Source organism: Phyllobates terribilis, unplaced genomic scaffold, assembly GCF_046119375.1.
Source record: "Phyllobates terribilis strain yellow unplaced genomic scaffold, ASM4611937v1 Scaffold_5__5_contigs__length_657084704, whole genome shotgun sequence".
Lineage (NCBI taxonomy): Eukaryota > Metazoa > Chordata > Amphibia > Anura > Dendrobatidae > Phyllobates > Phyllobates terribilis.
The window spans coordinates 350,531,446-350,603,534 of NW_027362765.1; the positions used below are offsets into that span (position 1 = coordinate 350,531,446).

Below are 72,089 nucleotides of genomic sequence, written 5' to 3' on the forward strand. Positions count from 1 at the left end.
CTCTGCATGTCCTCCTGCTAGGTTGGGTCAGTTACTATATCATCCACCACCTTGTCTTCCACGTCTGCACTGTAGTCCTCCTCCTGACTTTCTGGCTATTGGGTCTTATCATCGTCCACCTCTTGTGACACTTTCCCACCATCGCCTTCGTGTGACCGTGGCTGCTCAAATATTTTGGCATCGCTACATGCGCTCTCCTCTTGCCCCGCTTCAAGTGGACCAGGCGAGAGGCCCGAATCTATAAATGGAAAAGTGAACAGATCTTCAGAGTGTCCAAGTGTGGGATCAGTTGTTTCTGTGCACTCGGCATGGTGGGAGGAAGGAGGATCAGGGTGAGGAATATGCAGTCCAGACTCACGGCTACTGAGACTTGACCGTGTGGAAGACAGGGTGGTGGTGGTGGTGGTGGCTAAGTGACTGGAAGCATTATCTGCTATCCAACCAGCAACCTTTTGACACTGTTCTGCATTCAATAGTGGTGTGCTGCGGTCCCCTAGGAATTGGGACAGGAAGGTCGGGTGAGAAGATGTGGGTGTTTGTTGTGGCACAATTTCAGATTGCCCACGGCCGCTGCCTCTGCATGCACCATTACCATCACGTCCAGTTCCCCGTCCCTTGCCACGTGCCTTGCCCATTTTAAATGGAGGATAATATCTTCCACGCTCACTACAAATGACTGATTTTGGAGCGAAGTTATATGTGATCCGTGTGACGGACAAACCACAATTTTAAATACAGGGCCTGTTGGTAACTACACTGTGTTCCAAATTATTATGCAAATACTATTTTCTCAGATTTTCCCACATTCCCTCTATGAATTGCCGTCATTGTAATTTTCCAGTCTAATAACTATTCGAGGACAATTGAAAGGTTTTTGTATAAACTGCCGATGATAACAGGAGATTTATAAAAAATAAAACACTCAAAATGCCCTCACAATGCAGGTTCCACATTATTATACACAGCAGAGGTTTCAACCTTTTCATTTTAATAAAGAACAAAAAAATGGTCATTTGTGAAATTCTAAGCATTAGCAGGTTATTACACACTGAAATCAAACAGTTTTCACCTCAAAACTTTATTCTAGGTGATGTTACATTTGCACATAGGACCCCTTGTTGGAAAGGAGCTTCTGAACTCTCTCGTCCATTGAATTTGTCAGGTTTTGGATGGTTTCTGCTTCAATTGTTTTGCATGAGGACAGAATACCCTCCCAGAGCTGTTGCTTAGATGTGAACTGCCTCCCGCCATCATAGACACTCCTTTTGATGATGCTCCAGAGGTTCTGAATGGGGTAGAGGTCAGGGGAGCATGGGGGTCACACCATAAGTTTGTCCCCTTTTATGCCCATATCAGCCAGAGATGCAGATGTGTTATGTGCAGCATGAGACGGGGCATTATCATGCATGGAATGATCTCGATGGTCCAGATGGATGGAGTGGAGGATGGCTGGTTGATGGACACCCCATGCAAACACGGATACAGCGCCAACAAGGAGGAGGTGGAGTAATGTTTTGGGCTGGAATCATGGGGAGAGAGATTGTCGATCCCTGAAGGGGTAAAGATGAACTCCATAATGTATGTGGAGTTTCTCAAACAGCACTTCCTTCCATGGTTCAAGAAGAACCGTGTATTCCGCAGCAAGATCATTTTCATGAATGATGCACTAACTAATCAATACATCTGGCTACTCACATTCTAGGGCTAACCGAGCCCATATACAGAGGTTATATAAATCTATGTTGGAGTTGAATAAAGGACACTTGGAGCTGTGCCATAGCTGATCAAGGAGAGCTTACATCCGACTGTGTGTCTGATGTTATTCTTTCTTGCATGCACTTGATCATATCCATTAGGCGAGGAGCAGGCAACTAGTGAACATACCAAAGTGTTCACCCCAACACTCCCACACCCCTGACCGGCAGCTTCCCGTGTACAGCCCCTCCCACACCCCTGACTGGCAGTTTGCTGACAATGCAGTGTACACTGAAGCTGCCAATCACTGGTGGGGGCGGGGCTATACAGATTAGCTGGACTGCCTGGCACATGAGACCTAGTCCTGCTGTGATAATCTCCTGCTGATAAAACACTGATAGTATTGAAACTACAGCAAGCTGCTGAGCAAGTGTCATTACTGGAATCAGGGTCTTTGCCCCTAAATTATGCTGCCTTCAGATTAAATAACAAAAACCTGATGACGGATTCCCCTTAAATAAATGCAAAATGTGCATTCATGGCAGTGTATATCACTACAAGTAGCAGAATGCCTGGGGGTCAGACCAGGGCTGGAGGATCAGATCCATGATCCTAGGAGGAAGAAGATTGCCGATCCGACCATTGATTGTATAGTGACGGCGCGTCATACCCAGGGGAGAAACAACTAACTGCTACACTACAAAGCATCAAAGGATCCCACCGAACCGACACATTGTATGCACCAGTAACAAAGGATCCCACCAAACCGACACATTGTATGCACCAGTAACAAAGGATCCCACCAAACCGACACATTGTATCCACCAGTAACAAAGGATCCCACCAAACCGACACATTGTATCCACCAGTAACAAAGGATCCCACCGAACCGACACATTGTATCCACCAGTAACAAAGGATCCCACCGAACCGACACATTGTATTCACCAGTAACAAAGGATCCCACCTAACCGACACATTGTATCCACCAGTAACAAAGGATCCCACCTAACCGACACATTGTATCCACCAGTAACAAAGGATCACACCGAACCGACACATTGTATCCACCAGTAACAAAGGATCACACCGAACCGACACATTGTATCCACCAGTAACAAAGGATCACACTGAACCGACACATTGTATCCACTCACCAAGGAAGATGTGACTCCAAATTCATTTTTAAGGTGCCTTCAAGGCAAATTTAGGGGCGACTCAGAAAGGAGATGTCCTTCCTTATTAGAGAATAATTGGGGGTGATACCTGAGCGCCTTTCTATTACAACGAGCTCCTTTCTTGTTCAGGGTGAGGGGCTTCTCCCAGTCAGCTACACTTTAAAGGGGGGGGGGGGGGGGGTGTTCATCTTGTGATGGAAAGGAAAAAATATATATAATTTTTTTATAATTAAATGGATTTGGGACTAAAAATCCTACATTCTGCAGATTATTGCAGCACTGACCTCCAGCCACCTGCAGAGCATCACCCCCACCTACTCACAGGTGCATACCTTATTCTGCAGATTATTGCAGCACTCACCTGCAGAGCATTGCTTACATTGTGTTATCACTGTGTGAAAGTCCAGCAGCCAGCCATCACTGACAGCCTGCAGTGGTCGGGTATGTTAGGAGTTGTAGTTGCTCTGGGCTCATCCCTGGCCGCAGCTCACTAGTCACTGGTGCAGAACCTGCGCAATCACTAATAGCTGCAGATTTCCTGCTGCCGGCGCCAAAGTAAACGAGAAATGTTTACACCGAGCTCAGAGGAATCCTCTGCTGACAAGAAGACCATGGACCCGGATACGTCAGAAACTCGCCCAACAGGAGCCTGGCGAGAAGCCAGACCCCAAGGGTCACCAGCACAATCTGTCCCCAGGGACCAAGACAAGAACATGACAGGAGTAGTAGTTTTATCACTTTATACCTATGGGGTGAGGCCATGGGACTAACAGTAAGAGACCCCCGCACAGGACCCCGTGCCATCCTGTGACCCGGCTCCAGAATGTCCTAGAACCAGTCCGCCCCCCGTGGACGGCTGACATGTTTTTGCACTTGCGGTTCTCCCATCACCGTATGAGGACGCCTTTATGGGATTTATTTACCTTATAAAGTTCTGAGAGACGGGAAAATAATCGTGGAGTAAAATCAAAGCTGCAGCCAGTGTGGTAACACTAGAGGCCATGATGAAAAACTAGTACATGAAAAGTAGAAGACAGATTACAGCTCTGGAGCAGAGTGATCTATCCCATTACTAAAGCAATCAAAGCGCCTCTGCTATATGTGGCCATGCCCAGTACTGCAGCTCAGCCTATGATCACCGATTACACAGCGATTGCTCATTGTGGGCAGGATACGTCTCTACCTGGAGCCCCCATAAATATACATTGAAGCGCTCCGGTCAGTGGACGGTAACAATTTTAGGTTTAAGTTTTTGCACAGGAAATCTAAATGAATGCATTAACAGAAGTGCGTGTGACCCCCCCATCCTTGTGAACTCTGAGGTCTGACTACTGGGACCCCCAAGGATGCAAAGATTGAGGCTCTGGAGAGCTCCGTCTAGAGTGCAGCATGGTCGAGTACGCACAACCCCACTCCTTGCATTGTCAGTGGGAGCATTAGGCTCAGCCATGCCGCTTTACTGACACCACCACTGACCGGGTACTGGGCAGGGGGTCCCCGAGTCACCCCTGGGTAGAGGTAGACATCACTGCACTCTGCATCCAGTCAGTAATGGATGATGCCCAGCACACAGGGGGGCCCAGCCGGTCTCATGGCTCCAGCACACAGGGGGCCCGGCCCGTCACAGTGATGGACAATCCAGTGCCGGAGGAGAGCGAGGACCAGGGAGCGCTATGGCTGGGACAGGACGATTCCAGCTGCCCGGCCAGGTGACAGCGTGGCACCCTGCTGTTCACAGGTACCACAGGACCCAAAAGGGTGCACGGGCAGACTTCTCCACAAGAGGCCCTCATTACATACAAACATCTCCACCCTTCCACTTCATACCACCAGAGGGAGCCCGTTAGGGATATATATGGAGGGTGGAGCCAGGCAGTTCAGTCAGAAGTTCAGTTAGGCTGAGGAGAGCATGCTGATGCTGAGAGCAGCAAAGACGCAGCACGTCTGCTGCTGTATTGAGGGCCCCCGAGTGTGGCCGAAGGAAAAGAGGAGAGGAGAGAGGAGTTGAGGGGGCAGAGTAGCATCATTGGCTCACCCAGAGTATACAAACCGGACAACAGGTCCGCGCCTACAGGGTCCCTTTATAGTCAGTAGGGATCACCGGCATACCAGGAGGACTACAAGTCCCTAGCCGACCTGAAGCTAAACCCATTACAGGACCAGGAACCACGAAGGCCCCAGCACCCAGGGATAGTGGTTGCCAGTGGAAGGTCCTACTACCAAGCGAGTGAACCCTCAGACAGGACGAGTCGTATAATGCAGATTTTATTGTGTGCTCAGAAAATGGTACAAGGGTCGAGCTTTTGCTGGATTCCTTCTTTCGTCACCTCGTCGCCACAGAAGAGATATCTGGAAGGAAAGACATGAAAGTCATTGTCCTAGAAATATCCAGGATCCTGCTCATAAGGCTCCGCACCACCATGGAGATCAGAAGAAGCCTCAAGACTCCCAATCAGCACCTTCAGGTCCTAACATACTGCTCCAACTACCCCCCTAATGCCAAGGAGCCACACATTAAAGAGCCTCTGCCAGCACAGGATGACTGTTCACACCAAGCACAGGTGCCAAGCATTCATATACACCTTCCCACCTGCTCGTTCTCCCTCCATCTCCACGCTTCTCTGCCAGAGCCGTGAAAAAGAGGAGGGCAGAGAGAGATGGAAACCAAGCAGGTGGCAAGGTGTGTATAAGCGATTGGCCACCATAAAGCACCAAGACTTCGTTTGAACAGTTTGGGCTGACAGCAGACCCGCCTGGATAATGGGGGCCGAGGCCACAGCCCCCCCAGAGGACACCAGCCTGGATGAAACTTTCCTGCTCTGGACTGCGGAACATTCCATACCACAGGTGCCACCATGACAGAGCGCTGGCCGCCCATCCTATACACCCAGGCGGTAGACAAAGCCATACGCGGAGGACATCCACAATCTCACAAGAGGTTGACCTAGACAACCAGATGGCATGATGCATTTCCACAGTGAATTCCCCCCATGCTGACCTTGTGCAATACCAGAGGGTCAGAGCTGAGAAATTAGGCTGTAGCTGCCTTCTACTTACATTGCTCTGCTGGGCCCATGTTCTACAGCTATGGTCGTGGCCCCCAGGGTCGCTTGAATGACATAAATGGCCTCCTTGTGCCAGATGAACTCCACTTGGATGACTGGGTGAATGTCCATCTCCACGTCAATGAGGGCAGAATAGGATTTCCCAGAGTGAATAAATCCACTAGAGACAGAAGCAGGGCATTACAACAATCCCCATGAGTCAGTGCCTAGTCAGGTGATGAGCGGTGACTTACCTGTGCACGATGTACTGAGGAGAACAACCAACCTTCCCACAAAGGGAGACACTGAACGAGCCCATGACGAACATGCTCCCGGTGATGGTCAACATCACCCGGTACCTCCAGCCTGGAAGACAGAAGAAGCATCAGATGTCACAAGTCCCCAGTGTGTATGGTCAACCCCAAAAGTCAGTACAGGCTGGATCCTACAGCATTGACCGCCACGACCCCTCCACCTACGTAGCAGGTTCTCCACATCACCGGTGTTAAGAAGACTTCATTGGTGGGATTTTTGGTGTAAGAATCAGCGTAGTATCCCATCAAGGCACAGCTTCCATTATTGCATGGGAATCCAGCACCCTGCAAGAGACAGTATTCTGAGATCTGCTCCTGAATGTCACGGATGATCTCTTCATTTGGCATTACAGACACCTTAGATCTGTCTCACTCTAGGACCTAGCTCCCTCCTGCTCTAATCAACACACTGGCCTGGGTGTTTAAATACTTTCAGTTTGCTAAAGGGAGGCACCGGTGATATTCACATGTCTCCCTGTGAAGGCTTGGTGCTATTGTAGTCTGCTTACTTCCTCACTTTTGTCTATGACGATGTTTGGTGTAATCTCTCTGAAGTCGGCTCAAGCCAAGTTATCCCCCCCCCCACCGTGTTTGTCTCCCTTGCTGTCTTTAGTTGTTAGTGGGGACTGACTGGGGCTCATCCCCCACTTCTCTAGCCAGGGCCTTGCTCTAGGGAGAGACAAGGTTTTAGGTTGCTACTTGGCGATTGTGGAGCAACCAATATAGAAACGTTAAGGGGTGGGGGGCAGAATGATAACAGATCAGCCTAGGTGGTCTCCACCCCTTCTTTCCTATAGAGACTTTTCTATATACCCAGTAGACGGTCCTTGAGCAGGTGCCCGGAGAGGCAGAACAACTACCAAAGCACCACTGACCTCCTGGAAGTCTCTGTACGAGGGCCCTGGGTAACCCACAAACCCATTAGGAAAGAGGATACTTTGTGTGAATAATGCGACACTTCGCTGATGACTACACAGAATCTTCTCTTCAATTCCTGAAATACAAGTCACAACCATTAGAAATCTTATCAGGTAAGAGCCGACACCTGGAAGAAAGTGCACGTTACCGTCTATCACATCGTCCAGGTCCCCAAGCCTCAGGTAAGACTTGGCACACCCCGGCTGTTCCTTCCCTCCATTGGCAAAAAAGTCAAGATGACCGACCAACTGACTCATCCCAAACCCACCAAGACCTAGAAGAAATTGGGGCACATGATTAGAGAGACCCCATAATAATAGAACAAGCCCAGCCAGCAGGGATAAAGTTAACCATCTGTCTGCTGTGACATATTTATATCTCCTTCAAATGAAGGTTTGAGCTAAGGGCAGTGGTCCCAGAATACCCACCGAATTTGTCAATAGTGGGGGGTCCATCTGTATGAATTATGTCCACCAGCACTGCATCAGATGGGTCCAACCGCACGTCAGGTGGGGTGTGCGCAAAGTAGGGTCCTGCAGGGTCCAACCCTAAGAAAAAGAAAAATTAAAAAGTGTGAAAATCACTGAATATCACCCATCAGAATCTGAGCGCTCCTAGGCGTAGCCGCCCTACCTGATATCCGAGCGATTCCTGGACACCTCTTACCAGCTTCTCCAGCAACATGTGCTCCCAAACTATGTCCGATCAGGTAGATGCTACTCAGCGGGTGACTGTAGTGGTCCTACAGAGACGCAGAAGAGTTAGAGGGCCAAAATATAAAGAGCTGGATACCTACATGACTGAAATGTAGAATTAGGGGGGGTGGGGGGTGGGACCATGACAGGTCCCATGTGTTTCCAAGCTTGATAAAACCCTTTGAGATGTCTTCAGCCTTCTTGTTAGAAGCTTTTACATGCGAGAAAGAAGCAGAAGTTGGGTTTAAAGCGTCGTAATCCATGAACAAGGGACCTCCATATTCCAAGCTGCTCCCTCCCCCCTCTCCTAGCAGAAGTCGCAGCACAATGAAGCTCTGTCATCACACCAGTCTGCTCATCCTCGCACCACAGGATACTGAGACGTTATAAGAAGAAATTTTATCCTTAATTCCATAGAGCTTTAGGATATCAAAATATTTCCACAAGTTTCAGAACCCACCCTTAGATAGTCTATAAAATACGCCACTTCTGCTCCCACGACTAGGACGTTGTTGGCGGCTTGTGTGTACATGGCCATCGACCCTCCGCTCCAGTCCACGATGAAACAGTTCAGGTCTGACACCTGCAGCAGAGTCTGGAGCAGAGGACATCAGTGAGCATTATCGTAGCGACTCCAGTATACCGGCCGACCCTACGACACGGCACTCACCCGGCACATGTCCGGCAGCCAGGCCTTCTCTCCTGCCTCCAAGAATCCGTGGATAATGAAGTGGGATTTCCTGCTGGGATCAAACTTTGTTTCCGAGACCGAAGAGACATTAAGAGCACTGATCACCTAAAGAAAGAGGACAGGAGGTGTTTGGCCTCACACCATTGAGGTGCAGAGGTAGCAGACAGACCCAAAGGATATGACCCTGCCCCACATAGGAAGACACTGACAATAAGTGATAGGTGGGGCCCTAATATGGCTTTTCCATTGGGGCCCGAGAAGTCTGGAGTTTTACCTCCGATTAACGTACAATACAGCACATAGGCCCCTATGGCACCGCACTACAGAGCTGTGGGCACTTCATGTGCCGCCATGTTGCGTCCTGTGTAGCACCAGAGGTCCCCAGTGCTCTGGCAAGGACTGTGAACAAGACCCCTCCTAGCAGCCCCCCAAAGACTCAAGACTTCTATTCAGTAACCCCTGGATGAGGGGCATAGAAACGAGCACCGCTGCCTCTATACACATGGGACCTCCGTATACAGTGACATTGTATTACTACAGCTTGAACTGAAGAGAATCCTGCAGGTTTGTCCCCTCTGACCAATGAGGACCCTCAACATCCCCCTATCAGGATCCTCATCATTGCCACCAACAAACATGCACTTACTTGGAAGTGTTCGGGGGTTTCTCTAGTGAACAGAAGGAAGAGGGTGTTGATCACTTCTGACGGCCATGGATGTCTGCTGATGGGCCTCTCCAGGGTGAAGGAGTACGGAGGGGAGTCCGAGAAACATCCCAACCGGTCATAGCAGACCTCTCCAGCTGAAGGAACCAACAGGAGATCACCACCATTTACTGATGTCATATAGGAACAAAGCTGGAGACAGCCTGGCACCAAACCACAGGCACCACCGGTCCTACTCCAGTCACAATCAAAGCTGCAGCCACAAAACGGCTCCCTAGGGGCTTCTAGGATGTAAAACGCCAAATCCTCTACAAAACAAACTGCACCGCCCACGAGAAGACATTCCTGACCGGTCCAGTGCTAAACCATTTCATATTTACTCTAAAGAGAAAACCATACAGCAATATATGTGCATACACAGAGTGCAGCTCTGGAGTATAATACAGGAGGTATCAGTAATGTAAGTACACAGTGACTGCAGCTCTGCAACATACTACAGGATAAGTGTTGTACATATACAGTGAAACTTTATGGGATCAGTAGTGTCAGCACTATTATCATACAGACAAACATCAGGGTTCACACCTCTGTGCTGTGGGATTTCCTAGCATTCAGGCTTCTCCTCTGTAATGTATATCCTACAGAGAAGCCTCTGCAATGTGATGGACATGATACTTAACCGCCTGTATTCAGACACTCACCCCTCACAGCCAACACAATGATGATCACTAAGAGCCACTGCAACCACCACAAAGCCTTGGCTCCTCTCACCCAGGTCCTGAGTGTAAGTGCTTGCTCTGCAGGTGGAGCAGATTCCCTTCACCTGCTCTGACCACTCATCATATTAACCATTTATGGTGCATTCAGATGTTACACTTGAAGCCAGTTGACGCTACTGACCACTGTGGAGGACTGAGGCCATGTTTCAGTGAGCAAAAATGCTAAGTCCATGTTCACACATTCAGCATTTGTGTATTTTTTGACATCAGTATTTCTAAACCAAAACCAGGAGTGGGCGAAAAATGCAGAAGTTATGACATGTTTCTATTATACTTTTACTCCGATTGCTCCACTCCTGGTTATGATTTACAAATACTGAGGTAAAGAAACTGCCGAAATACTCACAGTGTGCACGTGGCCTATCATTTTTGCTGCTTTTTTATTGCAGATTTGAAGCAGGGTCTTTTTTTAATACTTCTTTATATTGCAGAAACTCTGAAATTTTGTACCTAAAAATTCAACTGTGCTTTTCACGCGCAGTTTTTCAGGCTTCCTGTAGAAGTTTAGAGGGAAAATGCACCAAAACCCATAGTTCTGTAGGATCCTAATCTCACCATGGCCAGAGGCCGAGTTGTCATGAAATTACATCAACTAAGGTTGGAATGTTGAACGCAGATAATTTACTGTACAAATAAACAGTAGAAAAATGCAGCATTTACGCTATGTGGGAACATGGACTTAGATGACTGTATGATTTTGCTGCAGGACAGTGTCAGCTGCTAAACTTTGGGACCATTAGAATCCATGTACGTAAGTAAATCTTCTCTGGGCAGGGTGAGATGGGTGGTAGAGGTGGGAGAAGGGATTTACTGGACTCTGGGTCAGTTCTCTGTGACCGCTGGACGGGAGATCTGAGAACCTCCTTATATCTCGGCTCTTCTTTTGATTAGCCAGTGTGGTGCGACTTTACCATTGCGAGGTGACATCCCATGACATTGCACCGGGCCGGCAGAGCAAAAGAGCCGGGAATGTCAGGAGTAAAGAAGAGGTTTGCCGAGCTCCTGACCAGTGGAGACAAATGTCAATGAAAGTCCCCCGTACTGCTAAGTGACAATGGAGGTGAATTCACAGGACACCAAGCAGAAGACTATCCAAGAAAACACTGGATCGGGCACCAAAATTCAGTCTGAGCTCCATAAGAGCCCCATAAGAGCGGTGGCACACCGCAGGGCAATCGGTGAGATATGGCATGGACATTGGATGTATCTTCAGGGGAGGTCCTGTGCCTGTCATCAGGGAGTGTAGCATCGGCGTCTCTGCCCCCTGCCAGGCAGAGACGCCGTCCCTCTCACCGCTGCTCTCCTCGCCTGGCGTTCTCCAGCGCTCCTCTTCATGCTGCTGCCGGCACACGCAGCTCCCCGGGGACTGTGCTTAGGGCGAGCGCGCTACCCCCCTCTTAAAGGGGCCGCGCGAGCCGCCCTAAGGAGTCCCCGGCCAATTGCCAGAGGTCCTCCCATATATAAGGCACCTCCTCCAAAATGGAGGTGCCCGAGCAATAGTTGATGCACAGTGTACTTACCTCTGCTTCAGCCCCGCTGCTAGCCTGACTACTAGTCCTGCCTGCCAGCCTGACTACTCTCCAGCCCGACAGTCAGTCTTCCGTCCAGTCCACCAGTCTGTCTATGGGTTTTGCCCGCCTGCTTACCTGGAAGCACCTGCCCGCTACCTGCCGTGCCTACCTGGAGGCTCCTGCTTGCTACCTGTCGTGCCTACCTGGAGGCTCCTGCTGTCACTTGCCGTGACCACCTGTCAGCCTACCTGGAGGCTCCTGCTGTCACTTGCCGTGACCACCTGTCAGCCTACCTAGAGGCTCCTGCCCGTCACTTGCCATGACCACCTGTCAGCCTACCTGGAGGCTCCTGCCCGTCACTTGCCGTGACCACCTGACAGCCTACCTAGAGGCTCCCGCCTGTCGCCTGTTGTGTCTGCCAGTCTATCCACCCGGATCACTCGTCAGCCTGCCTGCTGTGCCATCTGCAATACCGGTCAGTCCCTGCCATCTGTACCGTGGGAGCCACCTGCTCCCTTACAAGGTCGTCCCCAGAGTAGCACCTGGTCCCTCTGCTCGGATCCTCCCAGGTCACAGAGTCATTAGCCGCCGTACGACCTAGGTCGCTCCGAGTTGATACCTAGTTACGCCCCTCTGGGTCCCTCCTTGCACCGCAGCACAGAGGTTCCACCATCCGGATCCGTAACAGGGAGGACATGTCATTGGTGCCATCTCTGCAGTCACACAGGGGCCCAGGACGTTGAAGTGCCAAAGCAGGTAGAATTGTTATTATACATCGCTATTAAACTACAAAGGGCCCGTATCCTGTTCTTGCACAAGGACCCTTTTCTATCTGTCTGCCAGTGCCTGGCATGGAAGGTGCCAGCTGCTACTAACAAAATAAAGAAACAGGAGGACAATTACGTAATTGACTGACAAGTGATGGACGAGGCCACGGCTGCTTCTCCTACTAGGTCGGTTATTGGGGAACTCACAGTGAGCGTATGGTATATACACTTCCAATTCCAATGCATGGAACATATATATACACTGCTCAAAAAAATAAAGGGAACACTGAAATAACACATCCTAGATCTGAATGAATGAAATATTCTCATTGAATACTTTGTTCTGTACAAAGTTGAATGTGCTGACAACAAAATCACACAAAAATCATCAATGGAAATCACATTTATTAAGCAATGGAGGCCTGGATTTGGAGTCACCCCCAAAATTAAAGTGGAAAAACACAATGAGGCTGAGTATTGTGTGTGGCCTCCACGTGACTGTATGACCTCCCTACAACGCCTGGGCATGCTCCTGATGAGGCTGAGTATTGTGTGTGGCCTCCACGTGCCTGTATGACCTCCCTACAACGCCTGGGCATGCTCCTGATGAGGCTGAGTATTGTGTGTGGCCTCCATGTGCCTGTATGACCTCCCTACAACGCCTGGGCATGCTCCTGATGAGGCTGAGTATTGTGTGTGGCCTCCACATGCCTGTATGACCTCCCTACAACGCCTGGGCATGCCCCTGATGAGGCTGAGTATTGTGTGTGGCCTCCACGTGCCTGTATGACCTCCCTACAACGCCTGGGCATGCTTCTGATGAGGCTGAGTATTGTGTGTGGCCTCCACGTGCCTGTATGACCTCCCTACAATGCCTGGGCATGCTCCTGATGAGGCTGAGTATTGTGTGTGGCCTCCACGTGCCTGTATGACCTCCCTACAACGCCTGGGCATGCTCCTGATGAGGCTGAGTATTGTGTGTGGCCTCCACGTGCCTGTATGACCTCCCTACAATGCCTGGGCATGCTCCTGATGAGGCTGAGTATTGTGTGTGGCCTCCACGTGCCTGTATGACCTCCCTACAACGCCTGGGCATGCTCCTTATGAGGCTGAGTATTGTGTGTGGCCTCCATGTGCCTGTATGACCTCCCTACAACGCCTGGGCATGCTCCTGATGAGGCTGAGTATTGTGTGTTGCCTCCACATGCCTGTATGACCTCCCTACAACGCCTGGGCATGCCCCTGATGAGGCTGAGTATTGTGTGTGGCCTCCACGTGCCTGTATGACCTCCCTACAACGCCTGGGCATGCTTCTGATGAGGTTGCGGATGGTCTCCTGTGGGATCTCCTCCCAGACCTGGACTAAAGCATCCACCAACTCCTGGACAGTCTGTGGTGCAACATGACGTTGGTGGATGGAGCGAGACATGATGTCCCAGATGTGCTCAATCGGATTCAGGTCTGGGGAACAGGCGGCCAGTCCATACCTTCAATGCCTTCATCTTGCAGGAACTGCTGACACACTCCAGCCACGTGAGGTCTGGCATTGTCCTGCATTAGGAGGAACCCAGGGCCAACCGCATCAGCATATGGTCTCACAAGGGGTCTGAGGATCTCATCTCATTACCTAATGGCAGTCAGGCTACCACTGGCGAGCACATGGGGGGCTGTGCGGCCCTCCAAAGAAATGCCACCCCACACCATTACTGACCCACTGCCAAACCGGTCATGCTGAAGGATGTTGCAGGCAGCAGATCGCTCTCCACGTCGTCTCCAGACTCTGTCACGTCTGTCACATGTGTTCAGTGTGAACCTGCTTTCATCTGTGAAGAGCACAGGGCGCCAGTGGCCACTTTGCCAATCCTGGTGTTCTGTGGTAAATGCCAAGCGTCCTGCACGGTGTTGGGCTGTGAGCACAACCCCCATCTGTGGACGTCGGGCCCTCATACCACCCTCATGGAGTCGGTTTCTAACTGTTTGTGCAGACACATGCACATTTGTGGCCTGCTGGAGGTCATTTTACAGGGCTCTGGCAGTGCTCTTCCTGTTCCTCCTTGCACAAAGGCGGAGGTAGCGGTCCTGCTGCTGAGTTGTTGCCCTCCTGCGGCCCCTTTCACTTCTCCTGGTGTACTGGCCTGTCTCCTGGTAGCGCCTCCAGCCTCTGGACACTACGCTGACAGACACAGCAAACCTTCTTGCCACAGCTCACATTGATGTGCCATCCTGGATGAGCTGCACTACCTGAGCAACTTCTGTGGGTTGTAGAGTCCGTCTCATGCTACCACGAGTGTGAAAGCACAACCAACACTCAAAAGTGACCAAAACATCAGCCAGAAATCATTGGTACTGAGATGTGGTCTGTGGTTCCCACCTGCAGAACAACTACTTTATTGAGGGGGTCTTGATAATTGCCAATAATTTCCATCTATTGTCTATTCCATTTGCGCAACAGCATGTGAAATTGATTGTCAATCAGTGTTGCTTCCTAAGTGGACAGTTTGATTTCACAGAAGTTTGATTTACTTGGAGTTATATTCTGTTGTTTAAGTGTTTGCTTTATTTTTTTGAGCAGTGTATATATATATATATATATATATATATATATATATATATATATATATACACCTCGGTACGGTCACTGCCAGCTCCACAGTAACACAAGAAAACTAGTGTGACGACTCAGAGTCAATCTGGCCACTTGTGTGGGGGAGAAATATTCTTAATTATGCCAGATGTACTATTCCTTTGTACAGTAAATTAAGGGACATAAGCCATTGTTTCATGTGAGACTGTCTGATGACCCTTTTTGTTTGCTAATTTTTGGAATGCCTGCTGATTACAGATTGCATCAGTCCCCTGCAGTGTACTAGTCTGCACAACTTGGAGGACAATTATGCAGTCTAATTGAACAATGAGGTAACAACCATGAATACCTCCCCTCAATCCTGTGGGGCACAGTGCTCTGAAATGGGAGCTGAAGGTTATAAAGGGGCCCTGCTGCTGTCACCAGTGTGATTCTACAGGACTTCAGCCTAGGGGCCATGGTTGCAGCTAATGGAATACAGATCTGCTCCACTGCCCAAAACTGAGCCCACAAATTAGTTTGGATAACCCAGGTTGGGACAATCGGGTCACCTGGCCACATACCTCGCAGTGCTCTGTCAGCTTCCAAAGCTTGCCACTATCTTCTTTCTGTGGGTGCCCACCAAAAGCGGGGTACTACTGGTTGGGTTAGTTGTCCATGGATGCCCCAAAGTCACAGAGGTTCTCATCCCCAGCAAGCCAGCAGATGAGTGAAACTCTGTCATTTGCACCATCTTGTGATCCTTGCTGGGAATGTAATATATTCTTATAATTGTTGGTGACCCAATAAAGTCTTACAAGAGTGTGATGCCCTCTCCCTGTGTTGTCTGAGTAATATTATATGCCCACAGGGAAGGAGCACAGGCATTCAGAGAGATGAGCCCCAGCCTGTGGGGGCTTTCTAAAGGCAGCAAGGACAGCGGGTGAGAGCACCCCCTGACTCTAGTGTCTCCACGACTAGTTCATAATTCAAAATCTGTATTTATCAAATAAAAGTCACACCCCCATACCTCACCTGGGTGACCTCAGATTGGGGCTGGTGAATGGGAAGCGGCTAGGTCCCTCAAAATTATGGTATCCCCGATTTTCAGGATGCCTCCTCACCTGGAGGTCCCAGTCGGCAGATAGTAATGCCAAATTTCCTAGCATGATTTTAGCTATCCATAGATAGGAAACATGGCATATATATAATGATCCCTGTATTACGTGTACATTATGCACTATATATAGAGCTTCTGTGTATAGTGTCATTGGTGATCACTGTATTACCTGTACAGTAAATACAGAGCTCCTGTGCATAATGTCACCAGTGATCACTGTATTACTTATATACTCAATATAGTATATCTGCACCAGACAATATTCAATATTCTATCATTGTTTTCTGAGCTTCTGATGTATGTTAATTAGATTTGGTGCTCTGCTGAAGTAGCGTATATATTGCACATAAAAAAAACAAAAAAAACGGCACTCACCAATTCAGTAAAGTCTTTCATTCCATTACATGGGACATGGATTCGGACTTTTAGCATTTTTACTGAATTGGTGAGTGCCGCTTTTCACTCTTCTTTCTTATGTGCAAGATATTACCTATACACTATATACAGGGCTCCTGTGTATAATGACACTAGTGATCACTATATTATATGTACACTAATGCTACATACAGAGCTCATATATATAATGTCACAAGTGGTAATATTAGTGTCATTAGCATTGGAATTTCTATTCATGATCACTATTGCAGTATTATTTGGTGTGGCTGTTTTTTTCCCCCCTTGTATGTAGTTTTATTCGGTCAGTATGTGGTGGTAATATGATCTGGTCATGGTGTGGTGGTATTTTTCCATTGTATGTGGAATTATTTTCTCACTGTGTGGTGATAATATGTGGTCTGGTCATGGTGTGGCGGTATTTATCCCTTGTATGTGGTAGTATTGGTGTTGGTATAGTGGATTGTGTTGTGCATGGAGGTCATGTGTTCTCTCTGATATCAATAAGGTGAAGAATATTTATTTACAACAGAGATTAATGATTTGGATGTTTAACCCCTCGCAGTCCTGTGACTATTACACAGTAGCAAATATGCAGAAGTTCTCCCATGAAAACAAGTAATCACCTATCCTAAGGCCACGTTCACACGTTCAGTATTTGGTCAATATTTTACATCACTATTTGTAAGATAAAACCAGGAGTGGGTGAAAAATGCAGAAGTGGTGACAAGTTTCTATTATACTTTTCTTTTGACTGTTCCACTCCTGATATTGGCTTACAAATACTAATGTAAAATACTGACCTCATAGTGAACATGTGAACATGGCCTAAAGATACAGTTTACATACCCTGGCAGAAGTTTTCCTTTCTTGGCCTTGTTTCAGAGAGTATGAATGTTAACCAATAAAACTTTTTCTCCACTCATGGTTATTGGTTGGGTGAAGCCATTTATCGTCAAACTACTGTGTTTTCTCTTTTTAAATCTTAATGACAACCAAAAACATCCAAATGACTCTGATCAGAAGTTCACATACCCCAGTTCTTAATACCGTGTATTGCCCCCTCTAACATCAATGACAGCTTGAAGTCTTTTGTGGTAGTTGTGGATGAGGTTCTTTATTTTCTCAGATGGTAAAGCTGCCCATTCTTCTTGGCAAAATGTCTCCAGTTCCTGTAAATTCCTGGGCTGTCTAGCCTGAACTGCGCGCTTGAGATCTCCCCAGAGTGGCTCAATAATATTGAGGTCAGGAGACTGAGATGGCCACTCCAGGACCTTCACTTTGTTCTGCTGTAGCCAATAACAGGTCGACTTGGCCTTGTGCTTTGGATCGTTGTCATGTTGGAACGTCCAAGTACGTCCCATGCGCAGCTTCTGGGCTGATGAGTGCAAATTTGCCTCCAGTATTTGCTGATAACATGCTGCATTCATCTTTCCTTCAACTTTTACCAAGTTTTCTGTGCCTTTGTAGGTTATACATCCCCAAGTCATCAGCGATCCACCTCCATGCTTTACTGTAGGAATGGTGTTCCTTTCATCATAGGCCTTGTTGACCTCTCTCCAAATGTAACGCTTATGGTTGTGGCCAAAAAGTTCAATTTTGGTCTCATCACTCCAAATTACCTTGTTCCAGAAGTTTTGAGGCTTGTCTCTGTGCTGTTTGGCGTATTGTAGGCGAGATACTTTGTGGCATTTGCACAGTAATGGCTTTCTTCTGGTGACTCCACCATGCAGCCCATTATTCTTCAAGTGCCTCCTTATTGTGCATCTTGAAACATCCACACCACTAGTTTTCAGAGAGTCCTGAATTTCAGCTGATGTTATTTGTGGGTTTTTCTATGCATCCCGAACAATTTTCCTGGCAGTTGTGGTAGAAATTTTTGTTGGTCAGATACTGATGATGGAGGCGAGGGGCGGTCACCAGATACTGATGATGGAGGCGAGGGGCGGTCACCAGATACTGATGATGGAGGTGACGGGCAGTCACCAGATACTGATTATGGAGGTGACGGGCAGTCACCAGACACTGATGATGGCGGTGACGGGCGGTCACCAGATACTGATGACGGAGGTGACGAGCGGTCACCAGATACTGATGACAGAGGTGACAGGCGGTCACCAGATACTGATGACGGAGGTAACGGGCGGTCACCAGATACTGATGACGGAGGTGACGGGCGGTCACCAGATACTGATGATGGAGGTGACAGGCGGTCACCAGATACTGATCATGGGGTTGACAGGCGGTCACCAGATACTGATGATGGAGGAGATGGGCGGTCACCAGATACTGATGATGGAGGTGATGGGCGGTCACCAGATACTGATGATGGAGGTGACAGGCGGTCACCAGATCCTGATGATAGAAGTGACGGGCGGTCACCAGATACTGATGAAGGAGGTGACGGGCGGTCACCAGATCCTGATGATAGAAGTGACGGGCGGTCACCAGAGTTACTGATGATGGATGTGACGGGTGGTCACCAGATGCTGATGACGGAGGTGACGGGCAGTCACCAGATCCTGATGATAGAAGTGACGGGCGGTCACCAGATACTGATGATGGAGGCGACGGGCCATTACCATATACTGATGATGGAGGTGACGGGCAGTCACCAGATACTGATGATGGAGATGATGGGGAGTCACCAGATACTGATGATTGAGGTGACGGGCGGTCACCAGATACTGATGACGGAGATGACGGGCGGACACCAGATACTGATGATGGAGGTGACGGGTGGTCACCAGATACTGATGATGGAGGTGACGGGCAGTCACCAGATACTGATGATGGAGATGATGGGGTGTCACCAGATACTGATGACGGAGATGACGGGCGGACACCAGATACTGATGATGGAGGTGATGGGCGGTCACCAGATACTGATGACGGAGGTGACGGGTGGTCACCACATACTGATGATGGCGGTGACGGGCTGTCACCAGATACTGATGACGGAGGTGACGAGCGGTCACCAGATACTGATGACGGAGGCGACGGGCCATTACCAGATACTGATGATGGAGGTGACGGGCAGTCACCAGATACTGATGATGGAGATGATGGGGAGTCACCAGATACTGATGATGGAGGTGATGGGCGGTCACCAGATACTGATAACGGAGGTGACGGGTGGTCACCAGATGCTGATGACGGAGGTGACGGGCAGTCACCAGATCCTGATGATAGAAGTGACGGGCGGTCACCAGATACTGATGATGGAGGCGACGGGCCATTACCAGATACTGATGATGGAGGTGACGGGCAGTCACCAGATACTGATGATGGAGATGATGGGGAGTCACCAGATACTGATGATTGAGGTGACGGGCGGTCACCAGATACTGATGATGGAGGTGATGGGCGGACACCAGATACTGATGATGGAGGTGATGGGCGGTCACCAGATACTGATGACGGAGGTGATACTGATGATGGAGGCGAGGGGCGGTCACCAGATATTGATGATGGAGGCGACGGGTGGTCACCAGATACTGATGATGGAGGTGACGGGTGGTCACCAGATACTGATGATGGAGGTGACGGGTGGTCACCAGATACTGATGATGGAGGTGAGTGGCGGTCACCAGATACTGATGATGGAGATGACGGGCAGTCACCAGATACTGATGATGGACGAGATGGGAGGACACCAGATACTGATGATGGAGGTGAAGGATGGTCACCAGATACTGATTATGGAGGTGACGGGCAGTCACCAGACACTGATGATGGCGGTGACGGGCGGTCACCAGATACTGATGACGGAGGTGACGAGCGGTCACCAGATACTGATGACAGAGGTGACAGGCGGTCACCAGATACTGATGACGGAGGTAACGGGCGGTCACCAGATACTGATGACGGAGGTGACGGGCGGTCACCAGATACTGATGATGGAGGTGACAGGCGGTCACCAGATACTGATCATGGGGTTGACAGGCGGTCACCAGATACTGATGATGGAGGAGATGGGCGGTCACCAGATACTGATGATGGAGGTGATGGGCGGTCACCAGATACTGATGATGGAGGTGACAGGCGGTCACCAGATCCTGATGATAGAAGTGACGGGCGGTCACCAGATACTGATGAAGGAGGTGACGGGCGGTCACCAGATCCTGATGATAGAAGTGACGGGCGGTCACCAGAGTTACTGATGATGGATGTGACGGGTGGTCACCAGATGCTGATGACGGAGGTGACGGGCAGTCACCAGATCCTGATGATAGAAGTGACGGGCGGTCACCAGATACTGATGATGGAGGCGACGGGCCATTACCATATACTGATGATGGAGGTGACGGGCAGTCACCAGATACTGATGATGGAGATGATGGGGAGTCACCAGATACTGATGATTGAGGTGACGGGCGGTCACCAGATACTGATGACGGAGATGACGGGCGGACACCAGATACTGATGATGGAGGTGACGGGTGGTCACCAGATACTGATGATGGAGGTGACGGGCAGTCACCAGATACTGATGATGGAGATGATGGGGTGTCACCAGATACTGATGACGGAGATGACGGGCGGACACCAGATACTGATGATGGAGGTGATGGGCGGTCACCAGATACTGATGACGGAGGTGACGGGTGGTCACCACATACTGATGATGGCGGTGACGGGCTGTCACCAGATACTGATGACGGAGGTGACGAGCGGTCACCAGATACTGATGACGGAGGCGACGGGCCATTACCAGATACTGATGATGGAGGTGACGGGCAGTCACCAGATACTGATGATGGAGATGATGGGGAGTCACCAGATACTGATGATGGAGGTGATGGGCGGTCACCAGATACTGATAACGGAGGTGACGGGTGGTCACCAGATGCTGATGACGGAGGTGACGGGCAGTCACCAGATCCTGATGATAGAAGTGACGGGCGGTCACCAGATACTGATGATGGAGGCGACGGGCCATTACCAGATACTGATGATGGAGGTGACGGGCAGTCACCAGATACTGATGATGGAGATGATGGGGAGTCACCAGATACTGATGATTGAGGTGACGGGCGGTCACCAGATACTGATGATGGAGGTGATGGGCGGACACCAGATACTGATGATGGAGGTGATGGGCGGTCACCAGATACTGATGACGGAGGTGATACTGATGATGGAGGCGAGGGGCGGTCACCAGATATTGATGATGGAGGCGACGGGTGGTCACCAGATACTGATGATGGAGGTGACGGGTGGTCACCAGATACTGATGATGGAGGTGACGGGTGGTCACCAGATACTGATGATGGAGGTGAGTGGCGGTCACCAGATACTGATGATGGAGATGACGGGCAGTCACCAGATACTGATGATGGACGAGATGGGAGGACACCAGATACTGATGATGGAGGTGAAGGATGGTCACCAGATCCTGATGATGGAGGTGACGGGCGGTCACCAGATCCTGATGATGGAGGTGACGGGCGGTCACCAGATACTGATGATGGAGGCGACGGGCCATTACCAGATACTGATGATGGAGGTGACGGGCAGTCACCAGATACTGATGATGGAGATGATGGGGAGTCACCAGATACTGATGATTGAGGTGACGGGCGGTCACCAGATACTGATGATGGAGATGACGGGCGGTCACCAGATACTGATGATGGAGGTGATGGGCGGTCACCAGACACTGATGATGGCGGTGACGGGCGGTCACCAGATACTGATGACGGAGGTGACGGGCGGTCACCAGATACTGATGACGGAGGTGACAGGCGGTCATCAGATACTGATGATGGAGGTGACGGGGGGGTCACCACATACTGATGACTGAGGTGATGGGCGGTCACCAGATACTGATGATGGAGGTGACGGGTGGTCACCAGATACTGATGATGGAGGTGAGTGGCGGTCACCAGATACTGATGATGGAGGTGACGAGCGGTCACCACATACTGATGATGGAGATGACGGGCAGTCACCAGATACTGATGATGAAGGTGATGGGCGGTCACCAGATACTGATGATGGAGGAGATGGGAGGACACCAGATACTGATGATGGAGGTGAAGGATGGTCACCAGATACTGATGATGGAGGTGACGGGCGATCACCAGACACTGATGATAGAGGTGATGGGCGGTCACCAGATACTGATGATGGAGGGGACGGGCGGTCACCAGATACTGATGATGGAGGTGACGGGCGGTCACCAGATACTGATGATGGAGGTGATGGGCGGTTACCAGATACTGATGATGGAGGTGACGGGCGGTCACCAGATACTGATGATGGAGGTGACGGGTGGTCACCAGATACTGATGATGGAGGTGAGTGGCGGTCACCAGATACTGATGATGGAGGTGACGAGCGGTCACCAGATACTGATGATGGAGATGACGGGCAGTCACCAGATACTGATGATGGACGAGATGGGAGGACACCAGATACTGATGATGGAGGTGAAGGATGGTCACCAGATCCTGATGATGGAGGTGACGGGTGGTCACCAGATCCTGATGATGGAGGTGATGGGCGGTCACCAGATACTGATGATGGAGGCGACGGGCCATTACCAGATACTGATGATGGAGGTGACGGGCAGTCACCAGATACTGATGATGGAGATGATGGGGAGTCACCAGATACTGATGATTGAGGTGACGGGCGGTCACCAGATACTGATGATGGAGGTGATGGGCGGTCACCAAACACTGATGATGGCGGTGACGGGCGGTCACCAGATACTGATGATGGAGGTGACGGGTGGTCACCAGATGCTGATGATGGAGGTGACGGGCGGTCACCAGATACTGATGATGGAGGAGACGGGTGGTCACCAGATACTGATGATGGAGGTGACGGGCGGTCACCAGATACTGATGGGGTTTACGTTTCTCTTCTGTCACTTTGTCTTTTGCTCATTGATAATAATCTATTAACCCTTCTATTATATATAATTATACAGCTTTACACATCAGGACAGTTATGGTCCCACCTGTTTGTCCACGTTTGTACACGGCTTTGTCGGATTGGATGAAGGTCCCGGTGTTCTTCTTCCTCAGAGTCACATCCTTGGAGCCGAACTCAATCTTTTTGCCCCCGATCTCCTGACCCTGGATGATAATGGTGGCTTTCTCTGTGGCGCCTGCAGGTTCAGGGACCTAGGAGCGGGACACATAATATGGAGTTAGTTCAGTGGTATCTGAGGAGGCTCGGCCACCGCAGATACCACCTCATATACACATGCCCTCATTAAGGAGATGCAGCTGAAATATTGGGTCTGTGATGCAATGCTCTCTGGGAAAGCATATGTAAATTAGCTCTCCTTCAGAAGAATAAAAACTACCACCAGTGCCACCTATGGGAGAGAAATAGCGGCGCTGTACGTCGGTGTCCGACCCCTCAATGTGATATATCTGGTCATGTTGTCGGGGTCAGACACTGACCTACAGGGTCGCTATCCCCAGTAGGGGGCACTAGAGACAGCCTTCATGTTTCCGGGGACGATGACGGGCTCAGCACCTGGAATGATGGGCACTGCCATGAGGGGCTGTTTGGGGGCACCGTGTACAGGGGGACACTGCCAGTGGAGGTCTTCAGATCCACCGATATCTGCTCGTATTCCTTCAGCTCCTGTTGGAAGTGGAGGCAGAACTTCGTTGTGGACGGGAAATACAGGTCCGGAGGGATGAAAAAGCCGAAACTTCTGCAACGACAAGAAAACATACAAAACCCGACTGTGAACCGGAGTAAGAAAGAGGCAGAACAGGCGGCCCCTGACCACAGCTGCCCCGAGGACACGTCCACATCCCCCCGGAGCCCCTGACCGCACATGGACGACAATCTGAGCGGATTCTGCCCTTGACACCCACTGTACAATATTATGTACACATCTTCCTATATTCCCAGAATGTATCGTGGAAGGAGCCGAAACAAGTCTGTGCTGCCTGATGAAGCAGTCTCCTGTATAGCAGGTAGAGCGTCCTGTGACCACTGCACTACATGTACAAGTACGGCGGTCACCAGACCTGAAGGGCAGGAGATTGTAGACTCACACAACCCACTACACATAGGAGGAGAGGTGCAGGAAGGGCGCAGCTGGGGGGACGCCATGTTGGCTGTGACTGAATCCTGCGCAGCTGGGGGGACGCCATGTTGGCTGTGACTGAATCCTGCGCAGCTGGGGGGACGCCATGTCGGCTGTGACTGAATCCTGCGCAGCTGGGGGGACGCCATGTTGGCTGTGACTGAATCCTGCGCAGCTGGGGAGATGCCATGTTGGCTGTGACTGAATCCTGCACAGCTGGGGGGACGCCATGTCGGCTGTGAGTGAATCCTGCGCAGCTGGGGGGACGCCATGTCGGCTGTGACTGAATCCTGCGCAGCTGGGGGGACGCCATGTCGGCTGTGAGTGAATCCTGCGCAGCTGGGGGGACGCCATGTCGGCTGTGACTGAATCCTGCGCAGCTGGGGGGACGCCATGTCGGCTGTGAGTGAATCCTGCGCAGCTGGGGAGACGCCATGTTGGCTGTGACTGAATCCTGCGCAGCTGGGGGGACGCCATGTTGGCTGTGACTGAATCCTGCGCAGCTGGGGGGACGCCATGTTGGCTGTGACTGAATCCTGCGCAGCTGGGGGGACGCCATGTTGTCTGGGACTGAATCCTGCACAGCAGAGGACGGACCTCACATTTCATGGGATTTGTTCATGTCGTCTTCCAGCAGATGCTGCGTTATTCGGAGCAGCGCTCCTGCACAATGCTGATGCCGCTGATACTTACGGGGGTTTAGACTGGACCAGAGTCATTCCCATGGAGAAAAGCAGAGCGAGCCGCCACATCCTGGAGTCCATTCCTGGGGGAGAAATAAGGAGGCGTTACGCGGGGTCACTCCTCGCTGACAACGCGTTTCACGTGGATAATGATCTTCCCATTAGGCCAGAAACACATCAGCATCATCCATAAAGCCATTTCCAGCTCATCCCTCAGACGACCCCACGGGTTTTCTACATTGTAGTCACTTGTGGCGACATGTTACATTTCTACAAGTCGATTCACTACTTTGTGACCGATTTCTGAGACTCAAGACTAGTGATGAGCGAGCAGTAAAATGCTCAGGTGCTAGATGCTCGGGTCGAGCACATTGAAATACTCGGACGCTCGACCTAAGTAACGAGCCCTATATAAGTCTATGGGAAACTCCAGCATTTTTCAGGCGGCTCCCCCCGGCGGTCTGCAGAGGGCCTAAAAATTGTCCAAATTGATGGGAACAGTGCTCAAATGACATGGGAACTGCATGGGGAAGACCCCTGGAAGCATCTCTGACTCCCAGGTCACTGCTGTCAGCAACGTTGTTAGAGTATTACGCCACTTTTACGGACTCACAATAAAACATACAAAAAAATGGATTTTCCTGGGAAATATGTTAAGGAACATCCTTACTTGTATATAAGGCAAAATAAATAACCAAAACCAAAAATACTCCTCCACACCTTGGGCTATGTTCACACGTAGCGTTTTTGATGCGTTTTTGCACTTTTGCATTGCTTTCAACCAGGACAAATGCATTCACTGGGAAATGGCATTTTAAGATTTTACAACCTTATTTGGCCATGTGGTGTGAGACACGTGCATACAGTGCTGAAAAGACATGGGAACAGCATGGGGAAGACCCCTGGAAGCATCTCTGACTCCCAGGTCACTGCCTAAAAGTGTGCCCATCAGAAGTGATCCTTGCCGCATGCGAAGATGCCTCCCGCCATGCACCTGTCATTGCAGACTTGCAACAATCACCGTCCACGTCCTTGTCCCACTGCAGCATTCAGTTGTCCCTACCCCATTCCTTGGAATGCAAGCGCAAGTATGCAGCCAGCCACCCACCCACCCACAGGCTGCAATACTATACTACCAAATTTTTGACAGCTGCTTGCACTTGAAATGTGGCCTTTTAGGCTCGTGGAGGCAGAAGCTTTTCATAACCTCATGCTGGCGGCGGCCGGGTGTCCATACTTGGTCTCCAGCCGCCACTATATTTCCCGGTATCACCTCTACCTTCCACAAGCACGGGTCCCACAACATTTCCCGTGCCCTCCCCAGTGCACTTACTGGGAAGGACTGCCTAACCACAAACACGTGGACAGGTGAATGTGGCCAGGGCCAGTACGGAGCCAGTCCACAACTTTTTTTGCTGAGTTGTATTTCACCACAGCCATATTCTTTAGCTCGGTGAAAGGAATGGCATAGAGGGAAACTGTATGTACTCTGGGTGTCATTTCTCCCAGGAAGTCCTCTAATGCAGCTTGTTGCAGAAGCAATGGCAGCCCGTCCAACTGTAATAGTGGGGAAGGGTGTAGCCTTCCCTTGAGACTGAGAGAGTAAAAGGAAGAGTTCCTGAAGACAGACCTCCCCAACTCCCCAAGCCTAGAGAGATATAGAGCTTGTTCCTGGTATAGTTCCTTCTGGGCTGTAGTACCTGAAAACAGCCACAAGATGCCACTGTTCGGGGTGCAGATGTCAGGATGAGTCTGCTAGCCGAGCTATAGACAGTGATGGGTTAAGGTTCTGTGATGACAGCTCACTGAGGGTGGGCATATTAGGAAAGTCTCTGTTTTAATTTCCTGAATCAGGAAGTGATAGAGTAGTACAAGAAGGGATTGCGACCTGATGAGACAGCCTTACTATAGTGGCTGCTAGGGTAGACGGGAGCTCCGAACCCTCAGACAGTGAGATCCCAGTGCGCAGTTCTCCCCACGCAAGAGCACGAGTCCTGTTCACTCGCCGTAGAAACTCACCAAAGCATAGTGAGGACACGGGGCACTTCTGGTCTGCAGGCAGCAGAGGAAGCTAAACAGTACTCCAAGCCAAGACGTGGGGGAGAGATATCGGATCCGTTCACTGTTAATACAGAGGAGTCTCTAGGGCCAGGAATTATAGCCACAGAGATGCTCCGCTTAAAGAGGGAACCAGGGCTGAAGCAGTTAACGGCGCCTGTGAGGGAGATGATTACCTGTCGGGCCTTATCCATTATATCTGACTGTAAATACTGTAAATATTCCTCTTCCCCAAGTAAAGTCCAAGTTCTGGTTAAGAACCTCGTGTCCTCTGAAATTATTGCTGCCCTGGTCCCAGAAGAAAATTGCCTGGAGACAGCCGCGATCGGATGGCGTGAAGTAAGTGAAGAGCACTACATACACAGCCACACTTCAGAGAGAGGACACGTATTGTCTGTAGGGTGCCATAGCGAGAGGGGGCTACAGCTCGCCCACGACTACCTCGCTGGGGCACCTTACATTTGGCGTAGTCGGCAGGATGCGAGCTCCTCGCATGAAGAAAGCGGGAAAGAGCCGACACAGAACACTGAGGAGAAAGTGTTGGAAGGCATGCGGCCCAAGATGGCGGCCCGAAGCATGGATTCCAAGATGGTGACGACGGCGGTAAAGTCTGGGAGAAGAACCGCCCATCGTGGGAGTGGACGGCGCTGGAGAGGGCGAAAAGATGTCCAGCCCCTACGAGTTCCGGCCCGAAGAGGGATGGGCCCAGCGGTGAAGATGCGCCCCAGGATGGGACGTCTAGTGAGGAAGAGGTCGCGGCGCAAAGTGAAGTCCGGCCCCGTGAGTATCAGCGCGCGCAGAGAGGGGGCGCGGCTGAAGGCGGAGCGGCCGAGAGTGACGAGTGACGCGGCGGTCGCGTTAGAGGTCCGGCCCAGGAAGAGGCGGAGCTGGACGTGCAGGACCCGCGTCACCGGTAAGCGACCGGCGCCATTTTCTGTCCGGCACGTAAGGAGAAGGAGGTGCGGCAGCAGACGTCCTGAGAGGATGGCAGCCCCAGAGCCTGACAACGTGCGCGAGGCAAGCGGTGAGGAAGAACCCCTGAAGATCACTACACCAGGGGCCGCGGCTGGAAGTCGTCCGCCGGCGGGCGCTGCCCGCGATCCGCTGCCTTTACCCCCAGTGGCTGTTCAGTGGGCCACTAGGCCTGATCCGGAGCTGGGCCTGCTAGTCCACGAGCTTCACATGTGGTGCTGGAGCCGGATGCCGGAGGAAACGTCCCCCTCGGCTGAGGGAGGAGAACATCCAGGTGGGGCCGGAGCAATAGCTGCAGCGAAGCTTACAGAAGGTGAGCGGTCCATGCCCCAGCGGCCGGTCACGTCTGCGGTACCTGCCCCAGTAGTTTCCGTGGCAACAGAGGCCCCCAGGCCTTCAGGGGACGGTGCGGAAGGGAAGCCCCCTAAAAGAAAGGCCCCGCGGGAGAATTTCTGGTCGTTGGCCTTGGAGGCCCTACATTCCCCCTCGACAGAGCGGTACGCCGAGCCCAGGAGTCCTAAGTGGGCTACCCGGGACCCCCCGATGACCGCGCGAGAACAGCGGCGATGGACCGATACCTTCCTGAGAGGCTGGTTGGAGGGGTCCAACGCGGCAAGAAGGGAGTCAGTGGAGGAAGCTCAGACCCGGGGGCGGGTCATAGAATTCCGTATCCATGAGGGGTACGGGTTTCTGGAAGAAGAATGGACCGGGCACGAGGTGTTCGTGTCCCGCGAGGCGGTAAAACGGGACTATCTGCCTGACCGTTTACACAACCTGCACGTGGGGGACATCGTGCACTTTGTAAAATGTGAGTGCCAAAACGGGTGGTATGCGGCTGCGGTCACCCGCCCATATAAATGGGAAGACGTCCTAGAGAAGGACCGACAGGTCTTCGAGAGGAGGGCCAAAAGAGAGGCTAAGCAACGCTGGGCTAGGGAAGCCCCTAAAGGCTTTCTGTCCCCACCTAAGGCCAGTACTCCACCGACAGAGGAGCCTGGGAGGCGGCAGTGGGGAGATATTGTGAGCGACGAGGAGGAGGATGTCGCCAGCAGCAAGGAAGCCGATTTCCTTAGTGAGGTGCCAGAGAAGGAGTCGGCACCACAACACCCAGGAGGGGCTGAGGCAGTTGAGCAGGGGGCTGCCAGAGAGACTCAGGCTGGTGTTAGCCAGGAGGTCCATCATTTTTCTGTCACCAGCTACGGCCCTACCCAGGTCGGCTGTGGCAGTGCTACGTCCTTGGACGAGGACCCCGGGCCTAGCAGATACCCCGATCAGCCGTGGAAGTGGAGGAAGCCACCTTCATCTGCAGCATGGGCCGCCTTCATGAGGGAACAGAGGGAGGCCCGGAAGAAGTGAGCTAAGTGGGCTAAAAGGTCCGTTGACCTTTCACTTCTTTTCCTACTAGGACCCATCGGTGGTGGTCCTTTCTGTAGTTTGGGACTGTTACCCAGTGGGGGCGAAGTGCCCCATGTTGACTTCAGTTGAAACAAAAAAAAAAAAAATGGAGGACTGTTCCCCTACCTCCTAGGCCAGGAAGGCCTTAAGCAGCACCCAAAAGTTGCGTGCCCGGGAGAGCTGCTCTTTTTGTTTTTATTTTTGTTTTCTTTTTGTTGCGCTTGTTGCGCCTTTTTCTGCTGGAATTTAAATTGCTGAGGTACACCTTGAGGATGGATATCCTCCGAATCTAAGAGACTTGCGGCCTAGCGGGAAGAACCGGTGACCCCCGCTAGGGCCAAGAAGAAAAGAGACTCACAGGGTGTTACCTGTGACGGTGTGCCTCAGAATGTAGCCCCAGGAGGGGATTAAGGGCTATTGAAGAGTTGACCTGATTTAAAAATGTGGACATGGACACTTTGTTTCCAGGGTCCTTACCAAGAAGGACCGGTGCCTCTGAAAAAGTTGATAGTGGACTGTCCTGAATTGCTGTTCCAGGGCCCTTAACCGAGAAGGGCCGGTCTTCCATTCAAGAAGATGACCTCAGGACCAGTCGATTACTAAGAATGTTTTAGTAAAATTTAGTAATGTAATTTTATAACTGTTGATTGATGTTTATTGCCTAGTGTGGTCAGGGACGACCAACATTAAAGTGTCGGGGAATGTAATAGTGGGGAAGGGCGTAGCCTTCCCTTGAGACTGAGAGAGTAAAAGGAAGAGTTCCTGAAGACAGACCTCCCCAACTGTGGTAGGCCAAGCTAAGGGGGTTAGCTTTAGTGGTCCGGTTGGTAGAGCAGAGGGGGAACTTAGTGCCCTTATCAAGCCTAGAGAGATATAGAGCTTGTTCCTGGTATAGTTCCTTCTGGGCTGTAGTACCTGAAAACAGCCACAAGATGCCACTGTTCGGGGTGCAGATGTCAGGATGAGTCTGCTAGCCGAGCTATAGACAGTGATGGGTTAAGGTTCTGTGATGACAGCTCACTGAGGGTGGGCATATTAGGAAAGTCTCTGTTTTAATTTCCTGAATCAGGAAGTGATAGAGTAGTACAAGAAGGGATTGCGACCTGATGAGACAGCCTTACTATAGTGGCTGCTAGGGTAGACGGGAGCTCCGAACCCTCAGACAGTGAGATCCCAGTGCGCAGTTCTCCCCACGCAAGAGCACGAGTCCTGTTCGCTCGCCGTAGAAACTCACCAAAGCGTAGTGAGGACACGGGGCACTTCTGGTCTGCAGGCAGCAGAGGAAGCTAAACAGTACTCCAAGCCAAGACGTGGGGGAGAGATATCGGATCCGTTCACTGTTAATACAGAGGAGTCTCTAGGGCCAGGAATTATAGCCACAGAGATGCTCCGCTTAAAGAGGGAACCAGGGCTGAAGCAGTTAACGGCACCTGTGAGGGAGATGATTACCTGTCGGGCCTTATCCATTATATCTGACTGTAAATACTGTAAATATTCCTCTTCCCCAAGTAAAGTCCAAGTTCTGATTAAGAACCTCGTGTCCTCTGAAATTATTGCTGCCCTGGTCCCAGAAGAAAATTGCCTGGAGACAGCCGCGATCGGATGGCGTGAAGTAAGTGAAGAGCACTACATACACAGCCACACTTCAGAGAGAGGACACGTATTGTCTATAGGGTGCCATAGCGAGAGGGGGCTACAGCTCGCCCACGACTACCTCGCTGGGGCACCTTACACAACATCAACTCACTGCTTTGACACACACACATCTTTTATGAATACAGAGTTGGGCAATGGCCTGATCTGCAATGCGGTTTGAGAAATAACATGCATATGTGGCGCCCCTGAGGGTTCAGTCGCCACAGTGGTACTGCACCTCACCCAGAGGTGTGGCATCTCTTTCTCTCAGGTAAGGATGGAGTACTGCCCGGGACCCCAACACCCGCACTCAACACTACACTACTCCAGACCGGCTGGAAGGGCACTATGCACTTCTTTTGCTGCCCCGTCCCTGGCTGGAGTAGGGGGCGAACCAAAGTGAGGGGGAACCAAGTAGTGGGTGTGGGTGGAGGACGCAGACTAGGGGAGAACTTGAAGAAGATACATATATATATAGGGAAGCCATCTTTTTAGAGAGTCGAGCGGAGAGAGAGGGAGTGAGATGACGCGAGGAGCGGAGGCTCTTCAGGAGCTCTGCTCCGGAGGCAGGCTTGGCCTGTCATGCCCAAGACTGAGAGAGGAGTGGGAGCAAGGGAGGAAAGCTCCAGGAACTAAAGGGATCCCAGGGGGTACAGTGAGTGCAGGACGGCACCCGTACGCCCAAAACTGTCAGGCGGTGGAGGGATCAGGCCGCAAGAAGTCCAGTCCCTGGACTAGCCGAGTTACTTTAGGTCTCAGCTAGAAAACACTTTCAAGGTGCAGTCGCCACATCCGCACCGAAGTCGCCGAAAGGGTCACCAAGTAAGATCCGGGAACTCCAAGTTGCCCAGAGGGATCCTAAGGTACCAGATCGAGACTTTGTTTGACGGGGCGCAGGGCAGGAGGGAGAGACCCAGCACGGGAAGTCGGCTAAGAAAGGAACATACAGAGAGGGGTCCCGTTAAGTGCCCTTGAGATACTTCAGGGAGTGCTGAACCCCTGCCTGGTGAACGCAGCGCGACGTGGGAGGCTGTCTCCTGTACAGTGCAACCTGAGGAACATAATACCTGTGAGTAAACTCGGATGACGGCACCCCACTGTCTCTGTCAGTTATTGCTGCTGCGTTATCGCTCCTGCACTACAACGCCCAGCATCACCATCTGCACCCACACTGCCCTGGGGCTGTGCTCTGCCTGTGGAGAGCCGCACCAACCCAGCACCAACCCTAACATCTGCTCCAGAGGTCTGCAGCAGCGCCGGTACCCATTACCAGGGACCACATGTGGCGTCACGAGACAAAACTGTTATTCATCCCCTTCAAGCAACAACCCCTTTTAAGAGTGACCCCAGGGTACGGGCCCGAGAGCCGACTGCCGTGACATCCCACAGAAGGTCAAGGCCTGGGTACCGAGTTTTCCCCCATATCCCCTTGGGCGAGTCACGTAAGCATGTCCAATCCACATTAAAAAAGCAGCCAGAGGGTCCGGGAACCTTCCCTCACATTTTTCTTAGTCAGGGCTGCTTCTCGGCAGGGTTGGACGGGCCCACCAGAGAACCGGAGACTCCTCAGGTGGGCCCTGGCTTCTCCTTCAGGAGAGTTCATAGTGCCGAGGTGAGGCCATGATGATGATAGGGACCACCACTTGCTTAGTTTTCTGTTACTTGGATTCGCCTGCCAAACCCAGTCCTCGAGCCAAGGGAACCGTGGTCAAGTTTGACCTGGAAGCAGGATGGGTCTTCATCCGGGAGCCTCAAATGGCCACGGACCTATTTGTCAACTGGCTTGACGTTGAGTCCCACCTACAACAGGGACACCCAAGACGGGATCTTTACCCTGGTGACAGAGTCACTTGTACCCGTCACCGCGGAGAACGTGGGTGGTACGCCCTACATGTTCATAGAGTGGTGGAGCAGGAGAGCGTACCCCTGCCACCTGAAGCAGATGACCCGGCTGGGCCATCTAGTGGTGGACAATTGTTTCCCCGGAGGGAGCACAACTACTGAACTGCACTAGTTAAAAGTTAAAAACTGTATATAGTTACCCGGATGGGCATTGCAGTAATCATGTGTATTAAAAGAAAATAATAATATATATATGTGGCGCCCCTGAGGGTTCGACCGCCACAGGGATGCTGAACTTCTTTAATGGAGTGTGGTGTTCCTCCTCTGAGGTAAGTCCGGTGTGATAGTCGTGACCTAACCTTTTGCATCCATCACCACACTTCTCCACCAGAGGGAGCGAGTATGCACTAGGTGGTTACAGGGAGACTGGGGGACACAAAGTGGTAGGAACCAGTTAGTGGTTGAGCGTGGAGGACTTACAAGTTAGTTACGCTAAAAATCTAATATTTAGTTCAAGGCCATCTTGGCTCAAGGGTTCTGAGTTCTCTGACTGTTCTTGACTGATGCCTGACGGTACTCGGCTGTACTATGGCTGTAACCTGACTGGTGTCAGAACGTGATCTCCTACCCTGAAAGTGGATCCTGTGTGGGCCTGCAGGGGAGGGAGACACGGCCCTAGTCCCTAGGCCTTAGGACGATGGGCAGGCGGGAGATAAAGACTATCTCAGCCCGGTCGAGGACCATGAGAAAGAAGGCCCGGGAGCTCTAGAGTGTGGCTCCACAGCAAATGGGTCCCGGGGAGGATGCAGACGGAGCGGAGTATGCCACCTGTCCTCGCCTAGCTGATCTATTCAGAGGGATTCCAGCTGCAAGAGGGGTACCGGACCCCGACACCCGACCTCGTCACTCCAAGTCCTGGTTGGGCCCAGAGGATCACACCGGGCATCGGATGGAGAGGAATTGCCACCCGTGCCCTAGTTCTGAGAGGAGCTCAGAGGGAGACCCGGCCTATCTACACACGCACAGACGGGAAAGGGAGAGGTCTGTAGTGCAGGAACACTCTGGTGTAGGGTCCCGACTGAATGCTGGACTTCCTCGGAGGTAGTCGGACCCCCGTCCCTGGTAGCCGCAGGACTCCGCGGGGAGCAGGGAGTCGCCTTCCCGCTGTCGTCTCTAAAGTGAGTAAAGCCTTGGAAGTTCACCCCTATGGCCTCCGGACTCATTATGCGACATACCATGCCCGTACCCCCCGCACTACTACCCCCCTTCCATCCTGCCTGTCTGCTCCGAGGCCTCGCTCCGCCTGTGGGGAGCAGTGAGAACTTAGGCCGCCATGACACCAGCCCTCGGCGGACTGCAGCAGCGCTGGAGATCCTTCACCAGGCACCACAGGTGGCGTAGTCGTTAAAATAAGCCACTCAACCCGGACGAGCCCACAACATCTTCCTTTTCATGTGACGGCCCTGAGCACGGGTCGGGTCCGGGCCACGGCTACCTCCCATCTCTTCATCACAGAACCCGACACCGAGTCCCCCATCACCCAGGGTAAACTCAAAAAGGGGCTCTTTCGAGAATGAGGACGTCACATATACAGTACAGATCATAAGTTTGGACACACCTTCTCATTTAAAGATTTTTCTGTTTTTCATGACTTAGAAAATTGTACATTCACACTGAAGGCATCAAAACTATGAATTAACACATGTGGAATTATATACTTAACAAAAAAGTGTGAAACAACTGAAAATATGTCTTATATTCTAGGTTCTTCAAAGTAGCCACCTTTTGCTTTGACGACTGCTTTGCACACTCTTGGCATTCTCTTGATGAGCTTCTGTGGCGCCCAGCTGCGCTTGGTACCACAGATCCTAGAAGAGTGCATTGATGGAATCCTCCACAAGAGGCCTCCATAAACATTCACACATCTCCACCTTCCACCTCAGACCAGCAGAGGGAGCCCGTTAGGGATATAAATAGGGAAGGTGGAGCTAGGTAGCTCAGTCTAGTCTGGAGTCTAGCCAGAACAGAGTTCCTGCTCACAGACAGAGAGGGACAGAGTTCTCAGTTCGGTTCCTGCAGAAGTCTGTCTGCAGAGGTAGGCCAAGCTAGATTCAGGGAGCTCAGTTAGAGCTTAAGGTGTGCCAACGCCATAAGAGCGGTGAAGAGCGGCAAGCTGCCATTAGTGTGAGTAGCCTAGTGAGGGCCCGGGCGTGGTCGAAGGTGAGTGGAAAGTGAGTAGCAGTGGGGGCAGAGGAGCTTACCCAGCTCACCCCGAAACATATACCGGACACCGGGTCCGAGCTTACCGGGATCACTACGACCCAGTAAGGCATAACCGGAAACCTGGAGAACTACAGGTCCCAGGTTCACCAGAGAGCTGATATGTAACAGAGCCAGGAGACACATAGGCCCCATAAGCTGGGAGCGTGCACTCCAAGAGAAGGCCCTACCACAACGTCAGCCGCTGCAGGACAGAGATAAAGTTAGGCCTAGCTTCAGGCAGGTCAGAAACTTACTACGCAGAAGCAAGAAACAGGAGGCCCTACACCCGCTCATTGGGGAGGAACCTGATATGAACCCTTCACCCTACAGTGCTCCGGGACGTGCCTGAATTACCACCAGTAAAAGGTACTGAAGTGACTATCGTGTCTGTCCCTGTTCTTGATCTGACCCAGCTGGGTCTTGCCTGTCCTGCATCCCCCTCTCCATACACTGCCCTGAGGCCTAGCTCCACCTGTGGGTAGCTATACCATCGAGCTGCCTTATCACCGGCCTCAGTGGACTGCTGCAGCGCTGGTGATTCTCACCAGAAACCACAGGTGGCGTCATGAACTTTCATAGAGTTAACAAATAATCCCCTTTTAAAAGCTGACCCCAGGGTACGGGCCCGGGAGCCGACCACCGCGACATCCCCAAAGGCCAGGCAAAGGCCCGGGTACCGAGTCGTCCCCATCCCCCTGGGCGTGTCACTTCAAGAGGTAGTCACCGGAAATGGTCTTCCAACAATCTTGAAGGAGTTCCCAGAGATGCTTAGCACTTTTTGGCCCTTTTGCCTTCACTCTGCGGTCCAGCTCACCCCAAACCATCTCGATTGGGTTCAGGTCTGGTGACTGTGGAGGCCAGGTCATCTGGCGTAGCCCCCCATCACTCTCCTTCTTGGTCAGATAGCCCTTACACAGCCTGGAGGTGTGTTTGGCATCATTGTCCTGTTGAAAAATAAATGATGATCCAACTAAACGCAAACCGGATGGAACAGCATGCCGCTGCAAGATGCTGTGGTAGCCATGCTGGTTCAGTATGCCTTCAATTTTGAATAAATCCCCAACAGTGTCACCAGTAAAGCCCCCCCACACCATCACACCTCCTCCTCCATGCTTCACGGTGGGAACCAGGCATGTAGAGTCCATCCGTTCACCTTTTCTGCGTCGCACAAAGACACGGTGGTTGGAACCAAAGATCTCAAATTTGGACTCATCAGACCAAAGCACAGATTTCCGCTGGTCTATTGTCCATTCCTTGTGTTCTTTAGCCCAAACAAGTCTCTTCTGCTTGTTGCCTGCCCTTAGCAGTGGTATCCTAGCAGCTATTTTACCATGAAGGCCTGCTGCACAAAGTCTCCTCTTAACAGTTGTTGTAGAGATGTGTCTGCTGCTAGAACTCTGTGTGGCATTGACCTGGTCTGTAATCTGAGCTGCTGTTAACCTGCGATTTCTGAGGCTGGTGACTCGGATAAACTTATCCTCAGAAGCAGAGGTGACTCTTGGTCTTCCTTTCAAGGGGCGGTCCTCATGTGAGCCAGTTTCTTTGTAGCGCTTGATGGTTTTTGCAACTGCACTTGGGGACACTTTCAAAGTTTGCACAATTTTTCAGACTGACTGACCTTCATTTCTTAAAGTAATGATGGCCACTCATTTTTCTTTACTTAGCTGCTTTTTTCTTGCCATAATACAAATTCTAACAGTCTATTCAGTAGGACTATCAGCTGTGTATCCACCAGACTTCAGCACAACACAACTGATGGTCCCAACCCCATTTATAAGGCAAGAAATCCCACTTATTAAACCTGACAGAGCACACCTGTTAAGTGAAAACCATTTCCGGTGACTACCTTTTGAAGCTCATCAAGAGAATGCCAAGAGTGTGCAAAGCAGTCATCAAAGCAAAAGGTGGCTACTTTGAAGAACCTAGAATATAAGACATATTTTCAGTTGTTTCACACTTTTTTGTTAAGTATATAATTCCACATGTGTTAATTCATAGTTTTGATGCCTTCAGTGTGAATGTAGAATTTTCATAGTCAGGAAAATACAGAAAAAGCTTTAAATGAGGTGTGTCCAAACTTTTGGTCTGTACTGTATATATATATATATATATATATATATATATATATATATATATATAATATAGTTTTTATAGTTACCCGGCTAAGTAAAAAGGACATTGTGGCTAAGGACAATGATTAACCTAAAAACTTTTATTGTACAAAGTTAGCATTTCTTAAGGTGCTTCTTGTTGTTTTGTTTGACCACTGAACAAACACCCGTTTGGCGTGGCCAAAAACGTGGTCCAACGAGTGAATCCGCTATGCCCTGCAGCCACGCCCAGGGACTGCGTTGGGGGTTTATTGTGGACGGGTCCCGCCACTTACACCAGTGAGATAGACACCCTGATCAGGATCTCACTACAACCTGTTGAAATTTACTTGAAGAAGCAATAGAATGTTTGATGTTTGATAAAAAGTTATTTAAAGTGATTTTATATTGATTAATATATTAAGAAGTTCCATGAAACGTTTAAGAAAATGTGCCTCCCATAAAGGGAAGAAAAGTTATCTACTTACTGTTTTCTATGTGAATGCATTCTAAAAAAAAAAATTTTGCATGTCTTAAAATACCTGTGTTTTTACTCTGCTCCAGCCCCCGACGTGCTGTGTTTAACGGGGGGGAATGTGGCGCCCCTGCGGGTCCAGTTGCCACAGAGGTACTGCATCTCAGCCAGAGGTGTGGTACCCCACTCTCAGGTAAGGACGTAGTACTACCCGGGACCCAACCACTCACATCCAACACTACACCACTCCTGAGGGAAGGGCGAGATTGCTCCTGAGGGAGAGCACAGTCCCTGTCCCTGTCAGGAGGGTGGAACTAAGTGGAGGAGGTGTGTGGAGGAAGAAGTTCAGTGGAGCACAGACAGAAAGAGTATAAAAGACAGATAGAAACATCTAGAAGGAGTTCAGAGGTTTAGTCCTGCTCAGGAGAGCAGAGGAGTTGGGAGTTCAGGAGGAGCTCGGCTCAGGAGAGCAATGAAAGAGTGAGAGAGGAGTCGGGCCTAGTGAGAGAGGCCCAGGAGGAAAATGTGTGAAGAAGACAGGAGCAGTGAGGAGGGCTCCAGAGAGACAGAAGGGATTCTACGGTGCATGGCGAGTGCAGGATGCCACCCGTGCGCCCGAATTCACGCTGACCTGGAGGGATCAGGCTGCAGTAGGGGACCGGGCCCAGCCTAGTGGAGTACTTTAGGTTTCAGCTAGCAAACCGAAGGTTGCAGCATTTCAGGTGCTGTAGCCACACTCCACACTTAATCGCTGAAAAGGTGGCCATATAGGACAAAAGGGGACTCAGAGGACGTCGCCCGACAAGGCCCGCGGCCACTGGCTTGGGACACTGGGTGTGAGGCGCAGGGTAGGAGCGCGAGAGCCAGCGCAGAGAGACGACCTGGAGAGGTACACAGAAAGGGGTCCCATTCAAGTGCTTCCAAGATACCTGAGAGTTGGCTGGATCACTTCCCTGGAGGACACAGGACGACGTAGGCGGTTATAACCTGGCCACTGTAACTTGGAGCAGCTTAACAACTGTAAGTGAAGCCTGAAAACTGCACCCCACTGTGTCCTTGATTGATTACTATGTCACCAGCCCTGCATTACACTGCACCAACAACATCTACCTCCACAATTCATCATATACTGCCCTGGAGCTTAGCTCTGCCTGTGGAGAGCTGAACCAACTCTGCTGCATCACCATCAGCTCCAGAGGATCTGCACCGCAGCTGCGGCCCCATATAGCCGCATACCACAGGTGGCATCACGAACATTATCTCCAAAACCTTTATTCCCCTTTTACTTTTCTTTAATTATTTTACTGCCCTGGGTCACGGACCGGGTCACTGCCACCGGGACATCCCCAGCACCGACCAGCCCGGCACTGAGTACCCCACGGCCCCAGGGGGCGCATGACTATCATTCAGTGGTGTTGAGAAGTCTGGCCCAATCCAGCCCTTGTTCATTTTTATAAGAGTCAGCCTGTCAGCATTTTCAGTTGACAGGCGGATGCGCTTATCAGTTATAATTCCACCAGCGGCACTAAAAACCCACTCTTATAAAATGCTGGCAGCAGGGCAGGCCAGGACCTCCAAGGCGTAGAGAGCCAGTTCATTCCACATATCCAGCTTGGATACCCAATAATTATAAGGCACAGAGGAATCACGGAGGATGTTGGTACGATTGGCAAGGTACTCCCTCAGCATCTTCCCAAACTTTGCACTCCTTGTGGGAGTACCCCATGCCTCAGGACCTGTGCGATGGGAGGGGCTGAGAAAATTCTCCCAGAACTTTGACAGTGTTCCCCTGCCTCTGCTGAATTGAAGATGTGTCTCTCTCGCCTGTACTCCTTGGTTGTCCAACGAACTGTGACTCTGCCGCCAGTGTTTTCAGATGGGAATTTTTTTAATAGTTCCGCAACAAGGGCCTTCTGGTACTGCCCCATTTTTGTAGCCTCAGGAATAAGAGATATAAAGTTCTCCTTGTAGCGTGGGTCTAGAAGTGTCACCAACCAGTAATGACTGTCACCCAAAATTTTGAGAACTCGAGGGTCATGGGAAAGGCAGCGTAACATAAACTCAGCCATGCGTGCCAGACTACTAACAGGCAAGACTTCCGTGTCCTCACCAAGAGGACGACTGACCATGCTCTCCTCCTCCTCCTCTCTGTCCTCTGGCCATCCACGCTGAACAGACGGTATGACAGTTGTGCAGGTAGTACCGGCTATAGAGCAGGAAACTAGCTCCTGTTCTTCCTCCTCCTCCTCTTCATCATTGTCACCCAATTCACGTTGGGATGAGATGAGGCTGGGCTGTGTGTAATCACCCTGTATGGTTCCTTGCTCCATCTCATCGTGCTCCGCCTGCATTGCATCCTCTTTGATTGTGAGCAGACAGCGTTTCAGAAGAGAGAGAAGCAGGATGGTGATGCTAATTATGGTGTCATCGCCGCTCATCATCTTGGTGGAGTCCTCAAAGTTTTGGAGGATGGAACATATGTCTGACATCCATGTCCACTCCTGAGGTCATATGTGTGGAGTCTGAACTGAAAACCCATGGCCTTGTTGATGCTGGTAGTCAGCAACTGCCCTCTTCTGCTCACAAATCCTTCCCAACATCTGCAGTGTAGAGTTCCAACGTGTGGGGACATCACACACCAGTCTGTGAGCCAAAAGCTGCAAACGCTGCTGAAACACGGCAAGGGCGGCGGAAGCTGTAGGTGACTTTCTAAAATGGGCACACAGGTGGCGTACTTTTACAAGCAGATCCGGCAGCTCCGGGTAGGATTTGAGAAACTGCTGAACCACAAGGTTAAGCACATGAGCCAGGCATGGTACGTGTGTGAGCTCGCCTCGCCTCAGAGCCGCCACCAGGTTCTGGCCATTGTCACACACGACCATGCCTGGCTGTAGGTTCAGAGGTGTGAGCCACAGATCTGCCTGCTCTTTCAGAGCTGTCTGCAACTCTTCAGCATTGTGCAGTTTGGCACCTAAGCATATTAGCTTCAGCACAGTCTGTTGCCGCTTGGCTGAGGCAGTGCTGCAGTGCTTCCAGCTTGTGACTGATGTGGTCATTTCGGAGATGGAGGCTGAAGAGGAGGAGGAGTCTGAGGAGGATGAGGTGCCAGGAGCTGTAGACTGTGGGGGCAACCCTGATTGACCTAGGGTCCGTTATCCTTGGCGTCAGGAGGACGTGTTCCGTCCCAAGGTCCGACTGGGTCCCGGCTTCCACTATGTAGACCCAGTGTGCAGTCAGCGAGATGTACCGTCCCTGCCCACAAGCACTTGTCCACGTGTCTGTGGTTAGGTGGACTTTCCCAGTAACTTGCGGTGATTAAGCAGACCGGGGCACGGGTACTAGCTGGTAGTAGAGGTCCGGGCGGCCTGGAAGCAAGTTGGGGGATCCACCTAGCCAGGTGGAGTTGTAGGCCTTCCCTTTGCGCTACCTCTTTGGCCCTGCTGCATATAGCTATGCTGCGGCCCTTGTCCCTGAGTAAAACGTCTTTGTGCTCACCTGTACAGCAGGCAGCTTGGGCCTTCCTGGAGTGTCGCTCCCATGTGGCGGTGCTGGGCCCTATCATGCTGCTGAGCCTCCGGGCGTCTGATGGGGCCAGGAGACCTGCAGTCTCCTGCCCTCCGGTTTCTGCTGCTGGGCCTTCGGCGCCCCACAACCTCGGACTCCGGTGTCCGGTTCTTCTGCGCTTCAACTCCTGTCTGTTCTCCTCACACTAACTAACCCCGCCTCCAGATCCCATTGCTAAGGGGGGAAGCTCCCCTTGCTGGTCTGGAGCCAGAAAGTGTTGCATGCTAGCAAAACCTAATTAGGGGACCCCTCCTTGCTTCCATGCATGGCATCACCCCCTTGTGAGGGAGGCAATGCTACTGTGGCAACCGGACTCCTGGGGTGCCACATTACCCCCTAGTTAACTTCAGTACACCCGGACTGAGGATACATTTTTGAATTAACAATCAACAATAACAATTCACATCACAGTTTACAAAATCTCAAAAGGCAAAAACTACAAAAACCCAAGCCAAAATGTACAACAGTCACTGCGGCGCTTAGTCTTTATTCCACAATCCGGGTAACTGAAATTTGGCTGGTGGGAACCGCATCAACCCACTTTGTGTATCATCCCCGGGCGTGGTTTCAGGGCACTCTTTCGGTGGGACTGGTCTTCAGCCACGCCTGCGGTTTATTTTCTAGGCCAATTAGTAACTATATCCAACATTGTCCTGACCACACCTAGTCCTGTGGTCCAATTGTCCATAAATTAAAAAAATATATATTTCTAGCATTATTTAACAATTACAACTATTTATAGCATACTTTTTAGTTCTCTTACACTTTAGTTCCTCTAGCGGGCAGGGAGCTGACCTTAAGTACTCCGGGTTGATCTACATAGTACATTTGTTGTCACTGACCTACCCTGGTCCCTAGGGCCTACCCTTAGTGTGGTCAGGTTCAGTGTGAACTACACTACGGGTAGTCTGAGGTAACACCGGTAGGCTGGGTAATCTCCTACGAATTCTTTGACTCACCCTGGGTACGACAGGTTCACTGCTAGCGGAGGGTAGATTCTCCTGATCTGCTGCTGATGAAGCATCTGTCTCTGAGGCCGACTGGTCTTCCAGATGTTCTGGAGCCTCTGCAGCTTCCTGTGAGGCCGCTTGGAGAAAGTTTAGGACAGGTACCACAATTGCTCTGTTCACCTGCGTCCAAGACTGGGGAAATGCTCCAAGGACTGTCTGGACTGTTTCTTCCACCTCTTCTGTGGGCTAAGGGCTGTCTTGGTCTTCTTCTTTGTGTTTCAACTGTTCAGGACATATTTTCAAGTGGTCTCTTGAGACTGCCGCTGAAGTTTCCCCTCCATCTTTACTGATGAGGCACACTTTGGTGTTATCGTAATTCGAGGGTAGGACGGTGTATGGCTCAACCTCCCACTGGTCATCTAATTTATGAACTCGTCTCTTTCTCTTAAGTACCTGTTCTCAAGTGACAAGGGAACTGCAGGTGCATGCTAATTGTAAGTTTTCTCCTGCTTCTGTCTCGCCTGGGACAAACTTCTCTCCACGCATTCTTGCACCTTGCGGTATTGTTGCTGCTGCTCTGTATCCCAATCTGCATCTGGTGATGTCGCCTCTGGTGTTAATACTTCCATGTCTAAGTCAATGGGTAGCTTACCAGGTCTTGCTCTCATCAGGTAAGCGGGTGTACAGTTGGTGGAGTTCACCGGGATGTGTTTATATAGGTCCACCAAATCTGGTAACTTCTCTGGCCACAGGCTACGTTCTTCAAGGGGCAACGTCTTCAACAGGTCTATTACCACCTGGTTCATCTTCTCACACAACCCGTTGGTCTGGGGATGATACAGCGTTGTCCTGATTTTCTTGCAGCTGTACAAGTTACAGAATTCCTGGAACACGTCTGCTTCAAAGGCTGGACCTTGGTCGGTAAGCACTCTTTCAGGGTAACCGTGCGGGCGACAAAAGTGTTGTTGGAACGCTTTGGCTGCCGTCTGGTCTTTCACTGGCACTACTACCAAGAACCTGGAGTAGTGGTCTACTTTGGTGAGAGCGTTGACATAGCCTGACTGGCTTGGGGCTAGCTTCACGTGGTCCAAGGCTACCAGTTCAAGTGGTTGTTTGGTGATTATGGGCTACAGGGGAGCCCTCTGACTATCACGGTCTTTCCGTCTAAGGTTGCATGGACCACATTCTCGACACCATCTCTCGATTGCTTTCCTCATGCCAACCCAGTAGAATCGCTCACGTAGCAGGACTTCCAACTTCTTCCACCCGAAGTGTCCTGCTCCATCGTGGTACGCTTCTAAGACCATTGGTGCATCCTGCCTCGGGACTATCACCTGCCAGACCAGTTCGTGCGTCCGGGAGTTGATACTTCTTTGACACAGCTTCCCCTCGTGGATGAACAGCTTGCCCTTCTCCTTCCACAACTGTTGGTTCTCCTGTGGAGCATCTGGATCAGGTTGCGAGTCAGCTTGTGCCAGTAACTCCTTTACCAGGCGGACAGCCAGGTCGCTATTCTGCGTCTCTGCCCATCCATGGTGGGGCAATGGGATGAACGTGGCCTCTCTGTCGGCGGAGCGCTTGTCCCTCATACAGTGGGAGCACTGGGTCACCGCGTGACGATGGAAAGCGGGTAGCTCTATCTCCTCCAGCTCTTCCGGGTCTTCTCCCCCATCTGGCAAGTAGGGCATCTTAGAAAGCGCATCAGCATTGGTGTTCTTATGCCCCGCCCGATACTTGATGGTAAACTCATAGTTAGACAGTCGGGCCATCCATTGTTGCTCTAGGGCACCAAGCTTCGCAGTCTCCAGGTGCGTCAGCGGGTTGTTGTCTGTGAAGACTGTAAATCTGGAGGAGGCGAGGTAGTGTTTGAAGTGCTCTGTTACAGCCCAGACTATGGCTAAAAACTCCAACTTGAAGGAACTATAGTTGTCGGGTTCCTTTCCGTAGGACGGAGCTTCCTGCTGGCGTAGGCAATCACTCTCTCTTTGCTCTGCTCTACCTGGGACAGCACCGCTCCCAATCCCACGTTGCTGGCATCCATATGAAGTATAAAGGGTTGGCCATAGTCGGGGTAAGCCAGGACTTCGTCTCCATTAAGAGCCATTTTCAGTCGAGTGAAAGATTCGTCTTCTGGTTTACCACATTTGAATGGAGGTTTCGGGTTCTTGGCCTTCTTGGACTGGCCCACTAAGAGGTCCTGCATGGGTGCCGCTATCTTGGTGATACCCTTGATGAATCTCCTGTAGTAGCCTACCAGCCCGAGGAACTGCCGTACTTCTTTGATAGTGGAGGGTCTTGGCCAGTCCTTGATCACAGTGACTTTTTCAGGGTCTGGTGCTACACCTTCGGCGCTTACCACATGACCTAGGTACTGCACCTTGGGCTTTAACAGGTGGCACTTGGACGGCTTTACCTTCAGGCCATAACCAGATAGGGCTTCGAACACCTCGGCCAGGTGCTCCAGGTGGTCTTCATATGTCTTCGAGAAGACAATTACATCGTCTAGGTACAGCAGGACGGTTTCAAAGTTTTTGTGTCCTAGGCAACAGTCCATTAACCGCTGGAAAGTTCCTGGGGCGTTGCAGAGCTCGAATGGCATGCAGTTGAACTCGTTGGGGCCCATTGGTGTTGTAAACGCGGTCTTTTCTCGGTCCGCCTCTGCCACAGGAACCTGCCAATACCCACTGGAGAGATCCAAAGTGGAGAAACAGTTAGCTGATCTCAATGCTGCTAATGATTCCTCAATTCTGGGTAATGGGTAGGCATCCTTATGTGTAATGCGGTTAATCTGCCTGTAATCAACATACATCCTCATTGTACCATCTTTCTTTCTAACGAGAACTAATGGAGCTGCCCAGGGGCTACAACTATCTCTGATCACCCCAGCCTCCTTCATCTCTTGTAACATTCCTTTGTCACATTGATAGTGAGCTGGAGGTACAGGTCGGTACCTCTCTTTAATGGGCGGATGATCTCTCGTGGGGATATGATGTTGGACCCCTTTTACCTGCCCAAAGTCTAGTGGGTGTTTGCTGAAGACTCGCTCGTATTCTTGGACCACCCGGTATACTCCATGCTTTTGGTGCAAAGGGGTGGAGTCAGTGCCCACTTGTAGCTTCTGACACCAATCCTCCATCTGCCCCTTGGAGCCATTATCCTCCACCGGTTTGGATGGAGGCAAGGGTTCCACTGTCTTTATTGCGTTGTTACTGACAGTGAATAGCTTAGCAAGGGTGGCATACCAGGGTAAGTGGACCTCTTTCTCCCCACAATTCAGGATGCGTATCGGCACTCTCCCCTTGCGGACATCGACTACCCCCCTGGCTGTCAAGATAGTGGGCCTATTATCAGAGTACACGGGTTCTACCAGATAATCTTGACCCCTGAGACTAATTGCTGCCCGACACCATATTAACATTTCGCTCCTAGGGGGCATGGCAATGGGGAACGGGTCATTCATCCTGACACTGCCGACTTCTCCACCACACAGCTCTACCTGTTGTCTTTTCATCAGGGATCTGATCTCCTTCTGCAAAACTCGCTGCTGACTAGAACTGGCGGTCTCTGCGACCTGCTGCAACAAAAGAATAATTTCCCCAAGACAATTCTCGATCACATTGGTGCCTATAGTTATCATAGGATGACTTTCTCGGCAATCAATATCAACAATAATCATTCCTTGTGATAGCAATTCTACTCGGACAACTTTTATGGTCACCTCTTTATACCCCACCTGAGACAAGGGCTGACCATTGCTGGCATAGATACTAAGATGTTCATCTGGACGGCTGGTAATGTCTGAATCAGTCCAGTATTGTTTATAAAGGATATATGGCATCGTGGTCACCTGGGATGCAGCGCGTTCATTGGGATGCCATCAAGCACGACAGGTAGGACCGGTCGTCCTCCCACGTACTTGTCTCGCCAGCTTTGTGGGCCCAGTCGTCTTACTCCTGGGGGTTGGCTCTCTGCCCCAGGGGTTGCTCGTTTAAATTGCAGAATCTTGCGAGGTGCCCCGCCTTTTGACAGCGGCGTCAGATGGGTTGTCCGTCCTGGTCGTAGCGATCGCTGTTCCAGCCTCTGGTCGGTGGAATTCTTCTCTGTCGTCGCCACAGGACGTCATCTGGACTGGAAGCCAGCTGGATCTTTTCCTTTGGAGACACTTGCATGGCCTGCACGGTTTTAGTTAGTGTAGCCACACTTTTGGTCATCTCCTGGACCTGAAGGCGTAGGTCTGTAGATGGGTCGTTATCTAGGGTCTGCGCGTCAGCCTCCACAGGTGCTGGGGGAAAGGACACCACCTCCTGGTGGTATGTGATAGCTGGACACCGGAGGGATGCAGTGCCACTTCGGATTGATTCTCGCAGCACTCGGATGGCCCAGTCTTTAAATTGCGCAAAGTCCAGATCAGGGTTTTGCAGAGCCATAATGCGCAGCTGTGTCCGGTGAGCGCTGGACAGGAACCCCTCAATAAACTGCTCAGTTAGCAATCTGTCCTCATCTCACACACTCTCGGGGTCTACCTGTTTGATGGCCCGCAGCGCCTCCTGCAGGTTTAGAGCATAGTCCCGTACACTGTCATGCTCCCTTTGTTTGCACCCGTAAAACTTCATTTTAATTTCTGCTGCGGTGCGGGTGTCAAAGGTATCCTTCAACCGGGCCAGTATTTCCTTGTCAGTGCCTTTGTCCCTGCCCGGCCAGGACTTCACCTCTCTCTGGGCTGCAACGATTAGCTGGCCTATGAGGATGGTGACTTTCTGCTCCTCAGACAGGGGGTACACTTAAAACAAACTGCGCAGTCTCTCCTCAAAGTCGTTCAGGGTGTGCGACTCCCCTGAGTACTGGGGTAGCCACGCCGCCCCCGGTATATATGGCATTGATAACGGCGTCACAGTGGCAGCGGCTGCGGCTGAACCCTCCTCCATGTTGGGCATCTTCCTCCCTCCTAGTGAACCTCAGCCAGGTCCTGGGCGTCTCCTCACGTACCAGTATGCTGCTCTGCAGGCGGAAGGTTCTCTTACCCGGCGGTTCCGGATCGGGGCCTCCTGCGTGCCCTCGGCTGACGGCAAATGACGTGATAACATAGTTCAGTACTGTCTATGGCACACAGGATCCGGTTATACCGGGCTTCGTGAATCCTATTCGTGACGCCAGGTTGGCGCGCCCCCTGGGCTGTGGGGTACTCGGTGCCGGGCCGGTCGTTGCTAGGGGAGATGTCACAGAGGCGGTGACCTGGTCCGTGACCCAGGGCGGTCAATAAAAGGAGATATTTACAGGGGATTTTATAGTTTTTATGTACAAAGTTCGTGACGCCACCTGTGGTATGCGGCTAAAGGAGCCGCCGCTGCGGAGCAGTCCTCTGGAGCTGTTGTTAATGCAGCAGAGTTGGTTTAGCTCTCCACAGGTAGAGCTTAGCTCCAGGGCAGTGTAGATGTTGCTGTTATGGGAGTAGCACTCGTGGTGCAGTGTAGAGCAGAGGATGGCGCAGTTAATAATTAGTCCACAACTTAATGGCGGTTTCCTCTTATCTTTACTTGCAGTGATTAAGCAGACCGGGGCACAGGTACTAGCCAGTAGTAGAGGTCCGGGCGGCCTGGTAGCAAGTTGGGGGATCCTCCTAGCCAGGTGGAGTTGTAGGCCTTCCCTTTGCGCTACCTCTTTGGCCCTGCTGCGTATAGCTATGCTGTGGACCTCGTCCCTGTGTAAAACGTCTTTGTGCTCACCCGTATGGCAGGCAGCTTGGGCCTTCCTAGAATGTCGCTCCCACGTGGCGGTGCTGGTCCCTCGGTGCTGCTGAGCCTCCGGGCGTCTGATGGGGCCAGGAGACCTGCAGTCTCCTGCCCTCCGGTTTCTGCTGCTGGGCCTTCGGTGCCCCACAGCCTCGGACTCCGGTGTCCGGTTCTTCTGCGCTTCCTTCTGGGGTGATCTGCCGTGCAGCTCCACTCCCTAGGTCTTTCTTCATCGACGTCCTGACTTCAACTCCTGTCTGTTCTCCTCACATTAACTAACCCCGCCTCCAGATCCAGTTGCTAAGGGGAGGAGCTCCCCTTGCTGGTCTGGAGCCAGAAAGTGTTGCATGCTAGCAAAACCTGATTAGGGGACCCCTGCTTGCTTCCAGGCATGGCATCACCCCTTGTAAGGGAGGCAATGCCACTGTGGCAACCGGACTCCTGGGGTGCCACACTGACTCTTATAAAAATGAGCAAGGTCTGGATTGGGCCAGACTTCTCAACACCACCGAATGAAAGCAGCATAACATAAACTCAAATACAGTGTCTTTTTTTTTGGGAGGTCTAACTCTATTCTCATGCACCTCTGTCTTCACACCCACACATGGGTATACGCTTCCTGATTTTGCCTATTTGCTGTTGTCCTCCTCCTTCTCCTCATCCTCCCACACCTCTCCACCATATCTACCATATCACCAAATCTACGAGTTCCTCCAAATTTTTGGCAGCCGTTGCATTCACTGCATAGGCAAACAGTATGGGGGGCCCACTTCCTAATAATGGGAACATTTTTTTCAGCAGGCCTTCCTCTACATCTCTTGCAAGGGGCATTGGAGTTCCTCCAAATTTTTGGCTGCTGTTGCATTCACTGCATAGGCAAACAGTATGGGAGACCCACTTCGTAATAATGGAAACATTGTTTTCAGGAGGCCCTCCGACCTCTATGTCTCTTGCAAGGGGCATTGGAGTTCCTCCAAAATTTTGGCAGGCGTTGCATTCACTGCATAGGCAAACAGTATGGAAGACCCACTTTCTAATAATGGAAACATTGTTTTCAGGAGGCCCTCCGACCTCTATGTGTCTTGAACGGGGCATTGGAGTGCCTCCAAATTGTTGGCAGCCGTTGCATTAACTACATACGCAAGAACGGTATGGGAGACCTGCTCCTTTCTAATAGGAACATGTTGTTAATGTGGCCCAGCTCTATGTGTCTTTAAGTTGTTATTGGGGTTTCTCCCAAATTTTGGCAGCCCTTGCAGTCACTGCATGGGCATTACCAGTATAGGAGACCCACTCCTTTATAATGGGATAATTTTTTTTACTGAGGCCCTCCTCTATGTCTCTTTAAAGGGGTATTGGGGTGCGTCCAAATTTTTGGCAGCCCGTGCAGTCACTGCATACGCAATAACAGTATAGGAGACCCAGTCTTTAATAATGGGAACAAGAAAGCATAGCCGACTGCTGGCCCTTTAAGAATAGTAAGGGTCGCCTGATGGCCCGATAAAAATAGTCTTTGTGACTTTCAGAGTCCCTCCATCATAAATGAAACACGATGTGTTGGATGATATCTCACACCACATGGCCAGATAAGGTGGTAAAATGTTAAAATGACATTTCCCGGTGAATGCATTTTTCACCATTGAAAGCAATGAAAGTGCAAAAACGCATCAAAAACGCTACGTGTGAACATAGCCCAAGCTGTGGAGGAGTATTTTTGGTTTTGGTTATTTATTTTGCCTTATATACAAGTCATTACCCTGGAAAGGATGTTCCTTAACATATTTCCCAGGAAAATCCCCTTTGGATTCGTTTTGGTATGTTTTATTGTGAGTCCGTAAAAGTTGAATAATACCTCTGACAACGTTGTTGACAGCAGTGACCTGGGGGTCAGAAATGCTTCCAGGGGTCTTCCCCATGCTGTCCCCATGCCTTTTGAGCACTGTTCCCATCGATTTGGGCAATTTTTAGGCCCTCTGCAGACCGCCGGGGGGAGCCGCCTGAATATTGCTGGAGTTTCCCATAGACTTACATTGGGCTCGTTGCTCGAGCCGAGCGTCCGAGTATTCCAATGTGCTCGACCCGAGCATCGAGCACCCCAGCATTTTAGTGCTCGCTCATCACTAGTTACAATGTATCAGTTTGGCATCCAGGCTACAAGCTGACAGAGGAAACAATGGGAACAAACGCTCAGCTGTGAGAAATATTAGGTCGGGAAGTTTTTGAGCCTCTAATTGTAATCAGAGATGTTGAGAATTGTGAGAAAAAAAAAATATTGGAAATATGTATAAAATATTGATGATGAAACTTCAATAAAGGAGAATAATTAGAGACAATGACCTGACACAATGTGATCTCTGACACTCTGATCAGCCCCATCGCCCCCTTACCTCGTCCCATGTCGCTGCTCCTCCTCGATTGTCACCTTCTTGCTCCTGTCCTGGGTTTTATGATTTGCTGTTTGGCAGATGATGATGATGAGAAGTCTTCTCTTTCCTCTTTCGTCACTGGTTTTAATTAAAAATTTTGGCCCAATTCCTGCCCTCTGAGTCCTGGGATCAACTGTTGCAACATTGTGACTAAACTGGAAAATCCTCAAATTCTGAAAGCTCCAGCATCTATCATGGCTGATCTTCAGGCCCTGCACGGATACCTGTCTGATGGGTCTGCACAGACACATAATACAGATGATACAGATATGTGCAAAAGCAGTGAGAAGAAGCTGAATCCCCATAATAACATCTATCTCCACACACAGAGGCGCCGGGTGCTGCACATACAGCTCCAAATGAAAACAAGAACAAAATATCAATTTATAAACTGAAAATGAAGAACCAGGAGTCACCATCTGCTCAGATAACGGCCGTGCCTGTGTGGCGCCCTGCTGCGCATTGGTGCCACAGAACCCAGAAGGGTGCATGGATGGACTTCTCCACAAGAGGCCCTCACTACATTCACACACCTCCACCCTACCTCCTCAGACCAGCAGAGGGAGCCCGTTAGGGATATATATAGGGAGGGTGGAGCCAGGCAGCTCAGTTCTAGTTTAGAGTTTAGTGTGCTCAGTGAGAGAGCAGCACGCAGGCCGCTGTGCGAGGCAAGTTGAGGCCTACAGCACGCACTGAAGCCTAGTGAGGGCCCCGAGTGAGGCCAAAGGCGAGAGGAGAAGGAAGAAGTAGCGAGGGGGCAGAGGAACATAACAGGCTCACCCCGAGATATATATACCGGACACCGGGTCCGCGCCTACGGGGACCCTTTATACCCAGTAGGGACCACCGGAACCCCTAGAGGACTACAGGTCCCAGGTTTTCCAAACGCTGACTACAGTACCAGGGCTAGGAGTTACGGAGTCCCCAGCGTCCAGGGAGAGTGACCTCCAAGAAAAAGCCCTACCACCAGGTCAGCAGGTGCGAGAGAGAGACAGTAACCAAACTAGGCCTAGCTCCAGGCAGGTCAGAAACTTAGCGAGTAAAGCCACGGATCAGGAGGTCCTATACCCGCTCACTGGGGAGAGTCCAAAAGTGCGCCCTTCATCTGGAGTACCCTGGACCATGCCTGCATCATCACCAGTAAAGGTACTGAAGCTTACCCCCGTGTGAGAGTCCGTCTTTCCTCCGGGACCGTCGTGCCGTCTCTCCCCAGCATCCACCATCTACCCTTATATTGCCCTGGAGCTAGCTCTACCTGTGGAGAGCCACACCATCCCTGCTGCCATAACACCAGCTCCAGAGGACTGCTCCGCAGCGGCGGCACCCTTTAGCCGCAATCCACAGGTGGCGTCACAAACACTTTCCCAAATCCCCTATAAACTATCCCCCCTTTTACTGACTGCCCTGGGTCACGGACCGGGCCAGCTACCGTGATATCCCCCAGCAACCAGAGGCCCGGCTGCCGAGTACCCCACGGCCCAGGGGGCACGTCAGCTTTGGCGTCACGAACAGGATTCTGTGCCCGTTGCCACCGGGTACTGTGCGCCTTAAGAGACTGTAATACCCACTGTGGTGAAGTTTTCCCGCCTTTCCTAAGGTTTCCCGCCATTGTCCACCATCTTCCTGTCGCCGCGCGGGAAGAAGAGGGGCGTAACCGCGGGAATCGGAGAGGCGTAACCGCTGGAAGTGCGTGAAGCCAAGGACACGCCCCGCCCCTGACGTCGAACCCGGATGCGTCAGGTCCTGTAAGGAGCCCAGAGGACGATCTGACGTCAGACGCGAGCGACGCAAGGTCCTGGAAGAAGACCGTCGCCCGCGGAGCTGCGGCCTACCTGATATGAAAGTGAAGAAGGTAGGCTTCGGTTCACTAGGGGGACGCAACCATGGCCGACGACCAGCAAGCCGCCGGATCACCGGTTAATGCTCCAGATGCCCAACCTGCGCCCGGCGCTGCACAGGCCGGAGCGGCCGCTCCACCAGCAGGGGTCGTGACCCCGTTGATACCCATGGCCCTGCCGTATATCCCTGGAGCGAAATGGCTTCCCCAGTATAATGGCAAACCAGACACTCTGTCCGGATTCAAGAGAAAAATATGCGGTGTGCTAGACATGTATTCTCTGACTGGTAAACAGAGAGCCGCTGTGGTGCTGGGACAATTGACTGGTGCCGCAGAGCAGGAAGTAGAAACCTGGCCAGCCGCAGACCAAGAATCAGTATCGATCATCTTTAAGAGACTGCAAACTGTGTTTGAAAACCGCACTGAGACAGATCTCCGGATGAGGTTCTACCACTGTGTCCAGAAACCTGAGGACAGTGTCTGGGACTATGCCTGGTGCTTACAGGAAAACCTGCGGTCCCTGAAACATGTTAGTCCAGCCAGCATGCAAAGTGAAAATAAAATGCTGACGGAACAGTTCATCCGGGGGTTAAGGTCCCAGGAGGAGAGTAGAACTGTACGGTGGTGGGCCTTAGACCATCCAGATGCCACCTTTGACACCCTTAAGGACATGGCTATAAAGGGGCGGCAGCCCCTGGAAACAACAGATACTGCTATCCAGCGTTACCAGGGTGGGGCCACCCCAGTGCCCGCAGCAACCACTGCTCCTTCATTAACGGTGGAAACAAAGATGCAAGTAGTGCCTCCTAGCGAGCTGGACAGCCTACGCTCTGAAGTGCGCCAGTTAAGTAAAACCCTGGCCACTGTACTGAGTGGAGCTCGAGCCGGAAGGAAGGATACTACTCGCCGACAGCCCTGAGGATGTCCCCTGGATGAGAAGAAGAAGGAGGACAACGCCACCCCGTAGGAGGACAACGCCACCCCGTGGGAGGACCAACGTCACCCTCCAGGAGAATTCATCTGCTACCGCTGCCAGAAGGCAGGCCACACAGCGCGGAACTGTCCTTTAAACGAGCAAACCCTGGGGCCGAGGGCCGACACCCAGGTGTAAATCAAGCAGGCCCATAAAGCTGGTACCATCGGTTTGTGGGAGGAAGACCTTTCCAGTCCTTTGTGCTGGATGGCATCGCGACACCTGCCCTGCTGGACACTGGATCGCAGGTAACCATCATACTTGATGTCCTCTACAAAAGGTACTGGTCTGTAGATGTACTCCGCCCGCCAGCCCCGAACCTCTCTGTGTATGCCTCTAACGGTCTTCCTCTTAACCTAGTAGGGGTTAAGAATGTGACAGTGAAGGTGGGGAGAGCGGAACTAAAGGACCAAAGGCTGATTGTAGTGGAGTCTAACCCTGGTGATACAGACTTGTACATGATACTTTGTACAAATATTGTTGGTAACTGTTTGGGAGAAGTGTTCTTTTTGCTCCAACAGATGGCTGACACTGCCAAACCAGGGCAGAGGAAGGTGCTCCAGAGAGAGATCCGAGCCCTTATGTACCAGCAACAGGTAAAGCTAACAGGCGGTGAAATAGGTAATGTACGGGTGACAGACCCGATACCCATTGTGATTCTCCCGATGAGTAAATGCTGATTTGGTGTAGGGCAGCAATAGGTCTCAAAGGACAGAACTACCAGGTGGTAGTGGAGCCCATTAGCTCAGAGCACAGACCTACACTCTTAACTGCTGGAGGGGTTGTTGATGTACGCAATGGGAGGGTACCCGTACGTCTCCTAAATTGTGTGGAGGATGAAGTTAAATTACCAAGATACGCCACTGTTGCCAGGTTGTATACTGTGAATGATGAGGCCATACACACAGTAGAATCCTTGACCCCACCAGATGCAGTGGAGGACAATGGCTCCGAAGCTCAGTTGGAGGATTGGTGTCAACTGCTCCATGTTGGGACTGACGCCACTCCTGTCCATCAAAAACAAGGGGTATACAGGGTGGTCCAGGAATACGAACAGGTTTTCAGCAAACACCCACTTGATTTTGGGAGGACTAAAGGGGCACAACACCATATACCCACAGGTGACCATCCACCCATCAAAGAACGTTACAGGCCAATCCCACCAGCACACAACCAGAAAGCGAAGGAAATGTTGCACGACATGAAGAAAGCAGGGGTAATAAGAGATAGCTGTAGTCCCTGGGCAGCTCCCTTGGTCCTGGTCAGGAAAAAGGATGGAAGCATGAGGATGTGTGTAGATTACAGACAGGTAAATCGCATTACACATAAAGATGCATACCCTTTGCCCCGTATAGAGGAATCCCTGACTGCACTAAAGTCTGCAAATTACTTCTCTACCCTTGACCTCACTAGAGGGTACTGGCAAGTAGCAGTTGCTGAGGAGGACCGAGAGAAGACGGCCTTCACTACCCCGATGGGACTCTGCGAGTCCAACAGTATGCCGTTCGGACTCTGCAACGCCCCTGGAACGTTCCAGAGATTGATGGAGTGCTGTTTGGGACACTGTAACTTCGAGACCGTGCTGCTATACCTGGATGACATGATAGTGTACTCCAAGACGTATGACGACCATCTGAAGCACCTGGCGGAGGTATTTGAGTCGTTGTCCCGGTATGGGAAGAAATTGAAGCCTTCCAAGTGCCACCTGCTCAAACAGAAGGTCCAGTATCTGGGGCCCATCATCAGTCCAGAAGGAGTAGCACCAGACCCGGAGAAGGTCACTGCCATCCAGAAATGGCCAGAGCCGAAGAATCTCAAGGAGGTACGTCAGTTCCTGGGACTGGTCGGGTATTACCGGAGTTTTGTAAAGGACTACACCAAGAAGGCAGCGCCTTTGCAAGATCTCCTGGTAGGACAGTCCCACAGAGGCAAGAACCCCCCCTTCCAGTGGGGTAAAGAGCAGGCTGAGTCCTTTGCAGCGATGAAAGAGATCCTGACTGGCGAAGAAATCCTGGCCTACCCTGACTACAGCCAACCTTTCCTGCTGTACACTGATGCCAGCAACGAGGGACTAGCAGCTGTGTTAAGCCAGAAGCAGTATGGCAAAGAGAAGGTGATTGCCTATGCCAGCAGGAAGCTCCATCCTCCTGGCCTTGGTCTGGGCCATCACTGAACGGTTCAAGCACTACCTGGCCTCCACTAAGTTCACGGCCTATACTGACAACAACCCCTTGACACATCTAGAGACTGCCAAGTTGGGAGCCATGGAATAGCGTTGGATGGCCCAGCTGTCAAACTATCAGTTCACCAGCAAGTACCGGGCAGGCCACAAGAATGCCAACACCGATTCCCTATCCAGAATGCCTCACCAATCGGACACTGAAGAAGAAGTGGATGACCTGGAGGAGATTGAGCTACCTGCCTTCCATAGAAATGGGATGTTCCACGAGCAGCGCACCTCCAGGAGGTATCATGGTAAGACACTAAACCCTTTACCTCACTACAGTTGGAAGGAGACCCAGGACAGCGACCCGGTTGTCAGCCGTATCAAGGAACTGATAACCCAGGAAGGTTCCTCCCTGGAGTAGGACTCTTCTCCACAAGCCAACCAACCGTGGAATGAGAGAAGCCGGCTGTTCATCTATAGAGAGAAGCTGTGCCGAAGGTACGTTAACCCCAGGACTCATGAGATGGTATGGCAGATCGTAGTGCCCAGGACAGACATCCAGATGGTGTTGGAGGCCTACCACGATCAAGCAGGGCACTTTGGCTGGAAAAAGCTGGAAACTCTCCTGAAGAGTCGGTTTTATTGGGTTGGAATGCGGAGCTCCATAGAGAGGTGGTGCCGGGATTGTGGACCCTGCAGTCGCAGAAGAAAAGACAGCCGCCAGAAGGCACCCCTGCAATCCATCAAGACAACCCAGCCCCTGGAGATCGTCGCCCTGGACCACGTCAAGCTGTCACCCAGCAGGTCAGGCTACTCGTATGCCCTGACCATGGTGGATCACTACTCCCGGTTCCTGGTGGTAGCCCCCGTCAAGGATCTGACGGCAGAAACTGCAGCAAGGACATTTCAAGCCTATTTCTGCAGGCCCCATGGATACCCGGATAAGGTGCTGACGGATCAAGGCCCTGCCTTTGAAGCCGAGCTGTTCAAAGAGTTTTGCCATCTGTACGGGTGTAAGAAGATTCGGACTACTCCGTACCACCCTCAAACTAATGGTCTATGTGAAAAGATGAATAATATAGTCATCGACCTGTTGAAGACCTTACCCTTAGAAGAAAGAAACCAGTGGCCAGACAGACTACCTGACCTGGTAGATTTCTACAATCACATACCTGTGAGTTCCACCAATTGTACTCCAGCGTACCTCATGAGAGCAAGACCCGGAAAGTTGCCCATGGACCTGGAGCTTGGAGTGGTAGAGCCTGAAGCAGATATGTCCACTGAAGACTGGGATGTGACGTGACAGGAGCAGTACAAGAGAGTACAAGCCTGTGTCGAAGACAGCCTAAGTAGGGTGAGAGATAAGCAGGAAGCACAGTATAACAAGAGTGCACCCGCAGAACCCTTGACACCTGGAGAAGTTGTGCTGAAACGAAAGAGAAGAAGCCACAAGCTTGACGACGAGTGTGAAAGGGAACCTTACACTGTGTTGATTCGACAATAGAAAAACCTGTCTAATTAGCAAAGACGGAGGAAGAACGACTGCAATGGTATCAAGAGACCATCTGAAGTTGTTCCCAAGTCCGCTGAAGCCCCAGGAGGAAGTGCCTCTCACCGTACCAGAGGAGCCTAAAGAAGAAGTACTCCATACTGTCTTAGGAGATTTCCCGGCAGATTGGCCTCAACTGGATGGAGCGGTAATAATACCTGTGCTACACTTCAACCAACAGCCAGAAGACTCTCCACTGCAAGTAAGACCTGTAAGTGCCCCAGAAGAGCCTGCTCAGGAAGAATCCCCGGAAGAAGGATCACCGGTAGAAGCAGAGCCAGTAGGCCCAGTAACCAGTGTACTTGCCAGTCCCGTAGAGAGGTTAAGGCAGTCTTGCAGTCCACCAACACATAGAGCGGAAAATAGCGCAAGCATCCACACTACATGCATCCCAGTACTACGTAGGTCATCGCGTAGCACAAAAGGCCAGACCCCTGTCAGGTATAGAGAGTGAATAAAGAAACACTGAGAGTATAAATAGTTACCCCGTAGGGTATGTTCTTGTAATAATTTCATGTATTTATTTATTTATTTATCTTGCCTTGTTAATGGACAATTTATGTGACACGGACACTTCTAATTGCATTTAGTTACCCGTAAGGGTATATATAAAGGACTCGGAGGCTGAGGACTGTGAGCAGCCCAAAAACTGTCATGAACATAGTTGCACTCCGTGGAGTGCCCCTTAAGTGACCACGGAACAAAAACCTGTTTGGCGTGGCGGAAGACGTGGTCCAGCACCTGGATCACCTATGCCCTGTAGCCACGCCCATGGCCTACGTTGAGGGTTTTCAGGCGGGTCCCTCATGTTCTTTCATCGGTGAAATGGACACCAGGTTACGGGACTTACTGTGACTTAATTAATGTTATTGATAATTGTTATTATTGTATTATAATGTTACCTGTAACGTTCAAGAAAAGTGCCTCCCATAAAGGGAAGAAATATTATTGTTTAAACCTGTTTTGAGAAAAATGCTTCAGTCCAGGAGTACTGAGTTTTACTAGGGGGGAATGTGGCGCCCTGCTGCGCATTGGTGCCACAGAACCCAGAAGGGTGCATGGATGGACTTCTCCACAAGAGGCCCTCACTACATTCACACACCTCCACCCTACCACCTCAGACCAGCAGAGGGAGCCCATTAGGGATATATATAGGGAGGGTGGAGCCAGGCAGCTCAGTTCTAGTTTAGAGTTTAGTGTGCTCAGTGAGAGAGCAGCATGCAGGCTGCTGTGCTAGGCAAGTTGAGGCCTACAGCAGGCACTGAAGCCTAGTGAGGGCCCCGAGTGTGGTCGAAGGCGAGAGGAGAAGGAAGAAGTAGCGAGGGGGCAGAGGAGCATACCAGGCTCACCCCGAGATATATATACCGGACACCGGGTCCACGCCTACAGGGACCCTTTATACCCAGTAGGGACCACCGGAACCCCTGGAGGACTACAGGTCCCAGGTTTGCCAAACGCTGCCTACAGTACCAGGGCTAGGAGTCACGGAGGTCCCAGCGTCCAAGTAGAGTGATCTCCAAGAAAAAGCCCTACCACCAGGTCAGCAGGTGCGAGAGAGAGACAGTAACCAAGCTAGGCCTAGCTCCAGGCAGGTCAGAAGCTTAGCAAGTAAAGCCACGGATCAGGAGGCCCTATACCCGCTCACTAGGGAGAGTCCAAAAGTGCGCCCTTCGTCTGGAGTACCCTGGACCATGCCTGCATCATCACCAGTAGAGGTACTGAGACTTTCCCCCGTGTGAGTGTCCGTCTTTCCTGCGGGACCGTCCTGCCGTCTCTCCCCAGCATCCACCATCTACCCCTATACTGCCCTGGAGCTAGCTCTACCTGTGGAGAGCCACACCATCCCTGCTGCCGTAACACTAGCTCCAGAGGACTGCTCCGCAGCGGCGGCACCCTTTAGCCGCAATCCACAGGTGGCGTCACAAACACTTTCCCAAATCCCCTATAAACTATTCCCCCTTTTACTGACTGCCCTGGGTCATGGACCGGGCCAGCTACCGTGATATCCCCCAGCAACCAGAGGCCTGGCAGCCGAGTACCCCACGGCCCAGGGGGTGCGTCATCTGCATCATAACTTACAGACCGGATTCTTTGCAGGATGAACGGAGATTGTATCTAGACTTGTCTTTTCTGCTAATCTCTGATCTAATATTTTGTATGTTTCCTGCTTGCTGGGGTGTTTGGGGTCGTTGTCTCTATTTCAGGGGTATTTTTTCTTCAGCATAAGTCAACATGACCTCCCCCACTATTATGATATATTCACGCTGGTCCATGGTGCCGGGTCTGCGATAAATGGGCCCTCGCATCTCTATGTTTTCCAGTCTTCACAGTGTCCTGAGGATGAATCCAGGAGGGGGCAAGAGGCAAGCAGAGCTAGAAGGAGGCCCCAAATGACCGGGATGGGCCAGGAGGTGGGCTTGAAAATTTTTGAAAGAAGTGGGGACTCAGGATTGGGAGGAATGCTCAAGGGGGCTGGCTTTAGGAAGCTAGAGGGTGGGGATATATAAAAGAGGGAGGGGAAACCTGCCATTCATTCAGGAAGGCACTTAAGGAAGAGGACACCATTACCTGATGGATCCAGTCGATGCCCTCATCAACCATCTGCGGGATGCAGCGCGGTCCAGGATCGAGGGGTGGCTGCAGTCCCAGCTGTCGGACCTGCTTGGGCCTGCCAGGAATGATGATGTGCCAGCGGGGTTGTGGCGCCCCTGAGGGTTCAGTCGCCACAGAGGTACTGCACCTCACCCAGAGGTGTGGTGTCTCTCTTCTCTCAGGTAAGGAGGGAGTGCTGCCCGCAACCCCAAACACCTGCATCCAACACTACACTGCTCCAGACCGGCTTGAGGAGCAACATGCAGAGCGCAGCTGCTGAGCCCTGACCCTGGCCGGTGTGGGGGGAACCCAAAGGTAGGGGGAATCAGTAGTGGGTGTGGGTGGAGGAAGTAGTGAGAGGGAGCACTTTGGTAGGAGTATAAAATAGGGAAGCCATCTTAGGGTGGCAGAACAGTGCAGAAGATAAGTGAGAGCTGTTCAGAAGAAAAGCTCAGGACAGTTCAGAAGAACAGTCCAGGGGTAGAGTCTCATTAGGAGCTCTGCTCCACAAGTAGGGCCAGGTCTGGAGGCCCCGGAGGGGAGCAGGGAGTAGGCTCCATTCTAAGAAGGAATCCTAGGGCGTACGCCCCGCACCTGTCAGAAGACAGGGAGATCGTAAGCCGCATTCTAATCCCCAGGAGGGTCAAGCAGGTCCGGGATCTGACGTACAGGAAGGACTTCAGAGCACCCGAGCGGGATTGAGAGTGGGCAGCGCAGAGCAGGAGGGATAAAGACCCAGTGTGAAGTCGGTCTAGAGAAGAACACGAGAAAGTGGGGTTCTGTCAGGCATTCCTAAATTCCCTGAGGAAGAGCTGAACCACTGCCTGGTGAACGCAGCGCGACGTGGGAGGCTGTAAGCTGACAGTGCACCCTGTGGAACTAAAGAACTGTGAGTAAAGACTCGGATGACTGCACCGCACCGCCTCTGTCCATTATTTCGTCCGTGCCATCATTCCCTCCCTGCACTACAACGCCCAGCGCAACGACCATTTACCTACACTGCCCTGGAGCTAGCTCTTCCTGTGGAGAGCCACACCATCCCTGCTGCCGTAACACCAGCTCCAGAGGACCGCTCCGCAGCGGCAGCTCCGTCTAGCCGCAATCCACGGGTGGTGTCACGAACATTTAAATCCCCTATACCTAATATTCCCCTTTTGACTGACCGCCCTGGGCCACGGACCAGGCCAGCCACCGTGATAACCCCCGGCAACCAGAGGCCCGGCTGCCGAGTACCCCACGGCCCTGGGGGTGCGTCAGGGTCAGGAAGGAAGAGCTAGGAGGACGCGGCCCCCGGAGAGACTTTCCCCAGAGGTGCACACGGGTGCCAGGCGTGGGCTGCGGGCCCCTACACAGACCCTGAGGTAGGTGAGTGTGGCGGTGAGGTCCCCCGCTGCCGGGCTCGGGAATCCGTGGCGCCCCTGAGGGTTCAGTCGCCACAGAGGTACTGCACCTCACCCAGAGGTGTGGTGTCTCCTTCTCTCAGGTAAGGAGGGAGTGCTGCCCGGAACCCCAACACCCACATTCAACACTACACTGCTCCAGGCCGGCTGGAAGGGCAAGATGCACTGTGTTTCTGCTGAGCCCTGTCCCTGGTTGGAGTGGGGGGAACCAAAGAGAGGGGGAACCAGTAGTGGGTGTGGGTGGAGGATGTATAGTAGTGGAGCACCATAATAGGAGATATATAAAGGGAAGGCATCTTAGGGTGGCAGGTCAGACAGTAGGAGAGTGGAGTTGAGTGTGGAGTTGAGCAGAATCTCTTCAGGAGCTCGGCTCCACAATTGGGGCCTAGTAAGAGAGGCCCAGGAGGGGAGCAGAGGAGAAAGGCTCCGGTAACATAAGGGATCCCAGGGGGTACGGACAGTGCAGGACGGCACCCGTACGCCAGAATCTGCCAGGCGTCAGAGGGATCAGGCCGCAAGAAGGGAACCGGTCCCTGGACCAGCCGTGTTACTCCAGGTCTTGGCTGGAAAACCGGAGGCTTCGGCACTTCCATGGTGCAGTTGCCACAGTCTCATCCTAGTCACTGTGAAGGGCATCAAGTAGGTCCGGGAACTCCAGGTTGCCCAGAGGGACTTCAGAGCACCCGATCGAGCGCTCCTGATATAAATGAGAAAGTGCTGAACCCCTTGTCTGGTAGATGCAGCGCGACGTGGGAGGCTGACACCCGTACAGTGTACCTGAGGAACTTGAATAGAACTGTGAGTAAACTCGGATGACTGCACTCCACTGCCTCCGTCAGTTATTTCCGCTGCGCCATGTCTCCTGCACCACAAGCCCCAGCATCACCATCATCTACACTCGTACACTGCCCTGGGGCCCGCTCCACCTGTGGGGAGCAGAAACATCCCAGCTGCCCTATCAACCGCCCCAGAGGTCTGAAGCAACGCTGGTACCTATTACCAGAAACCACAGGTGGCGTCACAAACACTTCCTAAGAACTACAAATCCCATATAAATATATTTTCCTTTCCCCTTTTTGTTGACCGCCCTGGGCCATGGACCGGGCTGCCGCCACTGTGACATATCCCTTTTCCCCAGCATCTATAGGCCCGGCACCGAGTACCCCACGGCCCTCGGGGCGCGTCATCTCTGGCGTCACGAACAGGATACGTGACCAGCCCGTTATCAGCGGGTATTGTGTGCCTAAAGAACTGTTTTTCCACATTGAATGTGGCGCCTGCCCCAGAAGAACGGGCACTATTATGTGCGTGATCAAAGACAACAATATGGAACCTCCTATCGTGGGCCGGGTCCCAGAATGGCACCAAAAGCACAACCCGCCCCTTGCAACTGTGACCGTCCGCATAGATGTGTCCGTCAAGGCTGGGAGGACGTCCCTGGGAGTGACCGACAGCAGGCTGTCATGGAACCACCCCCGAAAAGGGAGGGGAGGAGGAGAGAAGGAATGGAAACAGGGTGTGGTCTTAACCAGTCTAGACAGACCGCACCCGGCAGCCAGCATGGAAGGAAGCCAGGATCAAGCCTCCACCTCTGGCCTGCAGGAACAGGGCCATCCCGACCGAAACTTGTACCCTGGTGACAGTATCACCTACACCAGGCACCTCGGGGAACGCGAGTGGTATGCCCTCCAAGTGCATAGAGTGGTCGAGGAGGAGGAGGACATGCCCCTGCAGCCTGAGGCTGAAGACCCGGCGGGGTCAGCCAGCAAAAGTCAGGAATACCCCTGGCGGGGATACCATTACTAAGTGAGAGTGAATGGACAAACTGTATATAGTTACCCGTAAGGGTACAACCAGTTATTAGTGTGACAACTGAAAAGCTTTGTGTGCATAACTACCCGGTAAGGGTATACAGACTTCAGGCTGAGGACTGTGAGCAGCCAAGAACTGATCTCGTATATAGTTTGCACTTCTTAAAGTGCCCTCTATTAGTTTTATATTTGCAACCAAAGACCTCAGAACAAAAACCCGTTTGGAGTGGCCTAGGCCGAGGTCCAGTATCTGGATCGCCTAAGCCCTGCAGCCACGCCCAGGGCCTACGTTGAGGGTTTTCGGACGGGTCCCTCATGCTGCTCGATTTGCACCTTTATCAGTGAGATGGACACCCTGTTCGGGATCTCACTACAATTGCTTGAAAAATGTTGAAAGTGTTTTACATGAGAAAATATGTATATGCAAGTGAAAAGTTTTATATTGTTTGTAATAATATTAACCTGTAACATTCAAGAAATGTGCCTCCCATAAAGGGAAGAGAAAGTTTTATAATCTTCTAAGTGATGCATCTGAAAATTTTGTATGTCTAAAATACCGTGTTTTTGCTCAGTTCCAGCCCGCGGACGTGCTGTGTTTTACCAGGGGGGAGTGTGGCGCCCCTGAGGGTTCAGTCACCACAGAGGTACTGCACCTCACCCAGAGTTGTGGCGTCTCCTTCTCTCAGGTAAGGAGGGAGTGCTGCCCGGAACCCCAACACCCGCATTCAACACTACACTGCTCCAGGCCTGCTGGAAGGGCAAGATGCACTGTGTTTCTGCTGAGCCCTGTCCGTGGTTGGAGTGGGGGGAACCAAAGAGAGGGGGAACCAGTAGTGGGTGTGGGTGGAGGATGTAGAGTAGGGGAGCACCATAATAGGAGATATATAAAGGGAAGCCATCTTAGGGTGGCAGGTCAGACAGTAGGAGAGTGGAGTTGAGTGTGGAGTTGAGCAGAGTCTCTTCAGGAGTTCTGCTCCACAATTGGGGCCTAGTAAGAGAGGCCCAGGAGGTGAGCAGAGGAGAAAGGCTCCGGTAACATAAGGGATCCCAGGGGGTACGGACAGTGCAGGACGGCACCCGTACGCCCGAATCTGCCAAGTGTCAGAGGGATCAGGCCGCAAGAAGGGAACCGGTCCCTGTTCCAGCCGTGTTACTCCAGGTCTCGGCTGGAAAACCGGAGGCTTCGGCAGTTCCATGGTGCAGTTGCCACAGCCTCATCCTAGCCACCGTGAGGGTCAAGTAGGTCCGGGAACTCCAGGTTGCCCAGAGGGACTTCAGAGCACCCGATCGGGACTGTGTGTGGGGAAGCGCAGGGCAGGAGGGAGAAGACCCAGCGCGGGAAGTCGGTCTAGTAAGGAACATAAAGAAAGCGGGGTTCCGTCAAGCGTTCCAGATATATCTGAGAAAGTGCTGAACCCCTTGTCTGATGGACGCAGTGTGACGTGGGAGGCTGACACCCGTACAGTGTACCTGAGGAACTTGAACAGAACTGTGAGTAAACTCGGATGACTGCACTCCACTGCCTCCGTCAGTTATTTCTGCTGCGCCATCTCTCCTGAACCACAAGCCCCAGCATCACCATCATCTACACTACACTGCCCTGGGGCCCGCTCCACCTGTGGGGAGCAGAAACATCCCAGCTGCCCTATCAACCGCCCCAGAGGTCTGAAGCAGCGCTGGTACCTATTACCAGAAACCACAGGTGGCGTCACGAACACTTCCTAAGAACTACAAATTCCATATAAATATAATAAATAAATAATAATAAATAAATTTTCCTTTCTACTTTTTGTTGACCGCCATGGGCCATGGACCGGGCCGCCGCCACTGTGACATATCCCTTTTCCCCAGCATCTATAGGCCCGGCACCGAGTACCCCACGGCGCTCGGGGCGCGTCAAATCCGCCCAGCCGGCCTGGTGGCGCTGCAGCGCCGCAAGAGCCACGAGCGCCCGAAGTGCGGGCCACACCGAAAGTGCGGCCTACATCGCGCTCCCAATCTCTAGGCAAGCCCGCACAGGAAGCTGGGTCTTCACAGCGAGCGCTGCTCGCGCTGGATGTGCGGGCCGCACCGGTGCGGCCTATAGCGCGGTCCCGGACGGGAGCCAGGACCACACCGGAGGCTGGGCCTTCACTGCAGGCGCGGCCTGCGACTGGGGCATTGGGCGCATCATTAGCGCCGCCTCCTGGAAGTCGCAGATAGGGCAGCCATCACAGCAGTGAGTGACAGCAAGGAGCAGACGCAGAGGAAGCAGTCCCACGGCAGGTACACCCAGCAATGCCTGCTAGTCTCAACAGCCGGGATGCGGTGCGAGGACGGTCAGCAGGCAGACGACAGATTTTCCTGGACTCGCAGCCTGATTGTACTATGCGGAGCATGGCGTGTTGGGTAGCGGGCAGCAACAGGGAGCTGCCTGGCTTCACAGACTAGGCTGGATCGCCTGGGTCTTTCAATCGGGCTGGGTCCAGAACCGCCACAAGGAGTGGAGCATCGAGGCGATCGGTGGTTTCGTGGCGAAAAGGGTGCTGCAGGATCTGTTCGGGTTTCCCCTGGTGACGCGGAGGCTGGGGCCTTGAACAGCATCAGGAGTCAGAGGAATCTGATTTTGGTGGAGACGGCGTTGGTGAAACTGATCGGCGGGAGTCGAGACTTACGGCTGGCGAGGACACAGCACCTGCGCAGCTTGGTGAGTATGCTTCAATGTCTGGTCTGTTACCGGTTGATGTAATGTCTTTCGGAATGGAGGGTAGTCAGTTGGGTGGGCCTAGAGGAAGTAATGTTACCGGGGTAACTGGGACAGTCGTACCTGGGTTTAGGGATGTTTTCACTAGTTTGTCGCAGGTTTTGGCAAGGTTGGATGGTAGGTCAGCGATTGGGGCAGGGGTTTCTCTCGCAGGGGCTTGGGTTTCCGGGCAGTTGGTTGTGCCATGGGTCTGTGGGGAGTCGAGCATGGCAGTGGTGGGGGTGGATGGGGCATCCTCGGGTGTGTCTGTGCAGACGGAGAAAGAGAAAGGGGAGGCCATTAAATTTGACGATCGAGCAAAAGGGGAGGTTTACGTGTGCTTTGAAGTTCCGTTGGGGGCACATTTGAAGAAGGAAGTGAAAGAAAAAATTTGGAACGATGAATATGTGGAAATTTTTTTGCTCCTCCTTCTGGAAAAGTTTAATTTGGATAAGGGGAAGAAGGATGATAGGAGAAGCAGAGGTGGAGGCTAATTCCTCAGACATTCGTAAACTGGCTACAAGCCTTTGCGATACTGGCTAGTGTTATTGGGGGAAAAAGCACCGAAAAATTGCTCGGGCCTTTTTTGTTACCAGGACTCTATTGGGGAAGCGCATTGTATTTATGGTGGGCAGACGTGGTTAAGATACGATGAGCAGTTTCAGCAGAGGAAGGCGGTAAGACCTGAGATTAGGTGGGATCAAAAGGACATAGGGCTGTGACTGAAGGTTATGGCTCCAGCTAGGTATGGGCAGTCCTTTCACGGGAGTGACAGCAATGGGGCACAAGCAGTTGGTCATGGAGGAAGCAACCAAGGGTCACAAGGTTCTAAAGAGAAGACAGGAACATGCTGGCAATTTAATGACAGCCAGTGTAAGTATGGGAGCAGTTGCAAATTTCAACATGTGTGCTCCCATTGCAGCGGTAGCTCACACGGGGCATCAAAATGTTTTAAAAAAGGGAAAGGAAAGCCTTCAGTGGGTTCCAGTCAAGGGGGTGACTCCAGTGAGACCTCACGCGATGGCCCCCTTTCTAAATAAGTACCCGGATCAGTTGAAGGCCTCAGTTATTTTTTCAGTTTTTTTGGAAGGTTTTAGGATTCCGCCATTCCTTTTTCTATTACAAATTTGAGCGCCGGCGTCTCTTTACCTGGGAGTGGTTAGTGAGAAGTTGAGGAAGGAGGTGGAACTGGGTAGGATGGCGGGTCCTTTTCAGAATTTACCGCGGGATGACGTAATTATTTCTCCGTTGGGGGTGGTACCTAAGAAGAAACCCAATAAATTTCGGTTGATCCAACATTTGTCTTATCCAAAAGGGCTTTCGGTTAATGATGGTATCACGCAAGAGTTATGTTCAGTGGAGTATACGTCATGGGTCATGGTTAGCTAAGACTGATATTGAGTCGGCTTTTCGGCTGTGCACCCATAGAGTATCGTGTTGTTAGGTTGTTTTTGGAATGGCGAGTATTAAGTGGATCGATGTTTGCCGATGGGTTGCGCAATTTCCTGTTCTTTGTCTGAGACTTTTAGTACCTTTTTGGAATGGGTGGTGAAGAAAGTGGCTTCCGTGCAATCGGTCATTCATTACTTGGATGATTTTTTGTTTATCGGCTCTCCGGAGTCGCTCGTTTGTAGGAATTTTATTGGCAACAATGGTGTGGGTAGCAGAACAGTTTGGAGTTCCTTTAGCGAAGGAGAAGACGGAAGGTCCTTGCACCGTTATAAGTTTTTTAGGGATTTTAACTGATTTAGATAGGATGGAATGTCGCTTGCCGGAGGATAAACGGAGTCTCTTAAGGCAAGAGGTGGCCAGAGTTGGGAAGTTACACAAGGTGACTTTAGAAGAGTTGCAGTCACTGTTAGGTAGACTGAATTTTGCATGCAGGATTATGCCAATGGGCAGGATTTTTTGCCGTAGATTGTAACAGGCAACAGCAGGGGTGCGGGCGCCCCACCATTTCATCCGGTTAAACAAGGAACTGAAGGGAAATTTGCGAGTTTGTAAGTTGTTCTTGGAAAATTATAATGGTAGGTCTTAATTCAGCATGCGTTTCTCAGCAGTTTTGATTGTGAGATTTATACGGACGCGGCTGGTGGCGTATGGAATGGGGCCTATTGTAAGGGTCGGTGGAGTGTTGGTGAATGGCCGAAATCGTGGATAGAGAAGGGCTTTACTAAGAACCTGGCTCTGTTGGAATTATTTCCTATAATTGTGGCAGTTTCAATTTGGGGGGAGAATTTGCAATTAGGAGAATAGTTTCCATTGTGACAATATGGGAGTGGTGTCAGTAATTAATAGTTTGTCAGCATCATCTCCTCCGTTTATTAAGTTGGTTAGGGAGTTGGTTCTTCGTTGTCTTGAATTGAATGCCTGGATTACAGCGGTCCATGTCCCTGGTGTGCAGAATTCTATTGCAGATTCCTTGTCTCGTTTGCAGTAGGATCAATTTCGGACATTGGCGCCGGAGGCAGTGGATGTGGGACAGGAATGCCTTTTGCATCTGTGGCAGCTAGTTATGGACAAGCAGGTCGGTTGATAAGGGAGTCCATTACCATGCAGACTTGGTCGTCATATGAAGGAGCATGGTGTAGCGTCGGCGTCCCTGCCCTCTGCTAGGCAGAGACGCTGTTCCCCTCACCTCTCCGCTCCAAGCCCGGCGTCCTCCTCCCGCTCTGCTGGCAGCGCGCGCTCCTCCCCGGCCACGGTGCTTAGGGCGCGCGCGCGCTCCCCCCTCTCTTAAAGGGGCCACGCGCCGTCCTAAGGAGTCCCCGGCCAATGGCCGGAGGACTTCATCATATATAAGGCACCTCCTCCAAAATGGAGGTGCCCGAGCAATGTTGTTGCACTGTTCACTACTCTGCTTCAGCCCTCAGGTCCTGTTTCCAGTTACCTGTCAGTTTCCTGCCAGATTGCTGTCTGATTCCTGCCTGTTATCCGCTTACCAGCTTGCTAGCCTGAGGTCCGACGGTCTGCCTTCCGACACCTGTCAGTCTGTCTATGGACCAGCTTGCCCGCTCACCTGGGAGCGCCCACCTGCTACCTGCCTGCTAGCCTACCTGGAGGTTCCGCCGTCACGTGCTGTGACCACCTGCCAGTCCAGAGACTCTTGCCCGCTCACCTGGGAGCGCTCATCTGCTACCTGTCTGCTAGCCTACCTGGAGGCTCCGCCGTCACGTGCTGTGACCACCTGCCAGTCCAGAGACTCTTGCCCGCTCACCTGGGAGCGCTCATCTGCTACCTGCCTGTTAGCCTACCTGGAGGCTCAGCCGTCACAGGTCGTACCTACCCTTTACCCAGAGACTGTCCCGGTCACTTGCCGTGACCTCCTGCCCGTTCACCCAGAGACTGTCCCGGTCACTTGCCGTGACCTCCTGCCCGTTCACCGAGAGACTGCCCCGGTCACCTGCTGTGACTACCTGCCTGTCTTCCCTGGTCGCCACCCGCTTCCTTACAAGGACCGCCCCCTTGTATAAGTTGCTCAGAGGTTCCGCCTCCCAGACCCGTTACAGTTTGCTCGGGCCATGGAACCCGGTGGCACCCAAGCTCCCTCGCTCTCGGACCTTTGTCATGAACTGTCCCGTCAGAGGTACCAACAGGAGTCCATCCTGAGTCACCTGCGGAATGTCAATTCTCGCCTGGACACTCTGACTGCTCCACCAGCAACCACCGCTAGTGTCATGATGACTCGCAACCCGGCAGCTCCGCTGCCCACCAATACCATGGTATCCTGCTCCGGACCCCGGCTTTCTGCACCTCCTCGCTTCGGAGGCGACTCCACTCAGGCTCGGGGCTTCATAAACCAGTGCACCCTGCACTTTGAACTCCTGTCCCACCAGTTTAACTCCGACCGGGCCAAAGTAGCCTTCATCATGTCCCACCTCACGGGGGAGGCACTGGCTTGGCTAAATCCTCTATGGGAGAGAGGAGACCCCCTGGTGTCCGACTTGCCTGCCTTTCTCACGGCTTTCCGGAAAGTCTTCGACGAACCCGGACGGAAGACCTCATCCGCATCGTCTCTGCTACGCCTCCGTCAGGGAAGTCAATATGCCATACGGTTCCGTACCCTTGCCTCGGAGCTGGCCTGGGATAACGACGCTCTGGTATCTGTCTTCTGGGAGGGTCTGTCCGGCCGTATTAAAGATGAACTCGCCGGTCGGGACATTCCTACCACTCTCGATGACTTAATAACTCTTGCCACCCGGATTAACCTACGTTTCCAGGAGCGTGCCAAAGAGGTCACCCGTGAGAGGAGGTTTCTTCGTCTAGCTCCTACCTTCCAGAAACCCGTCACTCCCTCCGTTTCTCCCCAGGTACACTCTCCTGAGCCAATGCAGGTCGACCAGACCAAGATGGTCAAAACCCGTCAGGACTTACGCCGTGCCGAGGGGAGCTGCTTCTACTGTGGCAGCAAGGAGCACCGGATCCGTACCTGCCCGGAGAGGTCGGGAAACGCCTGTGTCTAGGTTCGCTCAGAGAGGTCGACCTAGACAAGAATAAATCCTCTCCATCTCTGCTGCGGTCAGTCTCAATTATCTGCGGGGAGAACCGTTATTTCGAACTAGCCCAACTTGACTCTAAGCAGCCGGGAATCTTATTTCACAGTCCCTGGTAGAAAAACACCGCATTCCCACCAAACCTCTGGCTGTACCCTTATCTGTCGCTGCCGTGGATGGGGGCCTCTTACCACGTCCCATCCAACTCATCACCGAATCCATTACTCTGCAGGTGGGAATGCTGCATTCTGAGAGCATCTCTTTTCATGTTCTGCCTGGACTCTCTCACGCCCTCTTACTAGGCCTACCTTGGCTCCAGAAACATGCACCCGTGCTTGACTGGAAGACCGGAGAAGTCCTTCGTTGGGGACAGGACTGCCATAAGACTTGTTTGGTTCCCGTTCATCCCGTCCGTCCTTCTCCTACCCCAACTAATCTACCTGGACTTCCGATTCCTTATTGGTCATTTGCTGATGTCTTTAATAAAAAGGAGGCAGAGACTTTAGCCCCTCACAGGCCTTACGACTGTCCTATCGACCTGTTACCCGGTACTACGCCTCCCCGTGGGCGTATTTACCCATTGTCTGCTGCTGAGACCCGGTCGATGTCCGAATATATTGAGGAGAATCTGGCCCGGGGATTCATCCGGAAATCTACCTCCCCGGCGGGAGCAGGCTTCTTTTTCGTTAAAAAGAAGGACGGCTCTCTCCGTCCCTGTATAGACTATAGAGGCCTAAACCAGATCACGGTGAAGAATAAGTACCCCCTTCCGCTCATTCCGGAGTTATTTGATCGTCTGAGGGGGGCTAGAATCTTCACCAAACTGGACCTCCGTGGGGCGTACAACCTGGTCCGTATCCGTCAGGGGGATGAATGGAAGACTGCATTCAACACCCGGGATGGCCACTATGAATATCTGGTAATGCCCTTTGGTCTCTGTAATGCTCCTGCCGTCTTTCAAGAGTTGGTCAATGACATCTTCCGGGACCTTCTCTACTCCTGCGTAGTGGTGTACCTGGACGACATCTTGGTCTTCTCTCCGGATCTCCAGACTCACTGGAGGGATGTTCGTTTCGTCAGGTCCTGCTCAGGCTCAGGCAGAATCACCTCTTCGCTAAATATGAGAAGTGCCTCTTTGAGCAGACCTCGCTTCCGTTTTTGGGCTACATTATTTCTCAGACCGGCCTCCGAATGGATCCAGAGAAACTGTCTGCCATCGAGAAATGGCCTCGACCGGAGGGGTTGAAGGCTATTCAGCGGTTCCTGGGCTTCGCCAACTACTACCGCCTCTTCATACCGCACTTCTCTTCCCGGACTGCCCCAATTTCCGCGCTCACCCGTAAGGGCACTAATCCCAGAGAGTGGCCGCCCGAAGCAGAGGAGGCCTTTCTTTCCTTAAAACAGGCCTTCTCTTCCGCCCCGGTGCTGCATCGCCCGGACGGCAACAAGCAGTTCTTCCTGGAAGTTGACGCCTCCTCCTCTGGAGCCGGAGCGGTACTTACCCAAAAATCGTCTTCCGGGAGAATGGTAACTTGTGGCTTCTTCTCCAAACTCTTCTCCTCTTCTGAGCGCAACTATTCCATAGGAGACCGAGAGTTATTGGCCATCAAGCTGGCATTGGAGGAGTGGCGTTACCTACTCGAGGGGGCTCTTCACCCGGTAATAATTTACACTGACCACAAGAACTTGGCTTACCTCCAGCATGCCCAGAGACTTAACCCGCGCCAAGCCCGGTGGTCCTTGTTTTTTGCTCGCTTTGATTTTGTTCTTCATTTTCGCCCGGCTGACAAAAACGTCAAAGCAGACGCCTTGTCCCGATCCTTTCTGGTGTCCGATCTCGAGGAAGAACCTAAACATATCATCGATCCCGCCAGAGTAATGCAGGTGGCTCCCGTGAGTCTAAATTGTCTCCCTCCCGGTAAGACGTTCGTTTCAGTACCTGATCTGGAGAAGATCCTACACTGGGGCCATTCGTCTAAACTAGCTGGCCACGCCGGTCAGAAAAAGACCCTCCAGCTTATTACCCGGCACTACTGGTGGCCTACCCTGCACAAGGACGTAATAGACTTT

The 72,089-nt window shown here is 51.8% G+C and overlaps 1 pseudogene; it reads right to left on the reverse strand.

The window, feature by feature from the left end:
* Window positions 1–5,122: 5,122 nt before the first annotated feature.
* On the reverse strand, window positions 5,123–50,564 carry LOC141273168 (pancreatic lipase-related protein 2-like; annotated as a pseudogene).
* Window positions 50,565–72,089: the final 21,525 nt, after the last annotated feature.